We start from the raw sequence: 57,312 nt of genomic DNA, 5'->3' as shown, positions 1-57,312 counted from the left end.
AACTGTTAACAATACAGACCAATTCTAGCATGTTGCATAATGAGTCAACAACACAATTTTTTTTCAATCAAATTCAATTGTATTAAACTGAGCAAGCAATTTTGCGACAGTGCCAATGAAAAACTCCCCTGAAACTGGAAGAAATGTCAGGCAGACCCTAAGCTCTAGGGTGGGCGGCCTTCTGCCTCGACCGTGTCGGGGTGAAAGAAGAGAGAGAGAGGGAGAGACAGAGAGAGAGATACAAGTAGTAGCAATAACAATAATAGCAAATATAATACCGTAGTGTAAGATAGTATATGATAATATAATATAGTACAACAGTTAAGTGTCCATTTGTGCGTGCGTGCGTGCGGGTGTGCGTGTGCGTGTGCGTGTGCGTGTGCGTGTGCGTGTGTGTGCGTGCGTGCGTGCGCTCTGGGGGGTCCCTAAACTTCCTCTGTGTTCTGTGGTGCCTGGTACTGGCTGTTGTTTTATTGTTGTAATTAGCTGTCATTATTGGGAATGTCCTGACCTATCTCCTCTCCTCTCCTCTCCCTCTCCCTCTCCTCTCCTCTCCTCTCCTCTCCTCTCCTCTCCTCTCCTCTCCTCTCCTCTCCTCTAGTCCCTCTCTCTCCTCTCCTCTCCTTTCCCTCTCCTCTCCTCTCCTCTCCTCTCCTCTCCTCCCCTAAATTAAAAATAATATCTGCAATTTATATAGCGCTTTTCTAAGTACTCAAAGACGCTTTACATGTGTGTGGGGTCCAGGGGAGAGGACAAAAACAGAGAACAACTTTATTAAGAAAACCTCAGATAAGCAAAAGATAATAATTAAAAGCAATACAAACAAAAAAAGGGCGGTTTTGAAGGTAGGGAAGAGGGGGGGCGTCTCTGATGTGTTTGGGGAGTGCATTCCAGAGGGAGGGGGGGGGGGGGGCAGCCACAGAGAAGAGGCCTGTCGCCCCAGGTACGGAGCCTGGTCTTGGGGACCTCCAGGCGTCACTGGACCTGAGGGAACGGGACGGGACATGTGGCTGGAAGAGGGCACAGAGGTAGGGGGGGGGGGGGCAGGTTGTGCAGTGCCTTGTAGGTGGTGAGCAGCGAGACAGTGGAGGTCGTGGAGGACTGGCATGATAATTATGGTCTCTGGACAGGGTTTCAAGATCTGCTTATTATAATTTCCCCGTAAGATTTTATTTGAAAATAGCCGATCTACAAGCTCACAACGCGTCGCATCGCATGAGCTTGTAGATCTGCTATTTTCAAATGGCTGATGTATATGTTAAAGTGCTCATGTGGCCCATAGTCGCTTCTTTTGGGCTGGTTTTCCTAGACCTGGTTGCTTGTTTCTCTCACAGAATCTGGCAACACTGTCTCTGGAGCGGGTGTGAGTGAGCAGGTGGGCAGCTGAGTTTTTAACATATTGGGAGTTTATTGAGGACTTTGGAGGTGATGCCATGGAGGATGTTGTTGCAGTAGTCTAACCGGGATGACATACATACGTATGGAACCAAACAAAACAGCATAAATGCCATGAGAATCTTTTCCGATCTCAGAATGCTCTGGTGTTGTGGTCATAGAGCGCTCTGATATCAGTCAATTTCCATTTTCGTCTCTTGTAATGCATTCAAATGAACGATAATTCATCCCCACGATCCCGTGTGTAAAATGCTCCTCCACTAGCCTCCCCTCTCCTCTCCTCTCCTCAGACCCCCCCCTCCCCTCCCCTCACCCCCCCTCTCCTCTCCTCTCCTCTCCTATTGTCCCCTGAGGGAGGATCACATGTCTGGTTCCACAGACGACCACATTGTTGACGTTCAGATGACACCCTGCAGTTCAACACTACAGGTAGGCTCTATCTATCTATCTATCTATCTATCTATCTATCTATCTATCTATCTATCTATCTATCTATCTATCTATCTATCTATCTATCTATCTGTCTATTGACACATTGTGAGATATGTATTTGTTTGTTTGTTTGTTTATTGATTGATTGATGTATATGTATTTATTGATTTATTGATGTAGCCTATGTGTGTATGTATTTATTGATTTATTAATAAATACATAAATAGGACTTACGTGGTTAATTTATAATGCATTTTAAGTTGTAATCCATGGACCCCAGGGGGGTCCCTAGTCCCTACATGATTTTGGGGGGTGTCCAGATGACAATGAAGTGACAATTTAAGGACTTTTAAGCACTTTTTAATAAAAAAATATTATTTCTTAAATTAAATGAAAAAAGACCATTACTGCATCAAAAGTAATCTACAAACTTTACTACACAAATGCTGATCTACAAACACTGCAGCGCCTCGCGCTGCGAGGTGTTGTGAGCTTGTAGATCAGCTATTTTCACAATATTTATCTGTGGAAGTCCCCAGTTCAAATATGATTATTTTGGGGGGGTCTCTAGTTCAAACATGATTATTTTGGGGGGTCTCCAGTTCAAATATGATTATTTTGAGGGGTCGTAAACTGGAGCCGTGATGGAATGCATCGGAATGTCGGAAAGAGAAGCACATGAATAAACACTATATTTCAATAATTGCAAACTTAATTGGTTAAGGAAAAAAAATACATATCACACATTGTGTTATCAGATCAGTTTTTTTTTTGTACGTGCACATTGTATAATTTTATTGAGGTTGACAGGCTCTTAACACATCTAGTGCCAGAGGTTTTTTAAAACAGAGTACATCTAGTGCCAGTGCTTCTTAGCGTATTCGCTGATCTGTTTAGAGACGTAGACGCCACGACGAGGACGCGGATGAGTCGTGCTGCGCTATGAACTTGTAGATCTGCTATTTTTGAAAAATGTAGACAATTTGTCCAATCTTTGAGTAAATATATTATTTTAAAGCGAACATTTTTAACTCAAATCTTTGCTTCTGGGGATCCCTGGAACAAAAATATTTTGAGATGGGGGTCCGCGGCCAGTGGTTTGAGCACCACTGATAATAACATGAGTTTTTTCAGAAAACTGTAGTGTCGGACTCAGGTCTTAGTGGGTTAAGTACAGTAATACAAAAGCACTTTGTTTGTGTCTAGCAGGGTTAGCTACTTGCAGACAGTGTGGGTCTGCAGGTGGTATTGAGGTCGGACAGGAAACCTGAAACCTGCTTTTCTTCTGGCCCCCAACAGACACCCGATATACAGTATGTGTGTCCACGCAGCATCCTAATGTACTGCACCTCGGAACTCGGGTCTGTCTATCATTATGTGTAATACCCGAGTGGATCCGAAAAGACCCGTAGTATGCCTACTGCGTGTGCGCGCGGCTGCACTAATCAGGAGAGAAATGCAATGAAGTGCTGTTTAACTTGTGTGTGATGTGTTGCACGATGTTTTAGGCTAGTAGCTCAAAAAAATTGAGCTACGCAATGCATGTGCACCAGCGGTGTTTAAGTAAAAGTATCAGTACTGCAATGTAGAAACACTCTATTACAAGTGGAAGTCCGGAACGACACGACGCAGTGTGAGCTTGTAGAGCGGCTATTAGTGCAGTAGCTACTTGAGTAAATGTACTTAGTTACTTTGCACTGATGTTGCACCGCACTGCAAGTGCAAGGCAAGCCCGCTGCGAGGTGAAAAGCTAAGCTTTAATCATAAAATGGTCTTTGGTCAATAGCTGCTGTTATTTCATAGAGTCCACATTTATTTACAAAGAAAACCTTTTGTCACACATATTACATTAACACCTCTGCGCATAGTTATTTATTTTTGTATTGTTTCATTATGCGCTTTTTTGAAGGGGTGTCTGCAGGGTCGGGGTCTGTAAAATCTCGTAAATAATCGGGTTTCAGAACAAATTTCACCAGTCCAATTAGGGTCCGGGTCCGAATTTTTTTTTTTGGAACGGGCCGGACAAAACTGTCACGGGTCCACTCGGGTTTGGTTTTGTTATTTGATTTTTTTTTCGGAACGGGTCGGAATTGGATCAGATTTCACATTTCCATTTCGGTTCTGGACCGCTTTTTTTTGACCCGTGAAGAGCTCTACTGTAAGGGTCCATTTGGTTCCATTTGTACAGAGTTACAGACCTGTAAGGGTCCATTTGGTTCCATTTGTACACTCTCAGAGTTAGAGACCTGTAAGGGTCCATTTGGTTCCATTTGTACAGAGTTACAGATCTGTAAGGGTCCATTTGGTTCCATTTGTACACTCTCAGAGTTACAGACCTGTAAGGGTCCATTTGGTTCCATTTGTACAGAGTTACAGACCTGCAAGGGTCCATTTGGTTCCATTTTTTGTACACTTTCAGAGTCATGGTGGTCCTTGAAGTGAAAACGCTTGAGATCCACTGCGCTAACATGAAGCTTCATGTATCTATTCCGTTGTGTTTCCAGAGAGCTGTGGAACGATGAAGGTGTGGCTGGTGGTCTTCCTCCTGGTGCTGACGGAGGAGGTGGTGAAGGTTTGTAGTGGCCAATATGACAATACTAGAATGTGTGATATTTAATATGTATATCGTTGCTGTCGGGCAGAAACCTCATATCTATCTTTTATTTCATTTCATTTTTTACTTTTTGTGTTTTTTTGTGAATTAACGACCTACTTAGCTTAGGTCTGTTATCAGTTTGTTTGTCCTATTTACAGCTTTGTCCTAATGTCCTAATAAAGTAGATGTTTTTAATGGTTGTTTTCTCCTCCCCCCGTGTAAAGCTTAATTTGGGTACTTAGAAAAGCGCTAAATACATTGTTTATGTAATTATTATACTTTTGTGAGTCATAATGAACTAAATTATCGTCTCCAACGTCTCCCATGTCCAAAACAGTTACTTTTCAGGATACAAATTGAAAAGCATCAAAAGTAGCAGATCTACAAGCTCGAAGCGCGTCGCTTGTGGCTCTGCTACTTTTTATGCTTTTGTGTGACGCTGTAGTATGATCAAGTACAGCGTTAACCCATTAAAGCCGGGAACGCATCTGTGTCATTTTTAGATTTCTTTGGGCTATTCAAAAAATAGCAGATCTACAAGCTCATAGCGCGGCACCGAGTGCCGCGCTATGAGCTTGTAGATCTGCTATTTTTTGGGGGGGAAATCTTGGAAATGTTGTGCAACTCTTTGAATAATATTTTTTTAAGCGAACATTTTGTAACTCAAATCTTTGCTTCTGGGGGATTCTACAAATATCTTCTAAATCCTAATAGTAAAAAAAAAAGAAAATGTCAAGGACCACCCAAAATGATACGTATTTGGCCGTGGACCCCCATTTAAAAAAAAAATGTTCCAGGGACCCCCAGAAGTTGTAACAGAGTTACAAATGTTCGCTTTGAAAAAAAAATCAAAGATTTGCACAAATGTTCATGATTTTTCAAAATTAGCAGATATACAAGCTCATAGCGCGCTATGAGCTTATGTAGCTGCTATTTTTTAATAGCCCAAAGAAATCTAAAAATCTTTCCCGGTCTAAATAGGTTTATATATAAATAAAAAAAAACACTAAATGCTAGAATATGGAGATTAGAAGTTTCTGCCCCGAACGGCAACGTTTGTGCTGCGATCTCCACGGCCAGGTGCATGCTGGGTGGTGTGAGCCGGGCTGTGACTGCAGGGTGGACGTGAAGCTGACCATCTGCTCCGGGGCGGGTTTCACCCGCTACCCGCTCGCCCTCCCCCCCTCCACCGAGCTGCTGGACCTGAGCCACAACCTGCTGTCCTCCCTGGCCCCGCGCTCCTTCCAAGGCAAGCCTCAGCCACCTAGGTGTCGCCCAAAACACTCCACCTCACCTCACGACACCCTCTGTCCAATGAGGTTCCTAAGTCTCCAGTGGTGGGAAAAGTACTGAAACGTTTTACTCAAGTAAAAGTACAGATACTGTGTAACGTAGTAGACATACTCTGTTTCAAGTAAACGTCATGTAATCAAAATTTACTTGAGTAAAAGTACAAACGTATTGGTATCAAAATTTACTTCAAGTACCAACAGTTGAAAGTACTCATTATGCAGAATGTCCCATTTCACAAGTTTTCAAAACATATTTTGAAAATAGCAGATCTAAATCAGCTATTTTCAAATAGCCGAAGTATATAGGGATAAAGTGGTTAATGGATGTTTTGCAATAATAAGAAACATCTACAAAGTAACTAGTAACTCAAGTTTTCAAATAATTGTAGTGAAGTAAAAAGTACTAATATTTGCATCTGAGATGTAATGGAGTAGAAGTAAAAGTACTGAACATTTTAAATATTCAAGTAAAGTAAAACATTACTCAAATTTGTACTTAACACACTTGAGTAAATGTACTTACCTACACTCCACCTCACCACACCTGTTGACTAAGGTTCCTTGTCTCCCGACACCTCTATTGAATAAGGCTCCTTGTCTCCCTGAGTCACGTCTATAAGGCAGCGCTCGAGCGAGGTTATCATATTTACCTGAAACTAATAAAATAATTAAAACTAGAATTGGAAAAACAAACAGAAAACCCCCCAAAAACATTAAAATAAAACAAAGACAGGTGACTAAAGGTATTTCATGTTTACACAATTAAAACAAACTAAAATCATAGTGAAAATGTAGCCTGGCATCCAGACTGATCGCTAAGTTCAGCGTTTTTTTGTTTGTTCTCACTTCGCTTTACAGTCTGGCAAGCCTCCTATCTTCGTGCACAAACGGGAGAAAACGGCCTGCGGCTTCTGATTAGGTATTGGTTCTGGACTGGACGGCCCCCTTCTAATGCGTGAGGGGGCCGTGTTTTTTCACCTTTTTTCATTATTGTTTCATAATTTGCTTGGAAAATTAAAAATGTATAATAATAAATCAATAAAATAAAATAATTGAAAAAAGTAATTGAAAAAAATTACGAAGGACAATATCAGTCACCAGAACCAAGGAAGGGTGTTTTCAATCAATCTAACATGGCTAAAATGGTGTTTGACATTACGATATTACGGTATTTGGATAGGAAAGGGCTGTGTCTGATAAAATGAATACCAAATATCTAAATCTAAATACTGGATCAAGCAACTTAAAAACTGTCTGGGGTTAAAATGGCCCCAAACATGTTTTAAAGTGAAATCCCTTGAAACTTAATATTTTGGGTGGATAATATTGACCCATTTGCTCCCGCTGGGGAAATTCTGTTTCAGCTCAACCAACTGATTGCTGCCCACAAGCGCCGTGGAGCAGTTAGAGCAGGGGTCTTCAACCTTTTCAGGCCAGGGACCCCCAAACTGATGGGGTGATGGATCAGGGACCCCCTACCTCGTAGGGTAGGGGGGCCACCACATATATCGTATATTTATGTATAAAATTGTGTTTTATATGAAACAATGGTTGCCTGCTCCTATACAGGTTGTCCCAGTAGTAGCCATGGTTCACATCACTCTCGTCTGTCACAAGCGTCATGACGCTACTTGTTCATTTTTTTATTTATTTTTTTACATTTACAACCAGTACATCTACTGTACATAAACTGCCTGAACGTTTAAGTAGATGTGCTGGTTGTAAATGTAAAATTAAAATATGTCATGTTTAACACATTGACTGCCAGAATTATTTCATATTTTTTTAGCCAGTGCCAGAGTTTTTCATTGGAAAAAAAAAAGTACTCAGGAGCCGAAATACAGCATTTTTAAGTTTTAAGTTAACAAGGAAGTGGATAGGAGTCTAGATCTTCAACTAATAATATCTCCTTGGTCTTGGTGGAATTGGAAAAAAAAAAACATAAAAAAAAAAAAAAAAGTTTTAAAAATGTTTAAAAACAAAAAGATTGTTTAATCTAACAACAATTTCGCGGACCCCCTGCAGTACCTCCGCGGACCCCCTAGGGGTCACGGACCCCCTGTTGAAGACCTCTGAGTTAGAGGGTTAAGTGTCTCGCTCAAGGACGCTTCAACCAGTTACATATGACACATTGCTGGCCAGGCCGGGAATCGTACCTGGTACCTGCAGTTCCCCAGACAGGCTCTCTCACCATTCAGCTATGAAACCTTATCTTCGAATATTTTAATTTATTTTCATATTCTTTATTTCTTTTACCATCATGGAACCAACATGAGGAATTGATAAGAACCGGAATCAATGAGCAGAATCTGAATTAGAGTTGATAAATTCCTCGCTTGGGTGGTGCAGTGGCACAGTGCCTGCCCACCACCGCAGAGGTTGTGGGTTCGAATCCACCGATTTGTCGAGCGTCTATACGAACACAATTGGCCCGAGGTCAGGGGAGGGAAGCCGGGCGGGGAGGGTACTCCTACGGGCTGGGGGCAGCACCTGTCAGCAGGGAGTGTTGGGCGGGAGGAGTAGGACGAAGGCTCTACGTCCTCCCGGTGGGGGCTCCTCACTGGCAGGTTAGTTAGTAGGATACAACAGCAGTGACAACACACAAATGTGTGAGTAATCAATTGGCAAAAACAAGTAAAATTGGGGAGAAAAAGGAATAAAAAGTCAAACATAATGATAATAATAACGATACCCTCTTCCAAGGGGCTCGCAAGCTGCGTATCCTGCTGCTGCAGAACAACAGCATCAGCACCGTGGAGGACGGAACCTTCTCCCACCTGGAGTTCCTGCAGAGACTGGACCTGAGCAGGAACCGCCTGTCTATCCTGGGCCAGGTTAGTACATAGACTTGACCTGAGCAGGAACGGGGGCATATCTATGTTCCCCAGGTTCTATGTTGCCCGGGATCTATGTTCTCCGCTTACCTAACCCTAAGCTAAACCCTAACCCTGAGGTAAATGGGGAACATAGAACCCGGGGAACAAAGAACCTAGGGAACATAGGGATGTATGTATTGGGATTTTTGGCTAATTCTGAGGCCAACTCTCGACATCGAGGTTTTCTTGCAGAAAAGCTATGCTAAAGGGTAATTAGCTCAGATGGTAGAGTGCTCGCTTAGCATGCGAGAGGTGACAGGATCGATACCCGCATTCTCCAATTAGTTGTTTATCCAGATAATAACTGGTCTTTATGGGCAATAACTGCATTTATAGAGGTGCTCGGACCATTACCCGCATTCTACAGACTCACTAGAATATTGACAGATGTCTGGTTTTACATTCCAGTTGAATCAGTCAAAGCCTGTATGCCATTTTTAAAGGTGTCAGTCAGCACTGTGGAGCTTACCTCAAAGACACAGCGATTTCAGGCCAATTTTGAGCAGGTGCTAACATTCTCCTCTGCAACGCCACATAGCGCCTCAAACAATTACATATACTTACAAGCATAAACGGAAAGCCTGAACAGGGACTTGAACCCTGGACCCTCAGATTAAAAGTCTGATGCTCTACCGTCTGAGCTATCCAGGCTCTGCTTGGAATTCTCATCAATGAACTTTGGAGCCACATAAAGAAACATAATTTGACAGCCAATGACATGGCATTTTTTCTTGAAGCCCTGTATCGTACAGTACAGACAACACACTTCTGGCAAACATTCTTTCTGATTATATAGTTTGAGATAAGCACCTATGGCATTGGTATACTCGTGTATCCAATTAGTTCTTTATCCGGATAATAACTGGTCTCTATGGGCAATAACTGCATTTGTAGAGGTGCTGGGACCATAACCTGCATTCTTCAGACTAGAATCTATTGACAGATGTGTGGTTTTACTTTCCAGTTGAATCAGCCAAAGACTTGATGACATATTTAAAGGTGTCAGCGCTGTGGAGCTTACCTCAAAGACACTGCCAATTTAGGCCGATTTTAAGCATGAATTAAAGCATGCACTACCATGCTCTGCTGCAACAACACCTCAAATATTGACATATTCTTGCAAGCATGAACAGGGACTTGAACCCTGAAGATTAAAAGTCTGATGCTCTACCGTCTGAGCTATCCAGGCTCTGCTTGGTATTCACATCAATGAAGATTGGAGCCACAGAAAGAAAGCAAATTTTACAGCCATTTTTTCTTGAAGCCCTGTATCGTACAGTATAGACAATTCCCCGGGTTCTATGTTCCCCACTTACCCAACCCGAGCCTTACCCTAAGCCTTACCCTAAGCCTTACAGTACGTTTTAACAGCGGGCAACTCTCGGGCGACATCGTCCAAAAGATAAAGAAAATCCATCTTTCATCGCCCCCCCCGCCCACTTCGCCCTATCGCCAGTAGTTGCCGGCTCTCATAGACATATAATGCACTTCCGGAAAATACTATCCTGATCACCCGCTGTTAAAACGCACCGTTACCCTAACACTAACCCTAACCCTAACCCTAACACTAACACTAACACTAACACTAACACTAACACTAACACTAACCCTAACCCTAATACTAACACTAAACAATAACCCTAACCCTAACCCTAACCCTAACCCTAACCCTAACACTAACACTAACACTAAACAATAACCCTAACCCTATAACACTAACACTAACACTAACACTAAACCATAACCCTAACCCTAACCCTAACACTAACACTAACACTAACACTAACACTAAACCATAACCCTAACACTAACACTAACACTAACACTAACCCTAACCCTAACCCTAACCCTAACACTAACACTAAACCATAACCCTAAGGTAAGTGGGGAACATAGAACCCGGACAACATAGAGATGACCCTTTAGGATTATAATAACCTGCACTGGGCCAGGTTATTATTATTGTGTTTTTATTCGCTTTTATAAAAGCGGGTTTGCTTGTTTAGTTTAGTTTAGTTTAGATTTTGTGAAAAAAAGCGTATAATTTTAGTTTGGTTTTGATTTGCTTCAGTTTTAGTTTCAGTGTTTTTTTTATTGAAATATGGATTAGTCGGGGGCAAGATTCAACAAGGGCCGAAAAATGAATCTGCTATGTTCGGCCATTTTTTAAATTTTGAAGATAAAGACAAACTGAGGACATCCTGCTCCATGATTTTAGTTAGTTTTAGTTAGTATTGTAAACACACCAAGTGTTTGAAGGGAAGCCTTGTTTTTTAATTGTATTTCCGTTAATTCAAATGGATTTGTTAATCTACTCTCTGTTATTTCGTTAGTTTGAGTTGACTCTAATAACCGTGGGGTGTGAATTGCAGGGCTTCTCTCTGGGGCTGGGCTTCCTCAAGGAGCTTCAACTGGCCTACAACTGGCTGTCTGTCCTGGACAGTGACAGCTTCTACCACCTGGATGCTCTGCAAAGACTCAACCTCACAGGTAATTTATCAAATATTATCTAACTATCACAGATTAGATTGATCTATTATACTATCTATTATAGATTAGATCTATCATCTTTATACTGTCTAGTATAGATTAGATCTAGTATCTATTATACTATCTATTATAGATTAGATCTATCATCTTTATACTATCTAGTATAGATTAGATCTGGTATCTATTTAAGACAGTGACAGCTTCTACCACCTGGAGGCTCTGCAGAGACTCAACCTCACAGATGAACCAAAATGGCTCTTTTTATCTACAAGAACTAAGTGAACGATGTCATGCTCAGTGTTGCAGAGGTCTTCACGGCTCCAATATGACCGACCCGGAGCCGACTGGACCCTATATGGGCTATTATTAGAAAACGGAGGTCCGGACCCGTACAAACCTCGGACCCGTACAAAACCTGAGGCCCCGAAATGCTTGAATGCCAAAGTTGTTTGCCAATTGCTGACGTCATTATTACAAGTTGTCCAGCGATAAATAAGACTTGCGTTTCTTCGCTTATTATAAGCCACTTGAGACTTGTTTTTCTGTAAAGTTGCTTGTAAATATTGGTAGTTACGAATTGCAATTTTTTTAGGCCTGTTTCGAAAGTATAGTTGTTTATTTGGGTTTTGCTTCCTATTGTTGTTTAAACCAGTGGTTCTCACACATTTTCATGTCAAGGACCCTCAAATTAATATGTACTTGTCCTTGGCAGACACGGACACGTTGTGAGCTTGTAGATCGGCTATTTTCAAAAGGTCGATGTATAGGTTTAAAGTGCTCATGTGGCCTATATTGCCGCTTCTTTTGGTCTTGTTCTCATAGACCAGGTTGCTTATTTCCCTTGCAAAATCTAGGAACAATGGTCCTGCTGCCTTTTTTCCGATGTTTTCACCCGGGGACCTGTCTCTGCCTGTCTCTAACCTTAACCTCACAGAAACTAGGCCTAAATCTAACCTCAAAACCTGGTTTGCGGCACATTGTAACCTTGTAAATTGGCTATTTGTCGCTTTTTTAAATGACTTTTCAGTTTTTTCATGACGTATAGCCTGCCTCCACCTTCTGGGGTGGTTCTCGTTATAATGGAAATGTGAAGAAAAAACTGAACTTCACGGCTTCTGAAATGTTCCAGGTTATACATTTAGCTTTGTAGTGGAATAATAGACCGCCGAAGTCTGACGTCATTTACACATCCTTTGTTTGTCTACCTGGTTCGCAGTTTTCCACCCCCGTTCTGAATCCCATAGACGTATTTAATATCGCGTCAAATAAGAACTGTGTTCCAAAAATAAACAAATGACCACGGCGGGTTGACTCATATGGATATGAAGCATCAACTGACGGTGAGAAAACGCTAATGTTACTTCCGCCAAATTAGTTACATTTTCGCCAGAAACAGACTGTATCAAATATAAGTGACTGACTATCATAAACTATACAGAACCTCCTCCCTGACAATAACGCCGACACGCGGTGTTTATTTTTGGACCACAATTCTTATATGAGACGATTCTAAGATGACCCAATGTTATTCTCCATAGAGAAATTACTTCCGCAAACCTGGGGATGAACGAGTGACGTCAGGACTTCGGTGCTCTATACCAAAATAATAATAATACATACGATTTATATAGCGCTTTTCTAGGTACTCAAAGTCGCTTTACAGAAGCAAGCTTTATTAGGAAGAACGAGTTAAAAAAGGTTAAAAAATGATAAAATAAAGTATAAACAAAATTTTGGGATTTTAGTAGGGAATGCAAGTCTTAAAAGGTGGGTTTTGAGTGTGGTTTTAAACATGGTGAGGGTGGGGGCAGCTCTGTTAGGAAAAATGAATCTTCAACTGTTTTCTATCTATTTAATTTATCTTTCTATTTGTCCATCCGTCCATCTAATGCAATGAATGGATGGACGGACAGACAGACAGGTATTCACAGCATTCAGACCAGTAATATAATGTAATGTAATGTAATTACAGGTAATCAGATCCACAACATTCAGACCAGAGCGTTTGGCTCCATGAGTGCGTTGCGACAGCTCCACCTACAGGACAACATGTTAACTGCTCTGAACGCTGACATGTTCTCTATGCTGCGCTCCCTGGAGGTAAAAACCTATACAAATAATAATAAAATGAAAAAAATAAAAATATATAATAATAGTGGCTATTGTTGTTGTTATTATTGTTTTTATTATTATCATTAATATTGTTATTATTATTATTATTATTATTATTATTATTATTATTATTAGTAGTAGTAGTAGTAGTAGTAGTAGTAGTAGTAGTAGTAGTAGTATTATTATTATTGTAGGTATTGAACCTGAGAGGGAATCAGATCAGTCAGTCAGACAGACAGAAAGACAGACAGACAGACAGACAGTGGAGTGTTCATGTTATTATTATTACGGGGCCAGAGCTCAGCTCTGGACCTGTCTTATTATTGTACGTATTCTTCTGTTTCCGCCACTTTTCGCAGTTCTGGCTGAACCGTGCTGTCGCTTTTTACGAAACTCGGCCATATGGTAGATGGTCATGAAAAACTATCAAGAAATAAATCTCACAATCTTTCGTCAAAAGGTGGCGCTATAGCACTCAATTGAAAATGCCAAATTTGAACAGGTACAACTCATGCCCTGTTTGACCTACAGCCATAGAACTTCAATACACACATGCGTCTACTCATGATGAACAACTTTAACCCTCTGACTTTTGACCTCTGACCTTTAGATCTCCCACCATTTTGAATTATATGAAAAACAGTTAAAACCTATCTCCTCCTGGGATTTTTGAGTAATCTGCACGAAACGTTTTACACATGAACTTTGGACCTATGCCGACAAACTGATGCAAAAGATTTTCCATAAGTGAAAAAATTAAGCTTTAATGAGCCAATGAATATTGCAGTTTTATGACAATTATTCATCTGCCCCTAACACATACATGCAGACTCACATTTCTTTGAAACTTTGCGTTAATGTTGAGGGTCATTCCAAATATTACTGAAACCAATCTTACTCCAATTGGTCAAAGGGGGGCGCTATAGCGATTTTTTGAAAGTGCAAACTTTAAACAGGCAAAAGTCATGCCTCGTTTGGCCGACAGCCATTAAACCTGCTTACACATGTGCCTTGACTCATGAGGAACACATGTATCACGTTGACCAGTAAGCTCCCCCCTTAGATTGTCCGCAATTTTGAGCAGTTTGAAAAACACTTAAACCCAGGATTTTTCAGCTATTTGCGTGAAACTGTATCATCTGTGTGATCTCCTTTTTCACAGGTTCTTGTCTGTTGGTCCAATGGCTTCTCCCTTAAACGTGTGCCTCACAACCAGTTCAAGCCTCACTTGATGCGGACTTCATTAAAGTTGCATTGCACACAACATGATTGTGTCAATTAATACATGTGCAATTGTTAAACATAACCTGAAATACTTATTTGAGAGGGTATGTTTTTGCAATGTATGACATACTTCATTCTGAAAATAGCCGATCTACAATCTCAAAACTTTTCAGATAGCAACGTGTTTCTGAGTTTGTAGATCGGCTGCTTTCACTGGTTCACTTTTATCTTCAACAGACAACCTCAGCCTGGTCAAAGCTATAGCACTATAGGTAATGTTGCAGCCCGTCAATCCGAAGGTTGAGGGTTCGATTCCTGTTAATGGCAATCGGTTGACACGTCCAATCAATCCATTCTGCTTCCATCCTTCTCTCTCTTCAATCTATTGTTTCCATGTCTCTCTCTCTTCAATCTATTCCGTTTCCATGTCTCTCTCTCCGCCCTTAGATTGTTCGCAATTTTGAGCAGTTTGAAAAACACTTAAACCCAGGATTTTTCAGTTATTTGCGTGAAATGGTATAATCTGTCTGACCTCCGTTTTCACTGTATCAGGTCTGTTGGTCCAATGGCTTCCCGCTTAAGTGAATGTTTCACAACATCAAGGTTGCCGGTTCAAGCCTCACTTGGTGGAGACTTCATTTAAAGTGCATTGCAAACTACAAGACTGTATTAATGAATACATATGCAATTGATAAAGATAACATGAAATGCTTATCTGAAAAGGTCTCTTTTTGCAATGTATGACATACTTCATTCTGAAAATAGCCGATCTACAATCTCAAAACTTTTCAGATAGCAACGTGTTTCTGAGCTTGTAGATCGACTGCTTTCACTGGTTCACTTTTATCTTCAACAGACAACCTTAGCCTGGACAAAGCTATAGCACTATAGGTAGTGTTGCAGCCTGTCAATCCGAAGGTTGAGGGTTCGATTCCTGTTAATGGCAATAGGTTGAGATGTCCAATCAATCCATTCTGCTTCCATCTCTCTCTCTCTTCAATCTATTATGTTTCCATGTCTCTCTCTCTCTTCAATCTATTCTGTTTCCATGTCTCTCTCTCTCTCTCTCTCTCTCTCTCTCTCTCTCTTCAATCTATTCCGTTTCCATGTCTCCCTCTTCAATCTATTCCGTTTCCATGTCTCTCTCTCTCTCTCTCTCTCTTTTGAGGGGCGGCCATAGCTGAGTGGTTAGTGAGCCAGCCTAGGGAGCCAGAGGCCCTAGTTGCCCCAGGTACGATTCCAGGCCAGGCCAGCAAATGCAATTTGTCCCTGAGCAAGACTCTTAACCCCTAATTGCTCACAGGCCCTCATTGGAAACAAGACCGCAAGGACTTTCATGAACGGACCTGTTAAAGGAATTATCCTTATCTATTCCGTTTCCATGTCTCTCTCTCTCTCTCTCCGATCTACAATCTCACAACTTTTCAGATAGCAACGTGTTTCTGAGCTTGTAGGTCGGCTGCTTTCACTGGTTCACTTTTATCTTCAACAGACAACCTCAATCTGTACAAAGCTATAGCACTATAGGTAGTGTTGCAGCCTGTTAATCCAAAGGTTGAGGGTTCGATTCCTGTTAATGGCAATAGGTTGAGATGTCCATTCAATCCGTTCTGCTTCCATCTCTCTCTCTCTTCAGTCTATTATGTTTCCATGTCTCTCTCTCTCTCTTCAATCTATTCCGTTTCCATGTCTCTCTCGCTCTCTCTCTCTTCAATCTATTCCGTTTCCATGTCTCTCTCTCTCTCTTCAATCTATTCCTTTTCCAAGTCTCTCTCTCTCTTTCTCTTCAATCTATTCAGTTTCTCTCTCTCTCTCTTTCTCTTCAATCTATTCCGTTTCTCTCTCTCTCTCTCTCTCTTCAATCTATTCCGATTCTCTCTCTCTCTCTCTTTCTCTTCAATCTATTCAGTTTCTCTCTCTCTCTCTCTTTCTCTTCAATCTATTCCGTTTCTCTCTCTCTCTCTCTTTCTCTTCAATCTATTCCGTTTCTCTCTCTCTCTTCAATCTATTCCGTTTCTCTCTCTCTCTCTTTCTCTTCAATCTATTCCGTTTATCTCTCTCTCTCTTCAATCTATTCCGTCTCTCTCTCTCTCTCTTCAATCTATTCCGTCTCTATCTCTTACTCACACTCTCTCTCTCTCTCTCTCTCTCTCTCTCTCTCTCTCTCTCTCTCTCTCTCTCTCTCTGTCTCTCTCTCTCTCTCTCTCTATTCCCTGGCCCCGCTTATCGCTGCTTGCAGCTATATTTATTATTATTATTGTAGGTATTGAACCTGAGAGGTAACCAGATCAGTCAGACAGACGGAGGAGTGTTCATGTTATTATTATTATTGCGAACGCAGCGGAAGGAGGCGCGCCTCCGCGCAAGTGAAGCTTACTATGACACCATGCTCGGCTTGTGTGTCCGCGTCTCTGTGTGCAGTATTGTGTGCACTGCCTGTGTGCAGCCAAGTAAATGTCCAATATAGAGGTACCATACATCAAATGAAAGGTCTTTGAAAACTGAACACACCTGTCAAGGTTGCGTTTAAGCCCGCCCCTTCCCCCGGAAGCCACGCCCCGGAGAAGGCTCCTAAAAACTCCCCATTGAAACCCCATGTTAAATGAAAAGTGCCCGAATCGCTCCGAAACGTTTTCTACCCCCCCTAAGTGGGGGTCTACGAACAAATACTTCGGCCTCGGACTTTGCCTCCGCCCCCCGGAAGTGGGTGAAACAGGCACTTCAAACACTTTGTTGAATTGTTCAAAAACATTCAAAGTGTTTTTTTTGTGAATTTGTATTTTTCTAAGATGCTCCTTTTAACGCAGATTTATTTTGTATTTTTTATATATTTCTTTATTGGTTACTTTTTTTTTTGGCGTTCGCGTCTTACTTGTTATTATTATTGTAGGTATTGAACCTGAGAGGGAACCAGATCAGTCAGACAGACGGAGGAGTGTTCAAACCCCTGACCAGCCTGACTCTACTCAGTCTGACTCACAACCACATGAGCAGCATTCACTTCAAGGTCAGTGTGTGTGTGTGTGTGTGTGTGTGTGTGTGTGTGTGTGTGTGTGTGTGTGTGTGTGTGTGTGTGTGTGTGCGTGTGCGTGTGTGTGTGCGTGCGTGCGTGCGTCATAGTCATAGCCGGTTGTGTACTGTATGTCCTGAAACTAGCTGTTGCCATTGGCTATATTAAATTAATAGGCCTAAATATTGAGCAAATACAGGGCTAATTTCTCGGCTAAAATGTTACGAGACGGCAGACACTAATTGTGGTTATAGGTGAAATATAGATCGTTTACAGAGAAACTGCCATTGAAGTCCAGTAGTCTACTTCAGAATGTCCACTCGGCACCACCTGGCTGCCTGCTGCCCAATGCAGAGCTCTGGATACCCACTAATCCATTAATGGCGATTATGGCGATTTTTGAATTAGCCTATAACATGCTGATAGAATGGACACATCAGCCGTTAGGGTCAGGGCCGTGTTAACGTCAGAATGGGCCCACGACAAAGGCCGATTTTCGGTTTATCTTAGTATAAAAATAGAAGACAGCACGTGTCGTAGGATACTCTTTTCTTTACCATCTAAAACCAAACAAACTCAGCTGATGTGACATCAGAGGCCTCGCTGCCTCGCCCACACCCCCACCCCAACCTAGATACAGCCCGAAAATCTTTTTTTGATGAAATAAAAGTTAGGTTTCCCAGTAGGTTTATATCGTCTTAAATCTTTTTTTTTTTTACATAAATAAAATATAAATACTAATAAATAGACTCATAATAATAATAGTTGTTGTTGTTTTCAGACCTTCGTGTCTCTGCACACACACAGCAGTCACATCCTGTTCCAGGGGAATCCCTGGCTGTGTGACTGTGAGCTGCAGAGAGTCTTCCGGAAGCTCCGTTCTGTCCAGAGACTCTACCTGGACGACTACCTCAACCTGAGCTGTGAAGCCCCGCCCATACTGCGCGGGTAATTATTATTAGTATTATTATTATCCTTCATATCCTACATATAACTTAAGGAATGTCAGTCTGTCTGAAGTGCTTGGTTCTCCTCAGTGGCAGAAGCAATTGCTCTCTACTTGAACATGCCCAGTGGTGGAAAAAGTACTCAAATGTTTTACTTAAGTAGCCTATTGATACTGCAATGCAGAAGTACTCCGTTATAAGTAAAAGTCCGGAATAAAAAATGTACTTGAGTAAAAGTACAAAAGTATTGGTATCAAAATGTACTTAAAGTACCAAAAGTAAAAGTAGTCAAATGTTTGAAATTAGCTGATCTACAAGCTCACAACGCGTTCGGCTATTTTCAAATAGCCTGTGTATAAAATAGGGCTGAAGTGGTTAATGTATGTTTTATAATGTCATAATTTGGTAGCACTTGCAATGCATCCCATGTGTATAACGCATTATACACGTACTTATAAGGCATCTGAAAAGTAACTAGTAACAAAAGTTGTCAAAGTGGAGTAAAAGTACTATTTGCCTCTGAGATGTAGTGGAGTAGAAGTTAAAGTACTGAAAACTGGAAATACTCAAGTAAAGCAAAAATAAGTCAAAATTGTACTTAAGTACAGTACTTAGTTACTTTACACCACTGCACATGGCCATTCTTCATTAGCAAATGCCTGTTTTTCACTTTACCCAAATTCAAGCTGTTTATTAGCCTTTTTTGGAAACACTGTCTAACTCTACGACCGCAGTTTTGGTCCCCCCGGACTATGGGATTGGGATCAGTGTTGCCAAATTTAGCGAGAGGAATAAGCAACCAGGTCTATGAAAACAAGCCCAAAAGAAGCGGCCACATGAGCACTTCAAACCCGTATGTCGGCTATTGACATATATAGCTTTGAAAATAGCCAATCTACAAGACCAACAGCCACTTTCCATCCCTGATATACTGTCTGTGCACAGCGGATAACCCACACTGCACATCCTTTGGGTGCTCATATCCCCTATGGAATTATGGTTGAAGTGGTTAACATGATTGTGATACTGTAACTAATTTAGTGTTGGGTCCCCGGACCCAGTGGTGTAAAGTAACTAAGTACATTTACTCAAGTACTGTACTTAAGTAAAATGTTTAGGGATTTGTTACATTTGTGGAGTATTTCCAAATTTCAATACTTTTACTTCTACTCCACTACATCTCTAAGGCATTTATTTTTTTATTTTTACTCCACTATAATTATTTAAAAACTTTAGTTACTAGTTACTTTTTAGATTTAGATTTTTATTACTAAAGATACATTAACCACTTAAGCTCTCTATATATTTCGGCTATTTGAAAATAGCCGATCTACAAGCTCACAAGGCGTCGAGATGCGACACGTTGTGAGCTTGTAGATCTGCTATTTTCAAAATATATATATTTTTTAACATTTTGAAAACTTGAAATGGGACATTCTGCATAATGAGTACTTTCTACTTTTGGTACTCTAAGTACTTTTTTATACCAATACTTTTGTACTTTTACTCAAGTAAATTCTGAGAGTATTTTACAGATAACGTATTTCTACATTGCAGTATTGATACTTTTACTTTTACATTTGAGTACTTTGTCCACCACTGCCCTGGACCCCACTTTGACAACCACTGCCCTAGGGGTCCCGGACCCCCAGTTGAAGACCCCTTCTTTATCTCCGTGGCAACAGGTACCATCTGACCGACGTTGACACGGAGCTGTGCATGGCCGAGACCGTCACCGTTCTGATCATCACCGTTACCATCATAGTCACCGTGCTGGGCGCCATGCTGATGGGAGAGAGGAAGAGGAGGATGAAGAAGAATGTGATGCACTGGACGCAGCAGGGGGAGGAGTCTGAAGACTCCGACCACAACTGAAGCCAAGGGCCCAGCTTCCTGCTTTGAAATTGAGTCTATATAGGAAGTGACAGTTCATATGAATGGCCTGTAGTTTCACTGTTTTACCCCTGCTGGTGTCAGAAAGATATTTTCTCAATGCAAGTGGGTGGGTTTTTGACGAACTTTAGACTTGATTTTCTTACCTTAATAAACATTGTCATAAATACTATATGCTTCCAGTCGCTAGTTTAAAGTCTTCTTTCAATCATCATGATATGCGTTTTGGTAAATTATGGTCCCATTTATTTTTAAATTAACGATAAAGTAGGGTATGCTCTAGGAGAGGCGGGATGATTTGATTGACAAGCTACACAACCAATAGCATTCATTCTCCGCCCCTGCTCTTGATTGACAAGGTACCCAACCAATAGAATTCATTTAGCGATTGTTTTCCGGTTGCTTTTTTGTATAAATTAAAGACGGCGGATTTCAAATAGCTGAAAAATCGGCTTCATTTACGGTCTGTAGAAAACCAATTGCATCACTTTGTCCATAAATATTTTACAGTCTATGACTGAAGCACTTTTTTACTGCTGTAAAAGTAGCAATTCCTCCACAATATAACAATTCTCTATTAGAAGTAAATGTCCTCAAACTTAAGCTCTATTGTCAGTATATATATATATATATATATATTTATAGAACACACTTTCATGTGGAATGGTTATTGTGGAAAATATACCAGTGAAATATTATATTAAAACAACTTTAATTGAAAAAGGCTGTGCTTGGAGAGCAATGAATATCTGATGTAGCCTACACACATTTTTGATTCAAGCGATTGGCATTGTGGTGTTTCAGAATGAAACTGGGATTTACTTCAACGTTTAGACCAGTGGTTCTCAAACTGCTTGATTTAAAGTTTTAAACTTTCCCCATAACTCAGTGTACAACGGGTCCATTTGGTGCCATTTGTACAGTCTCAAGAGTTACTGTTTCCTGTCACACTCGACTGTACTATCTGAATAAAGGCCGAAAAGCCCCACAAATAGTAGGAAGTAGGAAGAAAGAAATTGGGTTCAGATCTGAGCCAAGTCTCCTGCAGGAGGCACATCTTATATTATGAAATTATATTATGAAATGGAATAAAGAAAATCTACTTTATTTTGCATGCTTTGTGAAATAATCACCTTAAACCTTGAATCAACTTTTCGTAATAATCAAAAACCAATTTGCAATTTAAATCGCAATTGCACTTTGGTAGAGGTCTGGGTTGTGGTGTTGTGTAGTTGTGTGTTGTTTGGTTTGTGTACCTTGCTATGACGTAACTCACAACTTTGGTGAGACACCTTTAATAGTTGATCTGTTGATTAAAATTGCTCATCCAAAATTTGATAATTTTTTATATTTGATATAATTGTAAACATGTTTATTATTAGATTATAAGACATTTATAAGAGCCTATAAGAAACGTGTTAACAGTTTATAGACTAATTAAAACATTAATAATAAAAGCCTTAAAGGAGCATTTCATCACTCAATGTTAATAGTATTTGTAGTAGATTACAGTAGAACAATTTAAAATGTGCAACCTATGGCCAGAAAAATAATGAAATCTATGTGTTTGACTAGGGTTTGACTGGACTGCCGCACTACTACAATGACCATAATGCTTTGGTGCACTGCCCCTCCTTGTGGGGAGTGGAGACTGCATGTGTGTGTGATCTTCAACAACAACACACAACATGTGTACCAGTGTTCGACAGTGTTGCCATGTTTACTTATTATAAGCGGCTTCTTTCTAAAATGTAGTTGATATTTGGGCTTGTATCCAAATGTTTTGATTGTTGTTTAAACCAGTGGTTCTCAAACATGTTCATGTATTTTTCCACGGATCCCCATCTGAAATTATAATTTGTGCCAGGGAGCCCCTACCAAATATGTGTTGTTAAAACGATTAAAAAATATTCCACATTTTGCACTTTTTCCCCTCAAGATTTTTTGGAAAATAGCAGATCTACAAGCTCACAATGGGTAACATCGTGACGCGTTGTGAGCTTGTAGATCGGCAATTTTTAAATATATAATATCCCATGTCTAGGTTTAAAGTGCTCTAGTTATCTTCTTTTGGGCTTGTTTTCATAGACCTGGTTTCTTATTTCTTTCACAATATCTGGCAACACTGGAAGTCAGAAGGGTCCATCTCATCCTTCATGTCCAAGGATTCGTTAGTGATGTCACATCACTGACAAATCCTTGGTATCTTTATGCCGTTCTGCTTCCGTGTAGCATAGTAGCGACATAACTGTCGAATCCTTGGTATTGTGATCCTAGCCTTTCAACAGTGTTAGTTTACCGTCGCTCCACGCTGTATTTGGATTCTTTCACGCTTGCGCTTATGAAACACTAAACAGGATTATTATTTCATGTCAACATTCAAGTACAACTATCAGAAGATGTAACTCAGGTAAAGTAATGCGTCACTCTGCAAATTTAACTAAAGTTTTCCACCTGTACAAAGTCATTTCTTATATAGACATCAAGGCTAATACAGACATAATGATTTTGTAATCATCCTTCCCTTGTCAATATCTCGCCATTTAGGGCAATGATATAACATTATGTAGTGTTTTGATAACATAAATAGCCAGTCATTTACTGCCAGTAAACTGTCTTCTGAGTTTTGGTATTCGAATGATGAGCGACCCCCCCCCCCCCCGCCCCCCCCGGTCCGAACCAAACCAAAGCATGCCGGTCCGCGAACAAATGCGCAGTTTGGGCTGTTTTCTGTGTTCTGTTCTGTCTAAATCCCCGACGGGGGGCTGCCCTCTGGCTGCATGAGCAGCAGCCGCCGCTGCCTCAACTCTATGGGGTGGAGTCCAAGACGGTTCAAGGTTGGAGCTGTTGGGGCTGTCTTTGGAGCTGGTCTGACTGAGACGCGTCGAGACAACATGTAGTGCGGAAAGGAATGAGACCATGCCGTCGTGACGTAAATAACGTCACAAGATATTCGAAGATTACTAGATATCTAAAAACACAGATTATACACAAAAAAAAAACAGGATCTTGTTTCTTGAGTCCTAAACTTTAAAATAAGATCTGGTTGCAAAATTGGCGAAATGTCCCTTTAAGAGATTTTTTAAGTTGTTTGAAATAGCATTCACACTAAATTCAGTCACTAAATTACCTATTATTTCATTGTTCAACCTTTTCAAAGTTGTTTTGTTGTTTTATTAACATTAGCTTATTATGCATTTATTAGCGGTTAACTGTGAAGTTATTAAACTTTCAACTAGTATTTTTGCATCTACCTGGTCCAAAGTGGGAACAATGCCTTATTAAAGGATCTACACCATGAATTAATTTTTTTTTTTGATATTTAATATCATATGGTGTATGTCCCTCAAACCTTTTTCAAAAGGTTTGAGCCTAAATCATCACTCAGATATACTCATCCCAAGTCAATTGTCTCTGGCTTATACAGCACTTTCAGCTGCAATACCAAAACGTCCTCTTGGGCAGGGGGGGCTACTGAGCAATTCTGTCTGTTAATAAAAAAAAATATTAAAAAAAATTATTAAAAAAAAAAAAAGGAACAATTCTGCATAAAAAGAAGCATCTAAGAAAAATACAAAATCGAAAAAAAAACACTTTGAACATTTTTGAGGTGCCTGTTTCACCCACTTCCGGGGGGCGGAGCCAAAATCCGAGCCCGGAGTATTTGTTCGTAGACCCCCACTTAGGGGGGGGGTAGAAAAGGTTTCGGAGCGATTCGGGCACTTTTCATTTAACTTTGGGTTTGCCATCATTAATGTTTGTGACATCAGAAACATTTCCATTATGAGATCGCCTGTTCAGACACGCCCATTCTGGAAATCCATGAAATGAGAAGGAATGACTGAATTAAAAAAACAATTTTTTTTTGGGTACAAGAGACACTGGGGACCCCAAAAAATACAAAAAACCAATAAAAAGTGATTTTCATGGTGTAGAGTAGACCCTTTAAGGCTAATAAATCCTCTCTAGGCTCTGTACATAACTGTAGTCCTGGGTCTCTTGAAGGTGTCATGCCTGTTTCCTGTTCATTCAGATAGCTTAATTTGATTGCCTGATTTCATTTGTTCATTTGATTGATTGCAGCCAAGCCAATCATGCAAAGCTATGTAAAAAATAACCGGAACAGGAAATGTACGTTATTATTGTCTCCGCCAGGCCGAAAGGCATGGCGAGAGAGTGTGTTTTACCCCCTGTCCGTCCGTCCGTCTGTCACCAGCTAATCTCTGGTACCGTTGGCCCGGTCGCTGCCAAACTGTGCACACACACTCCCTGGATGCCAATTCAGAACCTCTGCCCCAATTTTTCACATGGGCCTGTTATAGCGCCACCAGGAGGCAGATTTGTGCAAAACCAATTTCTTTATATTACTCCTACAGATTTTATCCAAACGTAATGCAAATCGGTATACAGTATCTCTATAGCCATGTGATGAACACGGATCTGTCCGATTTCCCATTTTCCATCCTCATTGGCTAGGGCTGGCTTCCAAAGTTTGCAAGATTGCTCCGTTTTGAACAAAATGCCTCAAATGATGCAATCGGCTTGCGATTTCCGTGAAATTTTACACGCACATTCCCACTAGGCTGAGGAAGAAATGCCACCCCTTTCACATTGGCCTGTTATAGCGCCACCAGCAGGTCTAATTTAGTAAAACACATTTTTGGAACAAAATGCCTCAAATCATGAATGCAGTGTCCGATTGTCGTGAAAGGCCTAAGAAGAAACGGGCACCCTTTTCACAATGGCCTATTATAGCGCCACCAGGAGGCCACAATAACCTACCTGACCTGGCGGAGACCTGTGCTCCGAGGAGCCCTTTTTCTAGTTAAGTATTTATTAACCTTAATAATGCATTGTTTACACTTTAGACCAGGTAGATGCAAAATGCACAGTTAACTGTTAATAAATGCACAATAAAGGATTTGTTAATAAATTATTTGTTAACATTAATAAGACGTTGTTCCCACTTTAGACCAGGTACAGTAGATGCAAAAATCATAGTTAACTGTCAAGTGCATAATAGGCACTGCAGGTTTCCAGAAGCTGCCATGTCCATTTCCTGTTCTGGTTCATTTCCACATAGCTTCATATGATTGGCTCGACTGCAATCAATCAACCGGGCACCACGAAGGGTTAATCCGCCCCTGGTTGGGAGGGGATCCGATTTGATAAGCTTGGCTTGATTGACCGACTTTAATGACCGGAGCTTTGGCTTGTTCAAAAAATGATTTGTGGACCTTCAAGATTTGTAGTTGAGGACCCCTGTTGTAGACTCTGGGGAACGCTGTTTTAGTCAGAGTTGAGATTTCAGATTTCAGTGTCTTTTATATCGTTAGCTACGGTGCTTGTGTCACTATGAGTCGGTCACGTATATGGAGTACTGATGTCAGTCATATCCAAATGTGGACTCCATAATGTCAGATGTAGATATGTCAGTTAGCTACGGAATCGGTTGTTGTATAATAAGAGTTCCAGAAACGTTGAGCTACTAGCATCTTGCTATCATGGGACTCCTGCCAGACACAGGACCACAGACAAAATGGCGGATCGCAGTTACACATTCTTTTCTCTGGTGGAGAGATCAGACTCTCCCCCATACCCCAGACACGCTTGCTTTGTTTATGTGCACTCGCACATCACGGCTCCCGTGGCTCTGCAAAGATCGTCAATTTAAGGTAAAAAACCCTGACAGAAGCTACATAATTAATTAATTAATACCTGGCAGGGAATGCGTTAAGAAGTTTGCGATGTCTCTGTGCCCCCCCACACTTTCCACTTAATCACCCCCCTGTCAGCGAGGTTAGATTAATGAATTATCAAATACGTTTTTTTTATTATCAAACAAACAATATAACAACAGTGTTACTGTTATATTACTAACAGTGTTACTGTTCTGCGTAAGCTGAACCAAGCAGGCCGTTTCCTGGTCAGCTCTACAATCCTCTTGCCTTTGTCCTGCTCCTGTGGCACCTCGCCCTCATATAAGACCACGGTGTCGGTGGAGGGGGCCCTCAGTGGACCACCTTCCATGGCGTTAAACTGTGCACGAATTTTTCCTGTCTCCTTACCTTAACCTTCTCATATCAGAACGTGCACAAAGTATGCTTCTGCTTCAGGTGGCCACATTCTGGACAAGGTTCTATATTGGTCTTGACTTTTAGGAGTTTGCTGTCTGATCTCCTCCTGATACGATTGACCTCTATAGTGCGTCTCTTCTTGGGTGCTGCCATCCAGAGGATGCTGTCCAGCAGATCAGGGGGCTGATCTGGTGTGTGCTGGTCCCCCTCCTCAAGCATCTCCTCTTCCTGCTGGGGCTCAAGCTGAGGCAGGACATGGGCTCCATTTACTACCAGGGCTGGAGCCAAATGTCTATCAAGCCCTGCTGCTTGTAGAAGTCTGTTCTATCTGTAACAATGACCGTCTGAGGTTCACAATGTAATAACCAGCCAAACTCATAATGTTATTCAATCGCTGCATGTTTCCCAGTTCTGCCCATAGGGTTATAATAAATCTGTTAATATATTTATCTTGTATAATAAGGTTCTGTCAGGCAAGTCAAGACAACAGCCTGCCTTCAACGACATCACTTCTGATTGTAGTTTATATGCGGTTGCAAAGGTATTCATGCACTATTTTTAGTCTTCATTGATAACATGTGATTCCAAAAGTGATCCCAACGTAAACATAGCAACTGATTGACCGCAATGAATATAACCAGTAATTTAAAGTACTCACACAAAGTATTAACTTCAGGTAGTATTTGAAGTGAACCAAAGTAATCACACAAAGAATTCACTTTGGAATTAGCTCTGAGCGATCTGTGACTTCTCTCCTCTAAGAAGTTCTCACACAGGTTCTTCAACGCAAAGTTGATAGGAGGTTCATCATGGTGGGAGTTTGTTCTGCAAACAGGGCATTCCTTGTTATTTTTTCCTGTCCACCATTGCTGCAGACAGGCTTTGCAGAAGCTGTGGCTACACGCCAGGATAACAGGATGTTTAAAGATGTCACAGCATACAGGACAGGTGAGCCCCTCTTCCTGTCGAGTCAAACAGGAAGCCATTCTGTCTGCTAGCATCACTCCCTCCTCTGGATTATTCTCTGAGGCTGACATGGTTGTGAGTCACCAGTGTTGCAATTTACAGCAGGAGATCTAGTAGAAGAAACAACAACAGTGTTAGCATTATGAGTAGTATTAATAGTAGTTGTAGTAGGGCATTAATCTGGTGCTAATATTATTCACAAACATTTTGTTATAACTTAAATCAAACAACAAAGTTACACTTGAGTTGCATACAGTAAAGCTATGGACAACACTTGTAACTTGACTGAAAACTGTACTGTCAAGTTTCCCAGAAATTATGTTGCATGTAATTTCCAACATGCCACTAGCAAAAATACCCTTAGTAGGCCTAGTTATACCAGCATCAGTAGATGGAAACCAATTAAATTGTTAGTTGACTGTAGCCCATTCAAATCACCACATCAACTTTCAAATAACTGCAAGTCAAATCAAGACACAAATTCTGAAAACATAAACTGCATAGGCCTACCTGATTACTTCACCAAGTCCAGAAGAGAGAAGTTCAGCTCTCAACAACAATGCAGATTAAAGTGACACCAAACAAATCAGAGGCCTGTTAAATACTCACAGAGGGTAAATGTAATTGCCCAATCAGAGTGGGGAGGTGGGACAGACCAACAATAGACAGAAACTGGAAAGCCATTGGTTAACAGCCCCCACTTAACCATTCACTTGCCTGCAAATCCAAATAATCCATTCCATTGGTATGAAAAACAAAAGCAAATACTTTATCTAGTACTTTAACTCAAGTCAAGGTTTCACTGAGCAACATTTACTTGTAGTTGAGTGATATTTCACATGGAGTAAGAAACATCTATAACTAGAACCATTTCGAAATAACCGACATTTCATTTATGTATAATAACGTAAAAATCAATTGAGGAAAGACATTGTTGAAAGACACACTTGAGTAAAAGTAGACATAGTTCATTTATTTATTCTAAAAATGAAGGGAAGTCTTCCATTAGAATACCACTTGAGTAACTGCATCACTTAAAGCATCTGATATTAACTCTAATCACAAATAACAATCTGATATTAAATAATACTTTTTTGGACAGAAGCCCTATTAATGTGATTAATGTGGACATCACTTTGCCTGCATTTTCACCCTTAAACCACACCAGATTACATCACTGATATTAAAGATAGTGACCATGGAAAGTCTCCTGAATTGCTTTGAAATACCATGACAAACTGTTTGTTGATTAAACGTTTTAAACTCCTGGGTGTGGGTGGTGAAGACATGAGGACAAGGTACAGCTTGCCAAATATGATGTTTAACCAAGGTCCACAATGACATGCTTCAGTCTATGAGACATGATCTGAGTTTAGTTGTGCTGTTTTCATTTAAGTATCAAACAAACGTTCAGTGTTTGTCTGTGTTCTAAACCCTGGTGTTGGTGGTAGGCTGCTGAGAATATAACATGACAAACACAGTACATTCATAGTTAACCTCTGACTTTGAAGTAAAACATAAACCACATTCCATCTTTGTATTATATATAAATGTCACTGCTGTCCATTCTGAGTGCTCTGCTGTCATTTGCATGTAAAACAAACAACTATGCATGTCCCTATGTGATGAGTCTCTCTCTTCAATGGCTTGTTATTCAAGCAGAGTAATTGAGATACACCAATCAAGTCTCATAGAACGTTAATTTGCACATGATTGCTGCAAATGTATTCAGAGCAATGGAACCTGGTATGGTGAAAGACCAAAGCTCGTTATATTGTGTTAATAGCATGTTAACACACCACAGCATCTAATTTCATCTTATAGAAATGCATTACAATGTTTGTTATTGCAATAAAATACATTTATTCTTCACTAAAACGCATTACCACCTTGGAATACAATGATGTGAGCCAAACCCTAACATACATTAAAGGGATGTTTCACTTTCCCCCAAAAAAAAATGTTTTATTGTCTACTCAGGCTTTTGGGAGCACCCGGACAGTTTTGAAGTTGCTTGATTCAGTATTTGTAACTTCAAACTCCATTTTAACCATGTTAGATTAATCGGAAACACCCGTCCTTGGTTCTGGTGACTGATATTGTCGTTCTAATACGTGAGGAGACCATGTTTTTTCAATTACTTTTTTCATTCATTTTTTATATTTTTCGGCTTTTGGGAGCACCCGGACAGTTTTGAAGTTGCTTGATTCAGTATTTGTAACTTCAAACTCCATTTTAACCATGTTAGATTAATCGGAAACACCCGTCCTTGGTTCTGGTGACTGATATTGTCGTTCTAATACGTGAGGAGACCATGTTTTTTCAATTACTTTTTTCATTCATTTTTTATATTTTTTGGGGGAAATGAAAAACATGTAATACAATAAATAATAAATACATTAAAAATATCGAAATGACACAGCCCTACGAAGAGGCGCAGATCAGTGCCCTACGCAAGATCTGCGCCTCTTCATCCTCCACAGCAAGCACAAAAGGGCATGCCATCGTGAAGCTCGAGAATAATCATTCCCACATAGGCTTTTATATACTCTAACTTAATTGAAAACACCCTTGCAAAGTTGTCAGCCATTTTTTTAAATCTCAAGAACTTCGGTAATATATATTATCAAACATCTAACAACAAGATGAACTATAGTGTTATCTATAACAGAGTGACAATTACATATCACATGAGTCATTGTGAAACAATTATGATTATGATTCATAGTCACACACTATTTCAGTAATATAATTAATGTGATTATATCTTATTGTATTTATTTCATTTTATTTGAATGCAGGGTAATTAAAATGAGTCCATATACAAACACATGTTTTGAATTAACTGTGGAAAAACTTGAAGAACAAGGCACTGGATTAAGTAAGCTTGGCTGTTAGCCTGCTCCTGACCAGGCTAACTTCACAGCTAAATTGCCATGGTAACTAAGGTAGGCTTGCTTCAATTCTCTTTCGTGGAATCGGGTCATGGCTAAACTTAGCCAGGGTGAACTGGCTAAACTAATCAAGATAATTCACCTTTCTAAGAACCAATTCAGCCCTAATCCTGGCTAAATTAAGCCAGGATAGGGGTTAAAGCCAGGCTTTAGCTCTAATTCACCTTTCCAGGAATAGGGCCCAGGTAAATGCATGTTCCCATAGAAAGGAGGTGTCATTCCCTTTTCTCCTTTGTACATACTGTTTTGTATTTGTTGATGACATGTATTATTGTGTTATCTATTATGATATGTTGATTAATTGAATACATAGGACCACAATGGAAACAGTCCCAGGACCTTTTAGCCATAATGTCTGACTGTACCTCGTGCTGTTTACATTTCTGACTATTAAAGTATTCAGTCAATCAATCAAAACAGCCTGTTTTCTCTAAGGTAAACTGACCTCTGGAAGATGTATTAAATCATACATAGTGCTGTGGACAGCCTTTTACACTATATGCTGACTTCCCAGTTCTATTATTCATAAATGGCAAGGGAGCTGAATATAACACAAATCAAATCAATTTAGTTAGCAATGTGGTCTATAGCTTTAACACATGCAATTAGGTCAATGTAGGGAATAAGGATGGTGTTTCTTTGTCATTAATGGTGAGTCATTGTTTTGTCTAAAAATAACTGTATTGTGTAATGATGACGGTTCGTTGGTCATTGATTGGTCTATAGCTTTTCCATTCACATGCAATTAGAATAGTAAAGTTGTACAGGTGAGTCAGTTTCATTGTCTTGTCTTTAGAGGGTAAGACCACTTTGGTGGTAGAGGTTTGGGTTGTGTAGTTACCTTGCCATGATGTAACTCCAAAGGTGGGCAAGAAATAAAAAATAATTGCTCCATTGATTAGAAATTGATAATTCAAAATATGCTCCTCATTGACTTACATTGTACGGTGAAACAGCTCTCAAAGTCACTCTTTTAGCACATAAATGAACCCAAACATAGCTGATTCAGACAATATAGAACATCACCAAACCCAGTACTGTTTGTTTTTTTAATAAAAATGCCAACTTCCTGTTGATTTTACTATTTGAAGATCTGGATCCGGATCCGTGGATCCAGCCCAGGTTTTCTACTTATTAAAAATGGCAAAATCAACAGGAAGTTGACATTTTTATTTAACAAAAAAAAGTACTGGATTTGGTGATGTTCTATCAATTTCTAATCAATGGAGCAATTATTTTTGATTTCTTGCCCACCTTTGGAGTTACATCATGGCAAGGTAACTACACAACCCAAACCTCTACCAAAGTGGTCTTGCCCTTTAAGGAACATTGGTCATCGCTTGGTCTATAGCTTTACCATTGACTTGTAATTCAGCCAGTAAGTAAGAAGAACTCGTGAACAATGTAATCATTGTTCTGCCAATCAAGAAATATGCCAATGTGGACGCAGATGGACAAGTGGTTAAGGTGCGTACCACATATAGGCTCTGATGCAGCCTGACAGATAGTTTCAGTCGATTCCCCAAACTTTGCTCCGTGTCGCTCCCCGACTCTCTCTGTGTCCTGTCTTTACAATCGAAATAAAGCCATAAATATATAAATCACAATAGCTGGATATTTGGATGAAATAAATAAATTGTGAATATTAACTAAGTACCTGTAGGGTCATTGTAGCACACACACACACACACACACACACACACACACACACACACACACACAGTTGGGGGAAGGTGGCCTTAAATTTATCATGCTATTTCTCAAAATTGCACTAATAGTGCCTTGTCATCAACCTTACTTCAAAACTAAAACGTTTTACTTCATTGAATCTTCATTGGGGATCAATACATAAATCCCTCCTCCCCACAAACAAAAGTGTGATCTTTCACACCTTTAGTTTAATGATCCACCTATTTCTAGGGGTCTGGTTAGACATTACTTACTAAAGTAAAGGACGTTTGTGGCCCATAGGGCAGGTGCCTATCTCCTGTTTCTGTAGCGTGAGCCGGCATCCCCTGGACCTGGCACTAGTATGTCACAGGGGACTTACCCCCAATACAACCCTATGACCCTTGAAGCTGAGTGCCAATCAAGGAGGCAGTGGGTCCCATTTGTATAATCTTTGGTATGACCCGGCCCGGGGGGTTGAAACCTGACCTCCCAGTCTCGGGGCAGACACTCTGACCACAAGGCCACTGAGCTGGTTAGACATTACTCAGACACACTGAGGTTAGAGAGCAGCTGTTTTAACACTTATTAAGGTTGTTAACAAATTGAAATGCAATCAAAAGTTAAACTGACCCTAAAATCTGACCTCACATGTGAAGCATTGTGTTTTAATACTAAATTGTGTTATTGGTGGAGGAAATACACCAATATTGATGTGTTGGGCAACTTCTTAACTATTATGCATTTAAAGCATAAAGGCTATTCTCAAATATGTAAAGTAGTCAATTAATAGATGGAGCAAGTTGTTTTACAAAACTTTATTAACATTCTGTAGTCAAGTCACACAATACTTTCATAAGCAGTAAACATTCAGAGCAAGCCACCATAAACTGATGTAGGTTGTATGAACATGTTTGTATATCAAAATAGAAAACTTGTCTTGATTGGTGAAGTATTCAATACTCTCTTAGTATTTGTAGTACATTAACCCCTTGAACCCCAGCATGGGGGGGACATTCGTCAAATATAGCAGCTGTAAAGCTAAAAATCGCAGAGTGTAAAACAGCTTTAATGTGGTTAAACTCTCACACAAAGTGATTCAGTAGTATTCAAAGTATTCAAAATTTATTCACCTCTTTTAGTAATTGCAAAACTTAAGATTAGGCTTTAGAAAGTAGACTTAGTCTCAAAGTAGTCTTGTAGTAATTGCAGTACTTTATAAAGAAAAACATCACATGGATGCAACTGGGACGTATCATCAGACGTCGACGGGTGTTTCGGGTCTCGCAACATCATACACCCTCTCCCAGGTGACCCAGTCGGGGGTGATCAAGCCCCCGACTTACGTCCCAGTAGCTAACCGCGGTCAGTCCTCTTAGGGCAAGACAGGGCCACTCAATCCGCTTCTCCGGAATTACTCTGCCAGGACCGGGGGAGGCTCTGGCACGTGGAGGGACTAGGCTCTGTGGGTGGCATCCTGGCCGGACTCCTCCTTTGTCTCACCAGGTCCAGGACCTGAGCGTTGCACCAGACTCCCCTGTTCCAACCATTTCATTCTGACGTGATGGTTTCAGTACTTTAAATTACTCACTCATTGTTTCTTTGTATTTTTAGTCCATTAAAGTACTCACACAAAGTATTAACTTCAGGTAGTATTTGAAGTGAACCAAAGTAATCACACAAAGTATTCACTTTGGAATTAGCTCTGAGCGATCTGTGACTTCTCTCCTCTAAGAAGTTCTCACACAGGTTCTTCAACGCCAAGTTGATAGGAGGTTCATCATGGTGGGAGTTTGTTCTGCAAACAGGGCATTCCTTGTTCTTTTTTCCTGTCCACCATTGCTGCAGACAGGCTTTGCAGAAGCTGTGGCTACACGCCAGGATAACAGGATGTTTAAAGATGTCACAGCATACAGGACAGGTGAGCTCCTCTTCCTGTCGAGTCAAACAGGAAGCCATTCTGTCTGCTAGCATCACTCCCTCCTCTGGATTATTCTCTGAGGCTGACATGGTTGTGCGTCACCAGTGTTGCAATTTACAGCAGGAGATCTAGTAGAAGAAACAACAGTGTTAGCATTATGACTAGCAGTGGTGGTAGTTGTCAATAGTCGTAGTATTAATAGTAGTTGTAGTATTAATTGTATTTGTAGTAGGGCATTAATCTGGTGCTATTATTATTCACGAACATTTTGTTGAAACTTAAATCAAACAACAAAGATACACCTGAGTTGCATACAGTAAAGCTATGGACAACACTTGTAACTTGACTGAAAACTGTACTGTCAAGTTTCCCAGAAATTATGTTGCATGTAATTTCCAACATGCCACTAGCCTTAGTAGGCCTAGTTATACCAGCATCAGTAGATGGAAACCAATTAAATTGTTAGTTGACTGTAGCCCATTCAAATCACCACATCAACTTTCAAATAACTGCAAGTCAAATCAAGACACAAATTCTGAAAACATAAACTGCATAGGCCTACCTGATTACTTCACCAAGTCCAGAAGAGAGAAGTTCAGCTCTCAACAACAATGCAGATTAAAGTGACAAAACAGAGGCCTGTTAAATACTCACGGAGGGTAAATGTAATTGCCCAATCAGAGTGGGGGGGTGGGACAGACCAACAATAGACAGAAACTGGAAAGCCATTGGTTAACAGCCCCCACTTAACCATTCCCATAACTGCAAATCCAAATAATCCATTCCATTGGTATGAAAAACAAAAGCAAATACTTTATCTAGTACTTTAACTCAAGTCAAGGTTTCACTGAGCAACTTTTACTTGTAGTTGAGTGATATTTCACTAGGAGTAAGAAATATCTATAACTAGAACCATTTCGAAATGACCGACATTTCATTTATGTATAATAACGTAAAAATCAATTGAGGAAAGACATTGTTGAAAGACACACTTGAGTAAAAGTTGACATCGTTTATTTATGTATTTTAAAAATGAAGGGAAGTCTTCCATTAGTAGTATTAATAGTAGTTGTAGTATTAATTGTAGTTGTAGTAGGGCATTAATCTGGTGCTAATATTATTCACGAACATTTTGTTGAAACTTAAATCAAACAACAAAGTTACACTTTAGTTGCATACAGTAAAGCTATGGACAACACTTGTAACTTGACTGAAAACTGTACTGTCAAGTTTCCCAGAAATTATGTTGCATGTAATTTCCAACATGCCACTAGCAAAATTAGCCTTAGTAGGCCTAGTTATACCAGCATCAGTAGATGGAAACCAATTAAATTGTTAGTTGACTGTAGCCCATTCAAATCACCACATCAACTTTCAAATAACTGCAAGTCAAATCAAGACACAAATTCTGAAAACATAAACTGCATAGGCCTACCTGATTACTTCACCAAGTCCAGAAGAGAGAAGTTCAGCTCTCAACAACAATGCAGATTAAAGTGACACCAAACAAAACAGAGGCCTGTTAAATACTCACGGAGGGTAAATGTAATTGCCCAATCAGAGTGGGGGGGTGGGACAGACCAACAATAGACAGAAACTGGAAAGCCATTGGTTAACAGCCCCCACTTAACCATTCACATAACTGCAAATCCAAATAATCCATTCCATTGGTATGAAAAACAAAAGCAAATACTTTATCTAGTACTTTAACTCAAGTCAAGGTTTCACTGAGCAACATTTACTTGTAGTTGAGTGATATTTCACATGGAGTAAGAAACATCTATAACTAGAACCATTTCGAAATAACCGACATTTCATTTATGTATAATAACGTAAAAATCAATTGAGGAAAGACATTGTTGAAAGACACACTTGAGTAAAAGTAGACATAGTTTATTTATTTATTTTAAAAATGAAGGGAAGTCTTCCATTAGAATACCACTTGAGTAACGGCATCACTTAAAGCATCTGATATTAACTCTAATCACAAATAATATTGATATTAAATATGATATTAAATCATACTTTTTGGAGAGAAGCCCTATTAATGTGATTAATGTGGACATCACTTTGCCTGCATTTTCACCCTTAAAACACACCAGATTACATCACTGATATTAAAGATAGTGACCATGGAAAGTCTCCTGAATTGCTTTGAAATACCATGATAAACTGTTTGTTGATTAAACGTTTTAAACTCCTGGGTGTGGGTGGTGAACACATGAGGACAAGGTACAGCTTGCCAAATATGATGTTTAACCAAGGTCCACAATGACATGCTTCAGTCTATGATCTGAGTTTAGTTGTGCTGTTTTCATTTAAGTATCAAACAAACGTTCAGTGTTTGTCTGTGTTCTAAACCCTGGTGTTGGTGGTAGGCTGCTGAGAATATAACATGACAAACACTGTACATTCATAGTTAACCTCTGACTTTGAAGTAAAACATAAATCACCTTCCATCTTTGTATTATATATAAATGTCACTGCTGTCCATTCTGAGTGCTCTGCTGTCATTTGCATGTAAAACAAAAAACTATGCATGTCCCTATGTGATGAGTCTCTCTCTTCAATGGCTTGTTATTCAAGCAGAGTAATTGAGATACACCAATCAAGTCTCATAGAACGTTAATTTGCACATGATTGCTGCAAATGTATTCAGAGCAATGGAACCTGGTATGGTGAAAGACCAAAGGTTGTTATATTGTGTTAATAGCGTGTTAACACACCACAGCATCTAATTTCATCTTATAGAAATGCATTACAATGTTTGTTATTGCAATAAAATACATTTATTCTTCACTAAAACATCACTACCACTTCACTAACATACATTAAAGGGATGTTTCACTTTCCCAAAATTGTTTTAATTTTATTGTCTACTCAGGCTTTTGGGAGCACCCGGACAGTTTTTAAGTTGCTTGATTCAGTATTTGTAACTTCAAACTCCATTTTAACCATGTTAGATTAATCGGAAACACCCCCGTCCTTGGTTCTGGTGACTGATATTGTCCTTCTAATACGTGAGGAGACCATGTTTTTTCAATTACTTTTTTTATATTTTTTGGGGGAAATGAAAAACATGTAATACAATAAATAATAAATACATTAAAAAAGTAATCTAAATGACACGGCCCCCTAACGTTTTAGGAGAGCAGGGTGAGTCACCAGAACCAAGGACGGGTGTTTTGATGAATCTAACATGGTTAAAAAGGAGTTTGAAGTTATAATGGCTTTGTGTAGGAAGGGGGCGTGTCTGATAACATGAATATCAAATATCTAAATCTGAATCAAGCAACTTAAAACTGTCTTGGGGGCTCACAAAAGCCTGAGTAGACGATCAAATCGCACATTTTTTTAAAGTGAAACATCCCTATGCTTTGCAATGTCAACACAATTGTCAACATTTTCTGTTGTGAACAAACGAAAAAAGCATTAAGTAGTTCCTAAGAAATAACAGCAACCAACAATGTGTCTTAATTGAACAACGTTTATTAAATTCAAGCAGACAATTTCAACTCAAAATAACAACAAAATAGGTTGTTTCAGGTCATTAAAAATAAGAATGACTTCTAAGATGTCAAAGTATAGCCGGTGGAAAAGATCCATGAAATATGCCAACAGAATGTTAGTCCAGTCAATGGAACAACAGGACCACTGTGTCCCTTTTTGCTCGGTCGTTCCAAGTGTCATAAGAGTGTTATAAGGGATTGTTTTTCAATTCTGAAAATGATCAATGTAAAGTATACTTGCTTTTGAACTTTTACAACAACCCACAAATGTATGTATCCTGTTTAATGTCCACACATCTAAAATGAACATGCTCTAGTTACCTGTCTTAATAAACAACAATATTACCCTTGTCATATGCCATATATAACATATATAAATTATCATGCTACACTTATTGCATATGGGTGTTTTGACGTTTTATGAGCTGATCTTTTCTACTGAAGCTCTTGTCACGCTGGTCACACTGATAGGGTTTTAGATTGCCTGACTGAGTAAAACTCATTCCACATTGACCACAAGGAAAGGGTTTAAATTCTGTGTGCACAAGCCTGTGAACTTTTAAACTGTCTGGCTGTCTAAAAGCTTTCCCACACGTCACAGAGAAATAATTTCTCACCAGTATGAATTCTCTGGTGTTTTGTTAAGTCAGATATTGTCTTAAAGTTGCTCCAACATTGATCACAGATTTGGCAGCGAAGGTGTTCCCACACTGACACAATGGTATGAAGTAGTTTATTAATTGTTCATTCATATGTGTTACTATATAAAGTTCTACCAAGGATTCTTCCAGATATGTGCAGATGTATGGTAATCAGGTAATGGATGGAGCAATTCATTGAACAGTTTTACCAAACTTTATTAACATTCTGCAGCGAGACAATACTTTTGTAAGCAAGAACATTTCAGAGGAAGTCACCAGGTTGCGTTGACTGATATTGTCCTTCTAATACGTGAGGAGACCATGTTTTTTCAATTACTTTTTTCATATTTTTTGGGGGAAATGAAAAACATGTAATACAATAAATACATTAAAAAAGTAATCTAAATGACACGGCCCCCTAACGTTTTAGGAGAGCAGGGTGAGTCACCAGAACCAAGGACGGGTGTTTTGATGAATCTAACATGGTTAAAAAGGAGTTTGAAGTTATAATGGCTTAGTGTAGGAAGGGGGCGTGTCTGATAACATGAATATCAAATATCTAAATCTGAATCAAGCAACTTAAAACTGTCTTGGGGGCTCACAAAAGCCTGAGTAGACGATCAAATCGCACATTTTTGTACATTGCACATTAAAGTGAAACATCCCTATGCTTTGCAATGTCAACACAATTGTCAACATTTTCTGTTGTGAACAAACGAAAAAAGCATTAAATAGACTAAGTAGTTCCTAAGAAATAACAGCAACCAACAATGTGTCTTAATTGAACAACGTTTATTAAATTCAAGCAGACAATTTCAACTCAAAATAACAACAAAATAGGTTGTTTCAGGTCATTAAAAATAAGAATGACTTCTAAGATGTCAAAGTATAACCGGTGGAAAAGATCCATGAAATATGCCAACAGAATGTTAGTTCAGTCAATGGAACAACAGGACCACTGTGTCCCTTTTTGCTCGGTCGTTCCAAGTGTCATAAGAGTGTTATAACAGGAAATCAAAAGGGATTGTTTTTCAATTCTGAAAATGATCAATGTAAAGTATACTTGCTTTTGAACTTTTACAACATCCCACAAATGTATGTATCCTGTTTAATGTCCACACATCTAAAATGAACATGAACCAATAACTAAGAATCATGTCTTTCCTCCCTCTTTATCAGATAGTGCATTTGCTGAATGGGCCAACCTAGGAATCAAACAATTTAGAGATTTATATATTAATAACGTCTTTGGCTCGTTTCAAGAACTCTCAAACCTGTTTTCTCTCCCTAATCACTACTTTTTTCGATATCTCCAAATTCAGAGTTTTATCTGTAACAGGTACACAAACTTCCCTAACCTTCCTGAGAAATGTCCATTGGACAGCTTTCTCGTTCAGGCTCCGGGGAAGAAGGGCATAATTTCACATTTTTACAATTTGATTCAAACTTTATCTGCTACACCTGTTAATCGTGTAAAGGACATGTGGGAGGAGGATTTGGGGGAGGAGGTCTCTGACAGTCTTTGGCGAAAAATCTTGAGTCGGGTTCACACCTCATCGGTGTGCGCCAGACACGGCCTACTCCAGTGTAAAGTTGTCCATCGGGCCCACTGGACGAAAGCTAGGCTCTCAAGAATATTCGATAACATCGACCCCACTTGTGAAAAATGTCACCAGTCACCTGTAACACATGTACATATGTTTTGGTCATGCGGCTCTCTGAGCACATATTGGACTGAGATTTTTAACACTCTTACAGAACTAACTGGGACACTCATTGAGCCTAACGCCATTACCGCACTGTTTGGACCTCCCAACTGCCTCTGTCTAGAACTCAAGCAGACTTGATAGCCTTTGTAACACTGTTGGCAAGACGCCTAATACTCATGAGATGGAAATCGACTACTCCACCCTCCCATACTCAATGGATAAGAGACATTTTTAATAACTTACAACTTGAAAAAATTAGATATACATTGAGAGGCTCTGTTAGAAAATTCCACGACATATGGGATCCCTTCTTGGTTTACGCAGATGGAATTACTTTTCCGATTATTCCTGATTGAATTTATTACTTAAAGGGGTGGAGCTAAGGTGAGACCAAAATGACACTGTGTGTATGTGTGTGTGTGTGTGTATGCGTGCGAGTAGTTGTTTTTGGGTTTGTTTGTTTTTTTTGTTTTGTGATGGATTGTTTTATTGTCTCCCCGGTTGCTTTAATGTTGTCTTTTGTCAGGTTGTTTTGTTTTGTTTTGTTTTCTTTCCCTCTGTTGAGATTCCTTCAATGTGAAGGCCTGTACGTTTTCTTTTCCCTTTCCCCCTATAGCACATACCATGAACCGAATGCCACTGAATGTAATATCAATGTGCAAAAAAAACAATAAAACAAAGTTTAAAAATTAAAATCTAAAATGAACATGCTCTAGTTACCTGTCTTAACTCATTGGCCGCCATTAACGCATTAATGCGATCTAATAAATAGTGCGCTTGGCCGCCAAGATCGCATTAATGCGATCTATGGTCTTTTTTGTAGTTTAATATATATTGTGGTCTTATGCAACCTGTGTCTTCATATCTTACTGCTACATGAAAAGAAAAGTCATGTGATCGGAAAAGTCATGTGATCAGACCAAAAAAGTACAAAAACAAGCTGTAGTACCAAATGCTGCCTTGAGCATGCAACAAACAAACACAAGACAGAGAGTTACGAGAGACAACGACGGAGACAGAGCAATCGAGAGAGAAAGAGAGAGAAAGAGAGAGAAAGTGAGTTATTTTGATTTCAGTTAGTTATAGTGAGTTTAGTTTCTTTATTTTAGTTGTACAAATTGTAAATATAGTTGAGGGAGAGAGAGGTGGTGGACCCGGGGTGTCGGAAGGTTTAGGTGAGGGAGAGGGGAGGAGGTGGTGGTCTGGTGGACGGAGCCGAGAGTGTGGAGGTAGAGGGCGGCGAGGTGCGAGAGATTTAGGTGAGTGCCAGGCGAGATTGTAGGAAAGATGGTAGGGAAACGGGGCAGAAAGTCCAAACATGTCGAGCCCCAGAGGGACCAGGGTCAACGGAGGTTGGAGGACTGCATGTCCTTTACAGCGCCCCAGCGACCACTCCAACTCCCGCAAGCACCACTGCCATTACCCCCGCGACCTAACCTCGTACCGGAGGACGTGAATGTACAGCAGTCATCACCCGCAGCCCCGCCATTAGAGCTGCGACCTAACCTCGATCCGGAGGACGTGAAGGTACAACAGCGGTCATCGTCACCCGCAGCCCCGGTAAAGCCGCGACCTAACCTCGTACCGGAGGACGTCAAGGTACAGCGGCCATCAGAACCGCCACCTGAGGCTCCTCCGCATATATTGGAGTACTTGAAGGTACCAGAGGACTTGAAAAAAGAGGTACTGGACATACCGGAGGATGTACCAGTACCACCGGTACCGGAGGATGTACCACCAGTACCCGAGGATGTACCACCAGCAGTACCCGAGATCGATACCCCGGACGGGGTGCGACGGAGCGGGAGACCGAAGGCAGCGTGGGTTCGCCCAGCTGAGACCTCCGATGGGGAAGAGAGCAGCTTTAGCGACGACGATGTCGGGTCTATTGGCTGGCAGCCAAGCCCCACGAAGAGTAGGACAGCGTTTACCAGTGGTAAGACTTTGTTTTTATCATCACAACATTTTTTATATTGATATGGCCCTATTTCATATTTTGATGAAGTGAATATAGCCGATCTACAAGCTCACAATGCATGGCGATGCGTGTGTGTAAAAAAAAGACACAAGTCTTTTTATTTTTATCATGCTTTACTTATGTAGAAAGTATTTTATGAATGAATATTATGTATTCTGAATCTATGCATGTGATATATTTTATTATGATGAAGCTTATGACTTTACTATGGGACAGTAGACTTGATGTTATTTTCAAATGAGTGAAGAGTACATATTTGTAGATCTAGTGTGTGTGTGTGTGTGTGTGTGTGTGTGTGTGTGTGTGTGTGTGTGTGTGTGTGTGTGTGTGTGTGTGTGTGTGTGTGTGTGTGTGTGTGTGTGTCACAGACAGACAGACTGTCTCTCACACACACACACACACACACACACACACACACACACACACACACACACACACACACACACACACACACACACACACACACACACACACACACACACACACACACACACACACACACACAGTGTATGTGGTATTGCACTCTTATCAGCCAATAATAATTATGAATGAATGAATATTATGTATTTTGTCATGGGTCTATGTATGTGATCTATTTGATTATGATGAAGCTTATGAATTTACTATGGGGCAGTAGACTTGTAGATCTGGCTAATTTTTTGGGGGGGTGTGGGGGCATACTTCGAAGGGAAGAGAGGTTAGGTTGTGTAAATAACAACAAATCCTTTGATGGGGTCATCATAAGGCTATGTCAACAATGATTTTCAAGTCCCTTTGATGTTATTTTCAAATTACTGAAGAGTATTTTAGATGTGGTTTTGGGGTGGCCAGGTGCACTAGAAGCCCCCACCTCTGATCCACTGTCATTTGTCAAAATCTTCAGGGCAGGTCATGTAAACAACATTCAGCGTTTTGATTCTGTTTACTAAAGTATTTGATATTTGGTTTCAGATGAAGATGAAGAAAGAGGAGGCAGGAGAAAGGGTGCCAGATCTTCTGTCTTTTTTGGGAAAGGTAACAAGTTTCTACCTTCACATTTGCACCATATGTTTATATGTTGAATTGAATATCTAGGACTCCAATGGATTGGTGTCATAGACAAAGTGTTTGAGACATGCTGGCTGGGAACCTAATTGTACATTATATTTATCACATTGTTTGATGTTTTACTATGATCACAGACAGGGGAGGTAAGGAGAAGGAGATAGTTTTGAGGAGAAAGACGGCAGCAAGAGCAGGAGGAGCATCTGCATGTCTTGGGGAAGGTAATTCATCTCTATATTCACATTTTCTGTGTGTGTGTGTCACAGACACACACACACACACACAGAAATGTATTACACATAACATTGTCCTAGTGATGTCACCAGTTCACTTTCCATGTATTCACACATTATTTGATGTTTTACTATGATCACAGGCAGGGGAGATAAGGAGAAGAAGAGAGCGTTGCGGAGAAAGACGGCAGCAAAAGCAGGTGGATCATCTGCATGTCTTGGGGAAGGTAATTCATCTCTATCCACATTTGCTGTGTGTGTGTGTGTGTGTGTGTGTGTGTGTGTGTGTGTGTGTGTCACAGACAGTCTGTCTGTGACACACACACACACACACACACACACACACACACACACACACACACACACACACACACACACACACACACTAGGGCATTCACAGAATAGTCGAATATATTTTTAAGATTTTTTTTTTTAGTGGCTTTTCTAGAGCAGACATGCAGCTGTGAGCTCTGGTGTGACGTCAACTCGCATTCCTTGAGTCGAGTCATCAATGCAATTGAAAAGAAAAAAAAAAAAAAAAAAAAAAATTAAATTTTTTAAATTTTTACATTTTTTATAATCAAATCGAATAATCGAATATTCGAATACTTTTGGGTCGAATAATTCGAATACCATAAATCACTATTCGTTAATGCCCTAACACACACACAGAAAGAAATGTATTACACAATAACATTGTCCTAGTGATGACACCAGTCACCAGTTCACTTTCCATGTGTTCACTGTACTACAATTTGTCTCCATACATCCAGTCTGCACTGTAATGATGTATAGACATGCTTCCATATCTAGGACACTGTGTGCGTGTGTCCTTTTGTGTGTGACCTTTTAGTGTTTGGGACATATATTTACCACATTATGTTTTACTGTGATCTCAGACAGTAGTGATGAGGATGAGGATGAGGATGAGGATGAGGAAGAGGAAGAGGAGGAGGAGGAGGAGGAGGAGGAGGAGGCGGCAGCATCGTATGCAACCGCAGTACCACACCGTAAAAAAAGAGGTAAGGACTTGTTCTGTTCTGCTCATCACACCTGTACCACACAAATAAAAAGATATGTATTTTATGGTAATTATATATTTCTATAATTTACAGGTGCTGGTGTGAAGCCCTCAGCTGAAGCCACTGTGTGGCAGGACTCCGACTGGCAACCTCCGGTGGACATTCCCTTCACTGCCGTTCCCGGTCCTCGCCACGCTGCAGCTGAGATTCAGTCAGTTGATCCTGTTGACTACCTGGCTCTTATCCTCACCGACGAGCTGCTAGAGAGAATATGCGTGCAAACAAATCTCTACGCAGAGCAGTACATCAGAGATGAACTGAGGGAGTATCCACATGGCAGAACACTGGCATGGAAACCTGTCAAAGTGGGAGAACTAAAAAACTTCCTCGGCCTACAGTTCCTCACTGGCCTTATGCAAAAACCTGAGATCAAACTTTATTGGTCCACTGTGGAGCCACTAACATACTTCGGTAAGACCATGTCTCGAAACAGGTACCAAATAATATGGAGGTTTCTGCACTTCAGTGACAATGACTGTATTGATGCTGATGACAAGTTCTACAAAGTGCGCCCACTGTTGAAGTACCTACTCGCAAGATTCCAAGAGCTGTATTGTCCCAGTCAAAACATCAGCATCGATGAAGGGATGCTTCTGTGGCGAGGGCGCTTAGCCTTCAAGGTGTACAACCCACAGAAGCCAATCAAATATGGCATCAAGTCCTATATTCTATGTGATTCGGAATCAGGGTACTGTTATAACATGAAGCCATATTGTAGACTAGGCGACTCCCTAGAATTCACTATTCTTTTCCTCCTCTCTGACTTGAAAGGTTTTGGTTTTAGATTGTATATGGACAATTTTTACAATTCTGTCAAGCTGTTTGAACTTCTTCTTGGCCTGAAAACCTATGGCTGTGGTACCTGGAGGAAGAAAAGAGGCGAACCACTAGTGCTGTGACAAATTCCAGCCTGAAGGTCAGAGAGAGAATGATGCGTCACAATGGCAAAGTCATGTTACTGACATGGAGAGACAAGCGAATCGTCCGAATGATCACAACCATCCACAAGGATGAGATGGAAGCCGGCATGGTGAAACAGAAACATCACAGAGAGAGTGTGCCACAAGAGAAGCCAGTTTGTGTCCTTTCTTACAACAAGTACATGAACGGAGTGGACAGGCTGGACCAAAACATTAGCTATTATCCTTTCGTCAGAAGGACAGCAAAGTGGACCAGCAAGTTTGCTATCTACCTCCTCCAAATCTCCCTGTACAACGCCTTCATCATTTACAAAGCAAAGAATCCACAAGGTGACTGTAAATGCATGTTTGACTTTATTCTCAGTGTATTGACATCCTGGACCGCTGTGAGTTATGCCCCAGAGGAAGCAGGTGATGCCCCAGGTCCCGGCCCCCTCCCCTCCCCCTCCCTGGCCCCCTCCCCGCCCCCCTCCCCGGCCCCCTCCCCGCCCCCCTCCCTGGCCCCCTCCCCGCCCGCCGCCGTGGCCCCCAAATAAACGGGACGAATCTCTTTAGTGCTTGAGGGTCTGTTTTTTGTGAAACCTTTCTGACATTTTCTATTTCTATATATGACATTTTGAAGTTGAACTTTGAATTATTATTTATGTTATTTGATGAATATAACTTGAGTTTGAATGAGCTGAAATAATCTTGCACTTTGGAGTGAAACAGTAAAGGGCATAGGTATAAACGGCACCATAAAAGGTAATTCAAATGCATATATATTTTTTAAAACTACTACTTTTGAGATGACTGATGTCACTGAAGGTGCAAATAAATGTCAGATCACTTTTGAAATGATTTTTCTGCCTGCATGTGTCCATTTCACTAAAATGGCCATAACTCTCTTTCTAGAGAAAAAGAGCAGTTTTTGGTGAAAACGAGCTGTATTCAACTACCTCTAGCTAAAAAACTGAACATGCTATCAACTCACTTTCTTTTCATGATTAAAGCAGAGATTCTATTCTTCAATTTGAGATATTCCATGTGTTCATAGTCCTAGCAGAAAATGTTCTGTTGGTCTGCGAAGATTGGTCAGAATGCTCAAAATAGCTGGCAAGGGCAGCTATGAACGAGGTTTTAACTATGGCAGTCAATGAGTTAATAAACAACAATATTACCCTTGTCATATGCCATATATAACATATATAAATTATCATGCTACACTTATTGCATATGGATGTTTTGACGTTTTATGAGCTGATCTTTTCTACTGAAGCTCTTGTCACGCTGGTCACACTGATAGGGTTTTAGATTGCCTGACTGAGTAAAACTCATTCCACATTGACTACAAGGAAAGGGTTTAAATTCTGTGTGCACAAGCCTGTGAACTTTTAAACTGTCTGGCTGTCTAAAAGCTTTCCCACACGTCACAGAGAAATAGTTTCTCACCAGTATGAATTCTCTGGTGTTTTGTTAAGTCAGATATTGTCTTAAAGTTGCTCCAACATTGATCACAGATTTGGCAGCGAAGGTGTTCCCACACTGACACAATGGTATGAAGTAGTTTATTAATTGTTAATTCATATGTGTTACTATATAAAGTTCTACCAAGGATTCTTCCAGATATGTGCAGATGTATGGTAATCAGGTAATGGATGGAGCAATTCATTGAGCAGTTTTACCAAACTTTATTAACATTCTGCAGCGAGACAATACTTTTGTAAGCAAGAACATTTCAGAGGAAGTCACCAGGTTGTATGAACGTGTTTGCATGTCAAGATACAAAACATCACTTAAAGTACTTAAAGTACACAAAAAGTATTGTGTCAGTGAATTTGGCACGTCACATTACTCATAATAAGAAATCAGCTGAGTAATACGTACATTTTTACTCCCACAGATTGACACAACTACAAAGTTGGTTTGGTTATTTACTGGATTCACAGACTGATGTGAGAAAAAAAGGCACTGAAGTACTAAGGTTATTTACTGGATTCACAGACTGATGTGAGAAAAAAAGGCACATCACAGATCCCCAAAAAAATGTCAAATAAAACAACTAAAATAAAGTACTAAGCAATTGTTATATTTGATGATATGTTGTGTATCTAACACATGCTAATTGTTATCATTGTTGTTGTCTTCATATCTAACTGTGGTGTTCTAGTGTGACACAGACCTTCCCAGGTAACACCTTCAGAGGGAGATGACCATAAGTAGAAATGAATGGAAATAGTTTCCTAGTGAAAGTGTGTGCAAAGGTGAGTATGTGAGTGTTAGAATGAGGATCAGAGAAGGTCAGCTCTCCTCTGTTCCAGTCCAGATGGACTCTGATCTTTGAGGGTTTTTGGTTAACTGAGATATCAATTGCCGACCCTGTTGAGGAGCTTGCTGTGTATCTACCATTCACAAAGCCTAAACACCACATCATACCATTGTCTCCCTTCCTCTGGAAAGACAACACACCCAATTCCCAGAAGTTATTGTTTCCCACCTCAACGTCCCAGCTGTGAGTCCCTGAGTTAAATCCCTCAGAACCCAGGATGTTGTGTGGATATTCCAACCTCTCTGAGTTAGCATGGAGCTCTACACCTACATCTTCATCAGGCAACACACTGGTCAGATCATTTGACAAGTTGAGATCTGCATTGGAGGTGTTGGGATCCAGGATCACAGGACTGTATGCGACAATGTCCTTCATCTTGTCCCAGACTCTGAAGGTCAGATTGCCAAGGTGTTTGGCCACGTCTATCGGTGCTCCTGAGACTGGCTGGGCATCCTGTAGTGTGCGCTGGAATCTTTCCACTGTGGTCTTATAGTTCCGCAGGAATGATATGTCATCCGCCTCGACGTCTCCGATGGCTTTGGCAAGAGTCGTCATCTCTCTGCTCAGCCCCTCAATCTTATCCATTGTCATCTGACTCTTCTGCCTCTCTTCCTCCCTCAGGGCAGAGATCCTGTCCTCCTCTTCCTGAGACAGGAACTGGCGAATGTTCTCAAACTGTTTCTTAATCTGTGTCTCTGTGTGCAAGTCCTCCAGTTTCTCCTGTAAAGGCTTCAGTGATTTCTGGAGGTACTCTTTGCGACAGTTTGCAGATTCGTAGATGGGTCTGAACTTGTGTCCAGTGTGTTTTTCAGAATCACGACACACGAGACATGTCAACTGTTCATCGTCCAGACAGAACAGCCTGAGTTTCTCCCCATGCAGAGTGCAGATAACCCCAGATCTAGCTGACAAAGACCTGTGACTTTTCACCTCTAAGAAGTTCTCACACAGGTTCTTCAACGCCAAGTTGATAGGAGGTTCTTCCTGGGAGGAGTTTGTTTTGCAAACAGGACACCCCTTGCTCCATGTTGGTTTTCCTGTCCACCATTGCTGCAGACAGGCTTTGCAGAAGCTGTGGCTACACGCCAGGATAACAGGGTGTTTAAAGATGTCACGGCACACAGGACAGGTGAGCTCCTCTTCCTGTCGAGTCAAACAAGAAGCTGATCTGTCTGCTAGCATCACTCCCTCCTCTGGAATGTTCCTTGAGGCTGACATGGTTGTGAGTCACCAGTGTTTCAACTTTAAAGCAGGAGATCTAGTAGAAGTAGAAGAACAACAACAACCGTGTTAGCATTATGAGTAGCAGTGGTGCTAGTAGTCAATAGTCATATTATTAATAGTAGTTGCAATATTAATCTGGCTCTGACATATTTCTCTTGCTTGAAATATAGTAGTTTACAGTTTAGTCGAGTGTAAAGCCATGTAAACACTTTAAACTGGTCTTTTTAAAAAAAAATGCTCCACATGATCGTCATTTTGCCTGGAAATTATGTTTGATGGGATTTCCAACCGGCCACTATCATATTGTAAAATTATATACTTGTTGCTGCACCCTCCATCACCCTTTAAGTAATTGCTAGTCACGACAAGACACAAGAATTGTGAAAACCAACTACATACCTGATTACTTCACCAAGTCCAGAAGAGAGAAGTTCAGCTCTCAACAACAACAGAGTTTAAAGTGACACCAAACAGAACAGAGGCCTGTTAAATACTCACAGAGGGTGTGTGTGATGGCCCAATCAGAGTGGGTGGGGGGGGACAGACCAACAATAGACAGAAACTGGACACCATTGGTTAACAGCCCCCACTTAACCCTTCACATTCTCCAATCCTACAAAATAATTCAAAACAGGTGGAAAAGGTAAGACAAATCAGATTTTATTGTCCACTTTAAGTCACCGGTTCGTGTACATTTTTACTCCCACAGATTGACACAACTACAAAGTTGGTTTGGTTATTTACTGGATTCACAGACTGATGTGAGAAAAAAAGGCACTGAAGTACTAAGGTTATTTACTGGATTCACAGACTGATGTGAGAAAAAAAGGCACATCACAGATCCCCAAAAAAATGTCAAATAAAACAACTAAAATAAAGTACTAAGCAATTGTTATATTTGATGATATGTTGTGTATCTAACACATGCTAATTGTTATCATTGTTGTTGTCTTCATATCTAACTGTGGTGTTCTAGTGTGACACAGACCTTCCCAGGTAACACCTTCAGAGGGAGATGACCATAAGTAGAAATGAATGGAAATAGTTTCCTAGTGAAAGTGTGTGCAAAGGTGAGTATGTGAGTGTTAGAATGAGGATCAGAGAAGGTCAGCTCTCCTCTGTTCCAGTCCAGATGGACTCTGATCTTTGAGGGTTTTTGGTTAACTGAGATATCAATTGCCGACCCTGTTGAGGAGCTTGCTGTGTATCTACCATTCACAAAGCCTAAACACCACATCATACCATTGTCTCCCTTCCTCTGGAAAGACAACACACCCAATTCCCAGAAGTTATTGTTTCCCACCTCAACGTCCCAGCTGTGAGTCCCTGAGTTAAATCCCTCAGAACCCAGGATGTTGTGTGGATATTCCAACCTCTCTGAGTTAGCATGGAGCTCTACACCTACATCTTCATCAGGCAACACACTGGTCAGATCATTTGACAAGTTGAGATCTGCATTGGAGGTGTTGGGATCCAGGATCACAGGACTGTATGCGACAATGTCCTTCATCTTGTCCCAGACTCTGAAGGTCAGATTGCCAAGGTGTTTGGCCACGTCTATCGGTGCTCCTGAGACTGGCTGGGCATCCTGTAGTGTGCGCTGGAATCTTTCCACTGTGGTCTTATAGTTCCGCAGGAATGATATGTCATCCGCCTCGACGTCTCCGATGGCTTTGGCAAGAGTCGTCATCTCTCTGCTCAGCCCCTCAATCTTATCCATTGTCATCTGACTCTTCTGCCTCTCTTCCTCCCTCAGGGCAGAGATCCTGTCCTCCTCTTCCTGAGACAGGAACTGGCGAATGTTCTCAAACTGTTTCTTAATCTGTGTCTCTGTGTGCAAGTCCTCCAGTTTCTCCTGTAAAGGCTTCAGTGATTTCTGGAGGTACTCTTTGCGACAGTTTGCAGATTCGTAGATGGGTCTGAACTTGTGTCCAGTGTGTTTTTCAGAATCACGACACACGAGACATGTCAACTGTTCATCGTCCAGACAGAACAGCCTGAGTTTCTCCCCATGCAGAGTGCAGATAACCCCAGATCTAGCTGACAAAGACCTGTGACTTTTCACCTCTAAGAAGTTCTCACACAGGTTCTTCAACGCCAAGTTGATAGGAGGTTCTTCCTGGGAGGAGTTTGTTTTGCAAACAGGACACCCCTTGCTCCATGTTGGTTTTCCTGTCCACCATTGCTGCAGACAGGCTTTGCAGAAGCTGTGGCTACACGCCAGGATAACAGGGTGTTTAAAGATGTCACGGCACACAGGACAGGTGAGCTCCTCTTCCTGTCGAGTCAAACAAGAAGCTGATCTGTCTGCTAGCATCACTCCCTCCTCTGGAATGTTCCTTGAGGCTGACATGGTTGTGAGTCACCAGTGTTTCAACTTTAAAGCAGGAGATCTAGTAGAAGTAGAAGAACAACAACAACCGTGTTAGCATTATGAGTAGCAGTGGTGCTAGTAGTCAATAGTCATATTATTAATAGTAGTTGCAATATTAATCTGGCTCTGACATATTTCTCTTGCTTGAAATATAGTAGTTTACAGTTTAGTCGAGTGTAAAGCCATGTAAACACTTTAAACTGGTCTTTTTAAAAAAAAATGCTCCACATGATCGTCATTTTGCCTGGAAATTATGTTTGATGGGATTTCCAACCGGCCACTATCATATTGTAAAATTATATACTTGTTGCTGCACCCTCCATCACCCTTTAAGTAATTGCTAGTCACGACAAGACACAAGAATTGTGAAAACCAACTACATACCTGATTACTTCACCAAGTCCAGAAGAGAGAAGTTCAGCTCTCAACAACAACAGAGTTTAAAGTGACACCAAACAGAACAGAGGCCTGTTAAATACTCACAGAGGGTGTGTGTGATGGCCCAATCAGAGTGGGTGGGGGGGGACAGACCAACAATAGACAGAAACTGGACACCATTGGTTAACAGCCCCCACTTAACCCTTCACATTCTCCAATCCTACAAAATAATTCAAAACAGGTGGAAAAGGTAAGACAAATCAGATTTTATTGTCCACTTTAAGTCACCGGTTCAAGTTTGTTCTAACTGGTTGCATTAAGTGTAACAAAATATTACTCTGCCATCAACAGTGCATATGTCCCAGTACTACCAAAAACAGCCATGATTATGTCATATAATTTACCCCATTCTCTCAAAATACAAGTACATTTATAATAAACTAAAACGCCCATAGTGTCTTTAGTTAACTAAAACTATTCATGAAAACTGACCAAACTCAATATCATGAGGCACATTGTAAAAACGAATGTCTCCCTGTGACATCACATTTTCAATCCAATAGAGAATAATAGTAGCTAGCTTAGCTCTTAGCACTGAGATAAATTAAAATACAACAATGGGAAAACAGGCTGTCTCATGGCTGTTTTCTTAGCTGTTGTCTTTCTTGAAATTGTTATCTTAATGATAATGATAATGCATTCAAGTATTAAGAACAAAGGCATGGTCAACTTATCTGCTAAAAAAACAACAACTATATTTTAGTGGATTATTATTGTTAATAATAATAAAATGTGCTTCCCACTGGGTCATATGGATTTATCTTTGGTTTCCCACAACAGTATGAGACATGAGCATGAAATGACAACATAGTAAACCTTTAAACTCTATGAGCTGTCCTACAATATTCTTTTAGAATGGATCCCAATTGAACAGCGGTGTGTTTACAGTCTGTGTCAACTATTTTCATCTACTGTAGTCTATGACCTGTCTATGAATAGTTGACTATTATGAGAGATGGTTGGGTTTCAATTAAGTAGAATGTCAATAGTTATATGCATGATATTACCAGGATAATTCCAGAATAGATAGAATAGCTAGAATACTGTAGGACTGTATGTACTTTACATTAAAGTATCATGTCACTCTCAATTAAGCTGACTGATTTGAATGTGTGAAACCCAGTGAATCAAATGATAGGAGTGGCACACTGCATATTAGCATTAATATGTCCCAGTCAGCATATCAATGCCCCAGGTGTGGATTTTCACTATGTGCCAAACTGTTTTTCCTTTACCCTAATCATGCTATTTCTCTATTTCTCAAAATTGCACTAATAGTGCCTTGTCATCAACCTTCAAAACTAAAACGTTTTACTTCATTGAATCTTCATTGGGGATCAATACATAAATCCCTCCTCCCCACAAACAAAAGTGTGATCTTTCACACCTTTAGTTTAATGATCCACCTATTTCTAGGGGTCTGGTTAGACATTACTTACTAAAGTAAAGGACTTTTGTGGCCCATAGGGCAGGTGCCTATCTCCTGTTTCTGTAGCGTGAGCCGGCATCCCCTGGACCTGGCACTAGTATGTCACAGGGGACTTACCCCCAATACAACCCTATGACCCTTGAAGCTGAGTGCCAATCAAGGAGGCAGTGGGTCCCATTTGTATAATCTTTGGTATGACCCGGCCCGGGGGGTTGAAACCTGACCTCCCAGTCTCGGGGCAGACACTCTGACCACAAGGCCACTGAGCTGGTTAGACATTACTCAGACACACTGAGGTTAGAGAGCAGCTGTTTTAACACTTATTAAGGTTGTTAACAAATTGAAATGCAATCAAAAGTTAAACTGACCCTAAAATCTGACCTCACATGTGAAGCATTGTGTTTTAATACTAAATTGTGTTATTGGTGGAGGAAATACACCAATATTGATGTGTTGGGCAACTTCTTAACTATTATGCATTTAAAGCATAAAGGCTATTCTCAAATATGTAAAGTAGTCAATTAATAGATGGAGCAAGTTGTTTTACAAAACTTTATTAACATTCTGTAGTCAAGTCACACAATACTTTCATAAGCAGTAAACATTCAGAGCAAGCCACCATAAACTGATGTAGGTTGTATGAACATGTTTGTATATCAAAATAGAAAACATGTCTTGATTGGTGAAGTATTCAATACTCTCTTAGTGTTTGTAGTACATTAACCCCTTGAACCCCAGCATGGGGGGGACATTCGTCAAATATAGCAGCTGTAAAGCTAAAAATGTATCGCAAAGAGTGTAAAACAGCTTTAATGTGGTTAAACTCTCACACAAAGTGATTCAGTAGTATTCAAAGTATTCAAAATGTATTCACCTCTTTTAGTAATTGTAAAACTTTAGATTAGGCTTTAGAAAGTAGACTTAGTCTCAAAGTAGTCTTGTAGTAATTGCAGTACTTTATAAAGAAAAACATCACATGGATGCAACTGGGACGTATCATCAGACGTCGACGGGCGTTTCGGGTCTCGCAACATCATACACCCTCTCCCAGGTGACCCAGTCGGGGGTGATCAAGCCCCCGACTTACGTCCCAGTAGCTAACCGCGGTCAGTCCTCTTAGGGCAAGACAGGGCCACTCAATCCGCTTCTCCGGAATTACTCTGCCAGGACCGGGGGAGGCTCTGGCACGTGGAGGGACTAGGCTCTGTGGGTGGCATGCTGGCCGGACTCCTCCTTTGTCTCACCAGGTCCAGGACCTGAGCGTTGCACCAGACTCCCCTGTTCCAAACATTTCATTCTGACGTGATGGTTTCAGTACTTTAAATTACTCACTCATTGTTTCTTTGTATTTTTAGTCCATTAAAGTACTCACACAAAATATTAACTTCAGGTAGTATTTGAAGTGAACCAAAGTAATCACACAAAGTATTCACTTTGGAATTAGCTCTGAGCGATCTGTGACTTCTCTCCTCTAAGAAGTTCTCACACAGGTTCTTCAACGCCAAGTTGATAGGAGGTTCATCATGGTGGGAGTTTGTTCTGCAAACAGGGCATTCCTTGTTCTTTTTTCCTGTCCACCATTGCTGCAGACAGGCTTTGCAGAAGCTGTGGCTACACACCAGGATAACAGGATGTTTAAAGATGTCACAGCATACAGGACAGGTGAGCTCCTCTTCCTGTCGAGTCAAACAGGAAGCCATTCTGTCTGCTAGCATCACTCCCTCCTCTGGATTATTCTCTGAGGCTGACATGGTTGTGTGTCACCAGTGTTGCAATTTACAGCAGGAGATCTAGTAGAAGAAACAACAGTGTTAGCATTATGACTAGCAGTGGTGGTAGTAGTCAATAGTCGTAGTATTAATAGTAGTTGTAGTATTAATTGTAGTTGTAGTAGGGCATTAATCTGGTGCTAATATTATTCACGAACATTTTGTTGAAACTTAAATCAAACAACAAAGTTACACTTGAGTTGCATACAGTAAAGCTATGGACAACACTTGTAACTTGACTGAAAACTGTACTGTCAAGTTTCCCAGAAATTAGGTTGCATGTAATTTCCAACATGCCACTAGCAAAATTAGCCTTAGTAGGCCTAGTTATACCAGCATCAGTAGATGGAAACCAATCAAATTGTTAGTTGACTGTAGCCCATTCAAATCACCACATCAACTTTCAAATAACTGCAAGTCAAATCAAGACACAAATTCTGAAAACATAAACTGCATAGGCCTACCTGATTACTTCACCAAGTCCAGAAGAGAGAAGTTCAGCTCTCAACAACAATGCAGATTAAAGTGACACCAAACAAAACAGAGGCCTGTTAAATACTCACAGAGGGTAAATGTAATTGCCCAATCAGAGTGGGGGGGTGGGACAGACCAACAATAGACAGAAACTGGAAAGCCATTGGTTAACAGCCCCCACTTAACCATTCACATAACTGCAAATCCAAATAATCCATTCCATTGGTATGAAAAACAAAAGCAAATACTTTATCTAGTACTTTAACTCAAGTCAAGGTTTCACTGAGCAACATTTACTTGTAGTTGAGTGATATTTCACATGGAGTAAGAAACATCTATAACTAGAACCATTTCGAAATAACCGACATTTCATTTATGTATAATAACGTAAAAATCAATTGAGGAAAGACATTGTTGAAAGACACACTTGAGTAAACGTAGACATAGTTTATTTATTTATTTTAAAAATGAAGGGAAGTCTTCCATTAGAATACCACTTGAGTAACGGCATCACTTAAAGCATCACTTAAAGCATCTGATATTAACAATAATCTGATATTAAATAATACTATTTGGAGAGAAGCCCTATTAAAGTGATTAATGTGGACATCACTTTGCCTGCATGTTCACCCTTAAAACACACCAGATTACATCACTGATATTAAAGATAGTGACCATGGAAAGTCTCCTGAATTGCTTTGAAATACCATGATAAACTGTTTGTTGATTAAACGTTTTAAACTCCTGGGTGTTGGTGGTGAACACATGAGGACAAGGTACAGCTTGCCAAATATGATGTTTAACCAAGGTCCACAATGACATGCTTCAGTCTATGAGACATGATCTGAGTTTAGTTGTGCTGTTTTCATTTAAGTATCAAACAAACGTTCAGTGTTTGTCTGTGTTCTAAACCCTGGTGTTGGTGGTAGGCTGCTGAGAATATAACATGACAAACACTGTACATTCATAGTTAACCTCTGACTTTGAAGTAAAACATAAATCACCTTCCATCTTTGTATTATATATAAATGTCACTGCTGTCCATTCTGAGTGCTCTGCTGTCATTTGCATGTAAAACAAAAAACTATGCATGACCCTATGTGATGAGTCTCTCTCTTCAATGGCTTGTTATTCAAGCAGAGTAATTGAGATACACCAATCAAGTCTCATAGAACGTTAATTTGCACATGATTGCTGCAAATGTATTCAGAGCAATGGAACCTGGTATGGTGAAAGACCAAAGGTTGTTATATTGTGTTAATAGCATGTTAACACACCACAGCATCTAATTTCATCTTATAGAAATGCATTACAATGTTTGTTATTGCAATAAAATACATTTATTCTTCACTAAAACGCATTACCACCTTGGAATACAATGATGTGAGCCAAACCCTAACATACATTAAAGGGATGTTTCACTTTCCACCAAAAAAAATAATGTTATTGTCTACTCAGGCTTTTGGGAGCACCTGGACAGTTTTTAAGTTGCTTGATTCAGTATTTGTAACTTCAGACTCAATTTTAACCATGTTAGATTAATCGGAAACACCCGTCCTTGGTTCTGGTGACTGATATTGTCCTTCTAATACGTGAGGAGACCATGTTTTTTCAATTACTTTTTTCATTCATTTTTTATATTTTTGGGGGGAAATGAAAAACATGTACTACAATAAATAATAAATACATAAAGAAAAGTAATCGAAATAACACAGCCCCCTAACGTTTTAGGAGGGCAGGGTGAGTCACCAGAACCAAGGACGGGTGTTTTGATGAATCTAACATGGTTAAAAAGGAGTTTGAAGTTATAATGGCTTTGTATAGGAAGGGGGCGTGTCTGCTAACATGAATATCAAATATCTAAATCTGAATCAAGCAACTTAAACTGTCTTGGGGGCTCACAAAAGCCTGAGTAGACGATAAAATCGCACATTTTTTTAAAGTGAAACATCCCTATGCTTTGCAATGTCAACACAATTGTCAACATTTTCTGTTGTGAACAAACAAAAAAAGCATTAAATAGACTAAGTAGTTCCTAAGAAATAACAGCAACCAACAATGTGTCTTAATTGAACAACGTTTATTAAATTCAAGCAGACAATTTCAACTCAAAATAAAAACAAAATAGGTTGTTTCAGGTCATTAAAAATAAGAATGACTTCTAAGATGTCTAAGTATAACCGGTGGAAAAGGTCCATGAAATATGCCAACAGAATGTTAGTCCAGTCAATGGAACAACAGGACCACTGTGTCCCTTTTTGCTCGGTCGTTCCAAATGTCATAAGAGTGTTATAACAGGAAATCAAAAGTGATTGTTTTTCAATTCT

General features: G+C 40.2%; 1 protein-coding gene and 1 pseudogene across 2 annotated transcripts; one reads left to right on the top strand and one right to left on the bottom strand.

Annotated features, from left to right (window-relative positions):
- Positions 1-4,345: 4,345 nt before the first annotated feature.
- LOC308100699 (uncharacterized protein) lies at positions 4,346-20,572 on the top strand (the record flags this gene model as incomplete). Its single annotated transcript, XM_080449767.1, has 8 exons — positions 4,346-4,399; positions 5,504-5,672; positions 8,419-8,549; positions 10,964-11,081; positions 13,054-13,181; positions 17,308-17,424; positions 18,209-18,375; positions 20,060-20,572. The coding sequence occupies 8 exons, from the start codon at positions 4,346-4,348 to the stop codon at positions 20,247-20,249; spliced, it is 1,074 nt and encodes a 357-aa protein (XP_080305893.1). The 3' UTR covers positions 20,250-20,572.
- A 2,441-nt stretch (positions 20,573-23,013) lies between these two features.
- On the bottom strand, positions 23,014-26,723 carry LOC308100698 (large ribosomal subunit protein bL32m-like; annotated as a pseudogene). The gene is made up of 2 exons: positions 26,149-26,723; positions 23,014-23,137 (listed from the first exon to the last, which is right to left on the bottom strand). The product of its transcript is annotated as a large ribosomal subunit protein bL32m-like (transcript).
- Positions 26,724-57,312: the final 30,589 nt, after the last annotated feature.

The sequence above is a fragment of the Gymnoscopelus braueri genome (genome assembly GCF_963280865.1).
Source record: "Gymnoscopelus braueri genome assembly, chromosome: 14".
Classification (NCBI taxonomy): Eukaryota; Metazoa; Chordata; class Actinopteri; order Myctophiformes; family Myctophidae; genus Gymnoscopelus; species Gymnoscopelus braueri.
The sequence above is the reverse complement of the archived record's forward strand: the minus strand, read 5'-3'. Positions and strand labels throughout refer to the sequence as shown.